This window comes from Scyliorhinus torazame, chromosome 20 (assembly GCF_047496885.1).
Source record: "Scyliorhinus torazame isolate Kashiwa2021f chromosome 20, sScyTor2.1, whole genome shotgun sequence".
In the NCBI taxonomy this organism is placed as follows: Eukaryota; Metazoa; Chordata; class Chondrichthyes; order Carcharhiniformes; family Scyliorhinidae; genus Scyliorhinus; species Scyliorhinus torazame.
Genome location: NC_092726.1, coordinates 8,664,209 through 8,736,297, shown reverse-complemented (window position 1 = coordinate 8,736,297; position 72,089 = coordinate 8,664,209). Strand labels below are relative to the sequence as shown.

At 49.6% G+C, this 72,089-nt stretch overlaps 1 protein-coding gene across 3 annotated transcripts; it reads right to left on the bottom strand.

Annotated features, from left to right (window-relative positions):
* Positions 1-16,211: 16,211 nt before the first annotated feature.
* LOC140396851 (rho GTPase-activating protein 25-like) lies at positions 16,212-70,243 on the bottom strand. Of its 3 annotated transcripts, none has more exons than XM_072485627.1 (11): positions 69,888-70,243; positions 43,999-44,198; positions 42,331-42,418; positions 36,897-37,022; positions 34,590-34,797; positions 32,533-32,665; positions 29,107-29,180; positions 27,845-27,966; positions 25,445-25,608; positions 22,561-23,093; positions 16,212-18,267 (listed from the first exon to the last, which is right to left on the bottom strand). In XM_072485627.1, the coding sequence occupies exons 1-11, from the start codon at positions 70,060-70,062 to the stop codon at positions 18,069-18,071; spliced, it is 2,022 nt and encodes a 673-aa protein (XP_072341728.1). In that variant the 5' UTR covers positions 70,063-70,243; the 3' UTR covers positions 16,212-18,068. The 3 variants fall into 3 exon arrangements, with proteins under 3 accessions (XP_072341728.1, XP_072341729.1, XP_072341730.1); XM_072485628.1 differs by lacking the exon at positions 69,888-70,243 and adding an exon at positions 52,723-53,066; XM_072485629.1 differs by lacking the exon at positions 22,561-23,093 and having other exon boundaries at positions 18,210-18,267.
* Between the last annotated feature and the right edge of the window lie 1,846 nt (positions 70,244-72,089).

Here is a 72,089-nt window from a genome sequence, read left to right as displayed (position 1 = left end):
ACGGCTTATCTGGTTCTTGAGTCCAAAGGCAGGAAAGAGCGAGGAGGGTGAGGGAAATGGGTGGCGATCCAATTCGCTTCCCGAGTACAGAGTGAAGTGTTGGAGTGAAGGTGAGAATCGAACGGCACTCTGTTTTACTCTCTGTCCTCCCTCACAGGGTAAATCTGACATGAATACTGAGTGTTGTGAACTGGCAGCAAATGGTCACTAGACGAGAGATACTGTCACTGAAATGGGTGGTGTCTCCTGCAATCATGCCTATCGCAGCATCTTCTAATCTCGCTCAGAGTGCAGGGACATTGGCAGAAGTGTTAATGCACTGTTTACAGCCAAAGATAAAGGAATTAGGGAAATTATACTGCAGAGAGGATTTCCTTGAAGTCATCGAAGCTTCCTTTCGTTGTTCTCCACGTCAGCCCTGCTCCTTATACGTGAGAATGTCAGTGTAGGCATTATTAACTTGTTCACTTCCAAGGGATTGACAGGGACTTCGGGGCTTTACAAATTCCCAGAGTGTTCAGCAAGTTTATTCAAGTGTACAGTGTCCTGTTGTGTAATTTGGAATAACACAAGCTGCCACTTGATGCAGTTTTGAGTAAAAGATTGAAGTGAGTTCAATGTGTTTTATTGAACTATTAGCACAGTTCTCAATCAGTTCGTCTCTCTGCTAATCTAAATGTAGTAACTCAGTCTAACTGAACCAGCCTTGCTCTAAGCCACGTGCTGGGGTGTGATGCTGAGGATACACCCTGTCTCACTCTGTAGATGTTGGTCTGTGGAAAGAGGCGGGGTGTGAGTGCCTCATCCCTTTTATAGTGAGATACCACCCCTCAGTGTCCTGACTGCTCATTGGTCGTGTCCTATTCTATGTGTTCATTAGCTGCATGTTTGCATATCATGACATACGGTACGTTCCCGAGCATCGAGTTTGATTCTCTTGTGACCAGCATGAGACCGACGGGGTTGGAGCAATCAGTCTTACCCAATACGAGCACCCCCCCACCCCCCCACCCCACTCCCGCCCCCATGCTAAGCGAGCGGGGAGCACCAGGGCATCCATGATTGAGATCTGTATTCCCCTGGAGGCTTCACTCTGGCTGAATGAGCACCAGAACGGATCCATTTGCCACCTCGAAGTGATTGAAATGCTGGCAAACCCAGCCTCTCAGTCCTGGCGTTCTCGTGCTTTAAAACGTCTGCCCCAACATGCTTCCGGCAACTTCCGTCTACTTTCCTCTGAGTCAACACTCAGGTTTAACCAATGGAGCACCAATCGACCGTGAACAGACTCGCACAGCCAAACACAGAACCATTAGATGGTGCAGGGAAAGGAAAGTGTCAAAAAACCCAGAGACCCTGGACGAGGTGAAAAATGAAAATCGCTTATTGTCACAAGTAGGCTTCAATGAAGTTACTGTGAAAAGCCCCTAGTCGCCACATTCCGGCGCCTGTTCGGGGAGGCTGGTATGGGAATTGAACCCGTGCTGCTGGCCTGCCTTGGTCTGCTTTAAAAGCCAGCGATTTAGCCCTGTGCTAAACAGATGAGAGGTGAGGGTCCGCTCGCCCCACTTGCAGCGAATTCTTTACACCTTTCCTCTTCAATTGACTATGCCGTGGACATGAAGGCTGTTTCCTGCCATCCCTCGCCTCCCCCTGCCATGTCCCACCCTGTCTCAGAGGAGATCTTTGACCTCTTTCAGCAACGTGCCTGGAAAGCTTTGCAGAAAAGAAAACGCAAACCCAGCATTCGAGCGATTCCTTATTCTTCATTGTAAGTGGCCATTTTAATTTAGTGACGCTGAACAGAGGGGGAGGTACATCAGAGGCAAGAGCGGTCACCGTTTCACATGCACTGAAGGTCCGAGCTGGCTTACCGTAGCCAGGTGACCTCTGCCACGACTGGAAGTAACCGTATTACATTGGGTACCAGTGAAGGTGGAGCACAAGACGCCTGTGGTCGCCACTACACCTACATTTTGTACAGGTTATTTTCAGTCCTGGAGGGTCAGTCAGAGAACAGCGGCACGACAGAGGTGGGAAGCACTGACGTGGAGTTTGAGCAAAGACCTGCTGTGCCAATGTCTGTTTCCATCAGAGCCTCTTCCCGCTGGGAGGAGTGTGAAGAGTTCATTGTGTTAGGTTGGATGTGGGTATCCGGTCTACAGGAGGTGTACCTACCCTGGATAAACCTGGCTGGTCTGGATCATCTGATTGGCTGGATCAAATTACCCCCCCCCTTCTCGCTCTCTCTCAAATTCTCAATTGGTATCCAGAATTTCTAAACTTTCTGTCGAAGGAACCCGAGCAAAACTCCAACTTTCCTTTTTCAGGTGTTGCCATGCTTGGCGCCTTGCCCTTTGCCAGTTGTGATGTGTAACGGAGTGCATGGTTTATCAAAGTGTTCACTGTGAGCTGCACAACCCGACCTGTGGGTCAACCCATGTGACACACCTTGCCCGTAGCTTGTTCAGTCATCCTGGAAGTGCAGCCTCTCAGCAAGGTGTCACTCATAGTCCAGTGGGGATCTCTGAGTCACAGGGTTCTGTGTCCAATCCCCACTCCTCAGATTTCCACGTCATCTCAAAGCCGCCACATTGGGTCCAAGGCCAGGTTGGATGCTGCACTGCTGGAGGTGCTGCTTTTCCCCATGAACACAGGCCGAGTCTGCCCTCTGGAGAGGGTGCGGAAGGCCCTACGTGGCAGTGTTGAAGAAGAGCAGGGCACCTTGCCAACATTGGTCACTCGAGCAACAGCTATGAATATCTGATGTGTCGATGACAGCTTCTGGGGTCTTGCCATGCATGGACTGCTTGTCATTCTGTCTGTATTGCAGCTGGGTGCAGAGGTTTCCAGCTCAGGTTTGTGATATGGTCCTGGACCCCTCACTGTTCTACTCCTTGTTCCTGTCACGTTCAAGCCTGTTCCTCAATGCTGCGAACATTGACCCTCCCTCTGTACGCCTGGGTACAGTGTTCGGTGACCTTTAACCCTGATGAAGCCTATCTCCTGCAGTGACACCTCCAGCTCGCTGGCATCAATGGGAGGGAGCAATTGGTCCCAAAGGTGCACCTTTCATGGCGAGCTCCGATTCCCACGCTCGGATTGTGTTGTACTGGAAAACCTCCTGTCTGCCACGCAGGCGGGAGAATGCTCCAGCCCCACCACCTGAGCAGGGGGGCATGGCTATGCCCCCTCGTTTGGTGGCTGCGGTAACAATATCGATTCGGAACATGAAGGTTTGAGGTGCGAGCATCAAGAGATTGCGGACCGTTTGTGCTGTGTTGCCCTGGCTACTGGCTTCTGCTGGGCAGGGAGCAGGGATGACGACCCGGTCACAAGCTTTGACAAGCAGAGACCCGGGAAATGACCGACAGCACTTTGCACATGCGGACGTTACCACCATTTCTGGTGAGGTGTTCGTCACCCTCCGCCCAAGATTGAATCTGCCCACCCAACAATTCTTCTGACCCGGGTTACATCATCAGATCCCAAACGGCAAGCCGGTCTGTTTCAGGAGGACATATTATTGTTGGCCCAGCCCCTCCCTGCACTCCCCCCGGGCCTCCTCCCTTCCCAAACCTCTGGATCCACCAAGGGGAAAGTCAATAAATGGAATTCTTTTAAAGAAGGAGGCCATTCGGCCCATCGAGTCTGCACCGGCCCTTGGAAAGAGCCGATCGCCTCCACCCTATCCCCGTTATCCCCGTAACCCAGTAGCCCCACCTAATGTTTTTGGACACTAAGGGGAAATTGATCACGGCCAGTCCACCCAACCGCACATCTTTGGACTGTGGGAGGAAACCGGAGCACCCGGAGGAAATCCACGCACACACGGGGTGGGGGGGGGGGGGGGTGGGAGAGAGCGTGCAGACCTGACCTGTCCCGCGTCTGGGCAGGCATAAGGAATGCTGGACTCTGTGAGATTCCCGTCACCTTCCAGCCACGATAGCATTCCGTGAGCAGAATGCCCTGCGGGCCCTGGCGGCAGCGGTGTAGTCGGGGTTGGCCCTGCCTCAGGGATGAGCAGGAGGTGTTATCTCTGCTGTCCTTTCACACTCTGCAGTGTGTCGCTGATGACTGGAATGTGCTGTGGGTTTGCATTGCAGAGTCACCATGGGCCGGCAGAGGAATTCTGCAGTAGATCTCTCCGGAAGATACCGGAGGCGAAGCTATCCGTTGTCAAGGGGAACAGCAGGATATATCCTAATAAGAGTATAGTGGAGTGGCATCTCGCAGAGTCTCCAACCCCACTGACACCAGCGTGCTGCATGGTTTCTGTCTCCAGAATCACTTGGAGGACAGATAAATCTCTGGACAGCTCGCCTGTCGCAGCGGCTAACATCGGCGCTTGTACGAAACATCGGGCCCTCAGTCAGAGAACCTTTACTGATTCCAAACCTCCCTCCAAGGCCACACCAGCGGCCATGTGTGGCAAATCAATGCACCAGGGGGCGTGTGTCTGAAAATGCCCCAGGGTGACGGGTCGCCACACAAACCCACTGCCCAGCGACCAATCCCTCACTCCCCACGCCAGGGCATCCAGGGAGGGGAGTGAGGCAGGGCACCCAGTTCTCTTCTTCCTCGGGGCAGCAGTGGGGTGGGGAGGGTGGGGGTCAGAATGAAACTCCGGCTCAGGAATGACCATTGTCACCCCACTGGTGTACCCCACCTGGTATGAAACTTGCATCTGTGTGTCGGGGGGGCCACATGTGAGTGATTGCCGTGGGATCTGGCCGTTCCTGACTTGGGGAAGTATGACAGCCTGACTCCTCGGTGCTTCCCCCGCCCCCAGGACAGAGTTACACATTTCCTTGCAGCCATCCCGGAAGAACCATTTGCCGAGGTTGTGGCCTTACTTTCCTTTGGCCATACTCGATCAGGTCCAGTTGTGAGCAACTTTCAGAAACCGACCCAACTAGGAGTTCTCTGCTTCCTCCCCGCAAACCCTTCAGCCACGGGAGTTTATCCCTGATCCTGACACCTCCATCCTTCCGCGTATGGCCCACAAGTTCTGCCGAATGAGGCCTTTCACTCTGTCCCCCGCCACCTGCTCCACTGATAGGAAAAACAGGCAAGCAGATGAGGGAGAAAGGAATGGATAGACAGAATCCTGAGAGTGCATAAGGAGATCATTCAGCCCACCGAGCCTCTAAAACAGCACCCTTACCTGAGCCCACTCCTCCGCCCTATCCCTGTAACCCAGGCACCCCCAACTAACCTCTGGACACTTAAGGGGAAATTTTTCTCGTGGCCAATCCGCCTAACCTGCACATCTTTGGACTTGTGGGAGGAAACCGGAGCACCCGGAGGAGACCCACGCCGACACGGGGAGAACGTGCAGACTCCGCACCGACAGTCACCCGAGGCCGGAATCGAACCCGGGTCCCTGGCGCTGTGAGGCAGCAGTGCTAACCACTGTGCCAACGTGCTGCCCACTTTCACATGATCAGCACAAGAAAGGTTCAAGTGGAAATCTTCCAACCTTGTTGTGTCTTTCATCCTGATCGCAATGGACTTAATCTGGCTTTCAACCCATGACTAAAGTGCAGATTAAATGCCCTCAGACAGAAGCACTCACATTCTGCCTCTCTCACGCAGGGCCACCCAATGGCTGAAGCAGGCTAGATTCCTGCATGCTTCGTAACCGAAGATGTGATCAGATGGTTTTGAAGAAGGTCAAGGGAAGTTCTCCCCGGTGCGCTGAATAATATTCACTTGTCAATCAACACCACGAAGAATAGACTTGCTGGTCATGTCCACGTTGTGACGTTTTTCCCCTGAATGGGACCTGCCTGCCACCATTTCTGATCCATTTTTGATTGCCCTTGAACTGAGTGAGGGCATTTAGGAGAGGAACGCATTATTATGGGGCTGGAGCTGTATGGAGGCCAGACCAGGTAAAGATGGCCGATTTCCTTCCCGAAAAGGCATGAGTTTTTCCAACAATCGATGACCGTCGGTCAGCAATGTTCCAGATTTCTGAATTAAATTGCACCAGCTGCCTGGTGGGATTTGAACCCGTGTCCCCAGAACATGAGGCTGGGCCTCTGGGGGACGATTACAGTGGTGTAACCACTACACCATCATCTTGCTTGACGCACAAATGGACTGGCCCTTTTCCAATTGTACAAAAGGTGCTTGACTGGTTGGGAAGTGCTTTGGGATGTCCTGACCATGGTGAAAGGGCTTCTTTATCTCCCACAGTGTCAGGTGAAGAGTGCAACAAGGAGGCTTATCTGAAGCACTCATGCCCAGAACGGAAAGGATGGATTGAAAGGCCCGCTGCCCTGGAGCAAATTCAAAGCATTTCTCTACGCACGCCAAACAAGTTGAAGACTGTAATAGTCTCCTCCAAATGTACCTGAGCCACCTGGGACATTGTACAGGATTGAAACGCTCCATGAACGATCAGACCACAAAGAATAGGCCCAGAAATGATCAGTGACTCTTGTCGGGGCCCAGATTCTGAAAGGGCGGCTTGAACAGAGGAGCCTCTCTGGTTCCCTCTGAAATAGGACTGAGGTACCTCTCTGAAAAGAATGGGGTCACCCCCATCGGGACACACACGTGGTCAGACAGGTCACTCACTCATCCTCCTGTGGCATCGCTCAGCAGCAGTGCCCGCGTCCACTGGCTTAAGGTCAGGCCGGCCGGCGAACGTGGAATTCTCCGACCCAGATCTATCGCCGGTTTGAAGAGTGCTGCTGTCAGCTCGTGTCTGAGTCAGTGATCTCCTGTTGAGGGGAAAACTGTCTTTTCACAGCGTTGCAGTCACTTAACAGGAGTGGACACTTCAAGGAGCAGATAGGAAAGATGCTGTGTTATATTTGCTACAAGTGAAATGAAATGAAATGAAAATCGCTTATTGTCACAAGTAGGCTTCTATGAAGTTACTGTGAAGAGCCCCTAGTCGCCACATTACAGCGCCTGTTCGGGGAGGCTGGTACGGGAATTGAACCGTGCTGCTGGCCTGCCTTGTTCTGCTTTCAAAGCCAGCGATTTAGCCCAGTGGACAGGTTGGATGGTCCTGTGTGTGGGAGAATTCGTTCCCAAATATATTTCCCATTCGGGATGCACCGCAAAGGGTCAAAGTGCACTGCAGCAAAGGACATGACTCAAGTTAGAAAATGTCAAAAAGTTTTAACTTAAGAATTCGGAAAAATTTAACCTGGGCTTAGAAAAACCTAGAGGTCTTTTTTTAGGGGGGGGGGTGGAAAGATTAATCTTTTCATTTATGTGGACTGGGAAGGTCTCACGCATTCATAAATCATTTCTTCAAAGGGGGGCGGCAATTGTGCTGCCTAGCCCTGCCGAATCTCAGGCACTAATACTGGGCGGTGATTGCCGAGAAGGTTCAGTGCTGGGGTAGGAAACCGGATACAGTGTGGGTGCGGATGGAGGAAGGGGCAAGTAAGGCGCCTGGGCTATGGGCGCTGGCTACAGCGCCACTCCCATTAGCGCCGTGGAGATATCGAGGAGCCCAGTGCTTCCCAAGATATGGGACACATTTTAAGTTAGGGGCAGGGTCGAAGCTGGCGCCAGTCCGAGAAAACCATCTGTTTGAACCGGCAAAAATAGACGCCGGGTTTCGAGACTGGGAGGAAAAAGGTGCGATCACGTTGAAAGACTTGTGTCTGGAAGTTCGTTTGGCAACATTTGAAGAATTGAGGGGGAAAAGAGCTCCCAAGGAGGGAGGGTTTAGACACACACAGCTACGGGCTTTCGTAAAGAAGACCTTCCCTACCTTCCCAATGTTACCCCCTCCTTCTTTGCTGGAGGAGGTGTCGATGGTGTTGGGGATAGAAGGGGGAGTTACCTCGGATGTTGATGGGAAAATTATGGAAGCAGGATCAGAATCCCTGGATGGAGTGAAGGCCAAATGGGAAGGGGAATTGGGGGAGGTGTTGGAGGAAGGGCTGTGGTGTGAAATCTTACGGAGGGTAAATACCCCGCCCTCATGCGCGAGGTTGTCACGAATACAATCGAAGGTCGCCATGATGCGGAGATGCTGCCGTTGGACTGGGGTGAGCACAATAAAAAGTTTTACAACACCAGGTTAAAGTCCAACAGGATTGTTTCGAATCACTAGCTTTCGGTGCCAATCACCTGAGGAAGGAGCAGCGCTCCGAAAGCTAGTGATTTGAAACAAACCTGTTGGACTTTAACCTGGTGTTGGGAGACTTCTTACTACAATCGAAGGTAGTTTCACAGAACACGTTTGACGCGGTTGAGAATGAGTCGCCTGTTCAAAGGGGTTGAGGACATTTGGGAAAGGTGCGGGAAGGGACCGGCCAATCACGTACACATGTTTTGGTCATGCCTAATATGAGGACGTTCCGGAGCACCTTCTTTAGCACCAGGTCGGCAGCGTTACAACTGGACCTGGAACCCAGTCCCCTGGGAGCCAAATTCGGGGTGTCGGACTTGTCGGAGTTCCAGACAACGGCAGGGGGGCAGATGTCTTAGCCTTTGCCTTGCTGGTGGCAAGGAGGCAGATCCTATTGGGTCAGAGGTCAGTTTCTCCACCCTTTGCCTCAATATGGCTGGTAGACTTAACAGAGTTTCTAAGCCTAGAGAAGGTTAAATTTAGCCGAAGAGGGAACGAGGAGGGTTTCACAAGAGATGGCGTCCGTTCATATCTCACTTCAAGGAATGAAAAGAGGGGGTAGTTAGCTAATTAATTAGTTGATGAATTGTTTTCTTGTTGGGGAAGGGATTGTTAAATGTTAGTTAAATGTGTGTAATGTAAACGATGTTTAAAAATGTTTTTGAAAAAGTTATCAAAAATATTTATTTAAAACATCCTGTGGAAGTGCGGGTAAGTGAGGGAGATTCCCTGGAAGATAATGCGTACTGCACCTTCATTTCAAATGAATGGAAGAGTTTGGGGATTCGAAGATAACCTTTGTTGGCGAGCACCGAATCTGTGAACGATTGAGGCGTGACCAGCCTTGCTCAGGTCTGCCCTCGCTCGCCACGCAAACGGTCAATCCATCGTCCGTCTGGATCAGTGGAGAGTTGGGTGTGAGAATCGGGCTCTCAATAGATTCAAAAGACCCCATACTGCGGAATAATTACCACGGCCTCCATTCAGATCGCTGGCTTTGAAAGCAGACCAAGGCGGGCCAGCAGCACGGTTCAATTCCCGTACAGGCCTCCCCGAACAGGCGCCGGAATGTGGCGACTAGGGGCTTTTCACAGTAACTTCATTGAAGCCTACTCGTGACAATAAGCGATTTTCATTTCATTTCATTTCATGTTAAACTGACTCACCAGTTTCACAGTGAACTCTGGTCGTGTATTTTTAGCATCCATGCCCCCTGGATCGGAGGAAAGCATGTATTTTTAGCAAGGAGGTTTTGTTTACGGAAGAAATGGGGTCTGGAGATTAGGCTGGACGTGCCGGGAAACATTGCAGGCCCTCAGTGACACTGAGTGCACTGTGCAACACAGCATCCCACCCTGGGAGCATGTCTGGTGCCAATGGGGCATCCGTTCCAGCGTGGGGCAACCTTGGAATGGGAGGTGCGGCCTGCTGCGCTGAACCGCAGTACTGCCAGTGGGGGGACTGATCTGCCTCGCTTGTTCAAAGATACGATGATACGGAAGAAGAAAGAATGTCTCGTATTCATATCAAGCTCCTCAAGCTGAGAAACAAACGCCATTGTCCCGAGGTCATGTGGGTTCACTCTCATTCAGGAAGTGAGGTGCGTTGCGGGGTCGGCGGGGTCAGCGGGGCGGGGGAGGGGTTAGGGGGGTAGATGAATGTGTGAATATTGTGTTTTGGCGGTGAGAGACTGGGGAGCGCGGAGGTTTAAAAGGTCGGAGCTTCCTGTCATCGCTGACACTGCTCTGTTTTTTGCCATGACCTCACTTCTGGTGAATACATTAATACCACAGAGCTAATAAGCAGCGGTTAGCACAGTTGCTTCACAGCTCCAGGGTCCCAGGTTCGATCCCCGGCTTGGGTCACTGTCTGTGCGGAGTCTGCACGTTCTCCCCGTGTCTGCGTGGGTTTCCTCCGGGCGCTCCGGTTTCCTCCCACAAGTCCCGAAAGACGTGCTGTTAGGTGAATTGGACATTCTGAATTCTCCCTCTGTGTACCCGAACAGGTGCCGGAATGTGGCAACTAGGGGATTTTCACAGTCACTTCATTGCAGTGTTAATAAAGATTATTATTATTAATTGACGCAGCTTGTGTCACTGGATAAAAGCAAATTACCGCGGATGCTGGAATCTGAAACCAAAAGAGAAAACGCTGGAAAATCTCAGCAGGTCTGGCAGCATCTGGAGGGAGAGAAAAGAGCGAACGTTTTGAGTCCGATGACTCTCTTTGTCAAAGCTCTTTTCTCTCCCTACAGATGCTGCCAGACCTGCTGAGATTTTCCAGCGTTTTCTCTTTTGGTTTCAGATTCCAGCATCCGCAGTAATTTGCTTTTATCCAGTGACACAAGGTGTCTCCTGTCATCGATTGTCAGCTCATTCGAGCTCTCCCTAAGTCTGCTTCACCTGCCGACTTGGTGCTCACTGATTCACCAGAGAATTGGTGCAGCACAGGAGGAATCCATTTGGCCTTTGGTGCTTGTGCTATCCCTCATCCCGGTGAGAGTCTGGGAGAGTTCCAGAGTACAGGGGTATATCTGGAGGGCAGTGTGCTCAATAGCATCCACCGTCCGGTGTTTGGGGTGCTGGATACATTGGTCCAGCAACACCTTCTTTTCAAATCAACTCCACGTCCTTGCCTCCAGAAGGCCATAACACATAGGAGGAGAATTAGGCCACTCGGCCCATCGAGTCTGCTCCCCCATTCAATCATGGCGGATATTGTCTCATCCCCATTCTCCTGCCTTCTCCCCATAACCCCCGATCCCCTTATTAATCCCTATCTCTGTAACAGTTTACAGAACCATAACCCTCTGAGATCTCCAAGACGACATACACAATCCTTCCCTTTACTAGCCGAGATACAAGAGCAGGGGGGTTATGCTGGAATGATGTAAAACGCTGTGTGCAGGATGGAATTACATCAGCGAGAGTACAGAGGAGATTTACCAGGATGCTTCCACCCAGTACAGGAAAGGTACAGCCATGAGGAAAGATTGGATTGGCTGGGGTTGCTCCCATTGGGACGGAGGAGGCTGCGGAGGCGGGGATTTGATTGCGGAGTATAAAATAGTGAGGAGCGGGTGAGTGGGATTGGCCTCTTTACTCCAGCAGAGAGGTCAGTGACTCGGGGGCATCGATTTAAAGTGATTGGTGGAACGGTTAGAGGGGAGGTGAGGAAGTCTCTATTCACCCAGAGGGTGCGAGGGGTCTGGAACTCACTGTCTGAAAGGGCAATGGAGGCCAAAACCCCCTACTCATTTTGGAGGTGCCTGGATGGGCACTTCAAACACTGCAAGCTGCAGAGAAACAGACCAGACTGCTGGGCACGTGGGATGTGGCTGGGTGAAAGGTTTTGTGGCTGACACAGACGTGATAGCCTCTTTATCCTTTGATTCTATTGCTGCACTCCGCCAATTCTCCATTTGAATCTCTTCACCATTGGTCGCTGTGGACCTATCAATAGAATTCTCTCCCAAAACCTCTCCACTTCCCGCTCCCCCCCCGCCCCCCCCCCCCCCACCCCCCACCCCTCCCCATGGTCCTATTACTTTGACAAAGTTTTGGGTCAGCCTGTCCCAATATCTTGTTATGTGGAGCAGCATCAAGTTGTGTTTGATAATGCTGGGACCTGTAACCACACCCTGGGCTGGGGCACAGTTAATTCCAGCCCCCCTTTGTCCCGGAGTAGCAACACAATCGAATTAACCAATCATTCTTAGAAAAACACCCAAGGTCTTCGGCCCTTGGCTGCCCCATAATTACAGTCACCTGGTTTGTAAATTTAAACACAATTACTTTTATTTATCGCAGGAGCTGTAATGAAATATGCGGCAAATACAATTGGTTAACTATTATCTAATTCCGAATCCGCACTTCAACTTGCGCTCACCCTACATACATATACACATATGACAGACAAACACAGAAGGGGAAGAGAGGGGTGAAATAATAAGTAAAAGGACAGTGGGGGGGGGGGCAGGAATCTCGGCCGGTAGCGCCCCCACGCCCACAGATTTCCCAGCGGTGTGGGGTGGCCACAATGGGGAAATCCTATTGGCAGGTGGCGGGAATGGAGATTCCCGCTGCCGAGGAACACGCAGCTGGCGGACCGGAGAATCCCACCCAAAGTCTTTGTTTCGGGTTGCCTCTGAGCAAACTTTCCGCCAAGGCTTTCAGTTCGAGATTTCCCTTTCCAGTCTGTGGCGGTTTTCACTGCAGATTCACTCATTCAGGTTCGCGGTAAGTTCAGAAATACTGCAGCTCACACCATTTCTGGGGAGGGAGAGAGAGTGAGAGAGTGAGAGAGAGAGAGACAGTGAGAGAGTGTGTGAAAATGAAATGAAATGAAAATCTCTTCTTGTCACAAGTAGGCTTCAAATGAAGTTACTGTGAAAAGCCCCTAGTCGCCACATTCTGGCGCCTGTTCGGGGAGGCTGGTACGGGAATTGAACCGTGCTGCTGGCCCGCCTGGGTCTGCTTTCAAAGCCAGCGATTTAGCCCTGTGCTAAACCAGAGACATGACCATTCAGCAACCATGGATCGAAATGATGACGGTAAAAAAAACGAAGGAATGATCAGGAGGCACCCTTACAGACCCAACAATACGTTAACAGCTCTGTCTAAAGGCACGCTGTTTACACACTGACAGTTCTCACCACTCAAGGTGTTGTTCAAGGGGGATGACATTGATGGAACTTTGTTCTGGTGGTTACTCGGGATGGCCAAGGACCGCTCCCCCCTCCCCCCTCACCCATGTGGTTCCTCGCACAGCGAGAGGGAATGTGAACTCAAGGGCAAAGTTCTCTGAGGAAGGTGTCTGCCGCTGAAGAGGGAGGTGAGAAGGAATCTCTGGCATTCTGTTTCGAGGCTGAGGTCCAGTCGAGAGAACGGGGGTTCAGATGGCCTCGCTGCAATGACGCACTTTCACAGCCCTCATTTGCAAAGACAAAAAGGATCAAGTGTTGGGGAAACATTGGCCTGATGGCTGCCCCTTGCTCCCTGCAGGTCCCCGCATCGAGAGAGGACTCCACTTCCTCTGGTCATGCGCCACTCTGAGTTCCCATTGGTGCCCCCAGGCACGGTGACCCTTAATCTGCTGTATTGCCCTTAAAGGGACACTCACCACACCCGCAAAGTTGAGGCCGTGATGAGATTGGCTTTGGTCTTCTGGAACAGCACAGCAGCCTCAAGGGGCTGTATGGCCATCTCCTGCTCCTACATCCAATACTCTTATGTCAGTTTCGTAGCATAGTCCCTTTGACCGAGGATTACGTGGGATCTGTGAGGCACAGAAACAGTCCATTCGGCCCCTCCAGTCCGGTGCTTGTGGTCCGCCCGAGCCTCCTCCCACCTTTCCTCATGCAAACCAAACATCGTAACCCTCTATCCCCCCCTCCCTCACCTAGACCCCCTTAAATACATCAACAGTATTCACCTCAACTACTCCCTCAAGAGGCACCACTGGGTGTCTTGGGGGGGTGGTGGGGGGGGGGGGGTGACCTGCATCGGGACCGACCCCAGAATGACATTGACAGTGTTGCAATATGTTTGTGAATATCCAGTCGTGGCAGCCCTGGTCCCCCAGGGAGAAGAGATTTTACGCAAAGCCTTTTCTCCGTCGGTCCTGCTCGTCTGCCGATGTGGAGCTGGTGCCCTGACCGTTCACACAAGTGTCCGGGGTCGGGTTCAGTTAGTTGCAGACCACCACCACCACCTGCTGGGCACACCGTGCAAATGCACCCATATGCAGCACCGTCTCAAAGATTCTTTCTCTCATTTAGAGTACGCAACTAAATTTTCTCAATTTTAGGGGCAGTTTAGCGTGGCCAATCCACCTACCCCGCATACCTTTGGGTTGTGGGGGCGAGACCCACGCAGACGCGGGGGGAATGTGCAAACTCCACACCGACAGTGACCCAGAGCCGGGGCCCCGAACCTGGGACCTCGGGCACCGTGAGACAGCGGAGCTAGCCACTGTGCTGCCCCCGTTCCGTCTCAAAGATGAATGTTGCAAACATCGACTCGCCCAGCTGGGAGTCGCTCTCCGGCAAAACAGCGGCACCTCTGGTGGGCTGGCGTGCCCCACCGCAATGACCGACGGCTCGACCCACTTGGCAGCGGGCACAACACCCTCATGGGGGGCACTCGTGGCCTCAAGCATTGGTCTCTTCAGCCTTCGGCCAATGTGCGTCTTACGAGGACAGCCCACCCGAGAAGGGTTTCTTTCCCGCATGTCCGCCGCCTGTTGCCGATGGAAGGATGTTGGAACTGGAACCGGGAACATCCATCAGCAAACAGATTAAACTGAACGTGCTTCTAATAGCGATATCAGTGCGGCCCAGTCCGGTGCTTCTGCTGAACAGGCTACCACCTGACACACAGGATAGGGGTGAGCCTGGGAACAATCTCCCAGTGAGGAACCCTGACTGAGGGGCAGCAATGTCACTGGGTGCTGACTGGATGTCTGTCAATGAACCCGGCCGCAGGGTCCAGTTGCAGGCTGGAGCAGTGAGTCCGGAACAGGACCCTCAGTCCGACCGGGTCATCGGGGCCCATCTGAGTGGAAACCTCCCATTCACCAGATGTGTATTGAATTTATCAGAGAATTTATAGAATCATTCGGCCCATCGAGTCTGCACCGGCTCTTGGAAAGAGCACCCTACCCAAGGTCAACACCTCCACCCTATCCCCACAACCCAGCAACCCCACCCAACACTAAGGGCAATTTTGGACACGAAGGGCAATTTATCATGGCCAATCCACCTAACCTGCACGTCTTTGGACTGTGGGAGGAAACCGGAGCACCCGGAGGAAACCCACGCAGACACGGGGAGGATGTGCAGACTCCGCACAGACAGTGACCCAATCCAGAATCGAACCTGGGACCCTGGAGCTGTGAAGCAACAGTGCTATCCACCATGCTACAAGTGGGTGGAACCTTCCTCCCCTGCCCCCTCACCCGCCACCCTGGTGCGATGTGGGGGGGTAGGGGGGTTGGCAATTTGGTGCCCCGGACGTCAGCTGACCTCACGTTCCCGATGCGGGCACTGGTAATGGAGAGAATGAGCGATGGTGTGGATTAAATCGCGGCTCAGATCGGTCACTGTGATTTTCAGACTGTGTGCATCAGACCCCATGGGTGTACCTTCACTGTGGCTGGGTGTAAGTCCTGCCTCGCTAATCTCACAGCACACGGACTGCAGGGGTTCAATGAGGCAGCGACCCATCACCTTGCCCTGGACATTTGGGGATGAAGAAAGGAAATCTTGGCCTTGTCAGTCACGCCCAGGTGCCCTGGGATTAGTGGAGATGTGTTGAGGTGGGTTGGAAGGTTACCCTTACCCTCGTGGAGCAGATCAACCCTCATCATGCACTGCTGGGTGGTCCTCCTCTGCTTCCCGTGGGCACCAGCTACCCGGGCTCCCTCCACCCAGGCCGCGGTGGGCAGCTGGGATTGGCCTCCTGTGGCCCTCCCTGGGGAAGAGGATGTCCCGAACTGTCAGCAGAAGATGCTCCAGAAATGCATCGCTGAAGTGGGGAAGCATATAGTGGGGTGGCACGCTGGCGCAGCGGTTAGCACTGCGGCCTCACGGCGCTGAGGACCCGGATTTTACGATTGTGCGTAAAATCCCACCCTGCTCCGCAGCGGGAATCGCTCCGACTTTCAGAATAATAATCACTTATTGTCACAAGTAGGCTTCAATGAGGTGACTGTGAAAAGCCCCTAGTCGCCACATTTCGGCGCCTGTTCGGGGAGGCTGGCACGGGAATTGAACCCGAGCTGCTGGTCTTGTTCTGCATTACAAGCCAGCTGTTTAGCCCACTGTGCTAAACCAGCCCCTTTCTCATCCCTCCGCGGATCTTATGGCGGGGCAAGGGGGCGAGGGGGGGAGATTTTGCCCTCCGTTCCAGAATCCGGATATTTGTCCTCGCCACAATCTTCCAGGGATCAATGGGAGAGGAGTTCCAATCGGAACACCAATCAAACACAGTCATCACTCTTTGTTCAGGAATAACAGTGGCTTTTGCAACACAGGTGATGCTTGCTAGCCCGTTTGATTCGACAGTTTCAAGAGGTTTAAAAAGAAAAGAGACATGAAAAACACTTGGCATGATTAAGGACCTGTAATGATCATCAGCAAGGGAGAATATCAATAACTAAACCTTGCTGCACAATTAAAGTGTACATGAGCTTAAACAGACACAGAATCCCATTCTGTCTTCATCCTGAGACAATCCGTGTGCGATGATCTCCAGCAGCCGCCGCGATGTAATCCACGCACACACATCGCCGCGTTTTCACAAGGATATGGCTGCAAATCTGACTCGCAAAGCGATTCCAGAAGTTAAAGACTGGTCTGAACTGGCTGGGGTACCTTCTCGAGAAAAGAGATGGGATGGGTGACGATGACGAGTTTGGGGAAGGCAGATATGGAAGAATCGTTCCCACTTGTGGAATTGTCAAGTGATCGCCAACAATTTCAGCGAGAAACCTCTCTGTTCTTGGGCTTAGAACGTGGAGCTCGCTCCCACACAGAATCATTGAGGCCCACAGCACAGAGGCATTTCGAGTGAAGATAGATGATTCCATGATGGGGAAAGGAATGGAAGGATGTGCTGGCAGGGTTGAAGGAGGCGTATGTGAGACATAACCACCAGCATGGGCTAGTTGGGCCGAATGGCCTGTTCGTCAGCTGGAGAAACTATGTCGTTGGGAGAAGGGTCAGTTCTCATTGGAGTTTCGAGGAATGAGAGGTGACCTTATTGAGACATATCGGATTCTCAGGGGGTTCGACAGGGTTGATGCTGAGAGGATGTTTCCCCTTGTGGGAGAGTCTAGGACCAGAGGACTCAGAGTGAGGGGTCGCCCATTTCACACAGAGATGAGGAGGAATCTCTTCTCTCGGAGGGGAGTGAATCTGTGGAATTCTTTACCGCGGAGAGCTGTAGAGGCCGGGTCGCTAAGTATGTTCAAGGCTGAGAGAGACAGAGTTTTAATCAGTGAGGGAATCAAGAGATGAAGGGAAGCTGAGAATTCCTACAGTGCGGAAGGAGGCCATTCAGCCCATCGAGCCTCCACTGACCCTTTGAAGATGCACCCAACCACCATAACTCCACCTCACCTTTTGGGCAGTGAGGGACAATTTAGCGTGGCCAATCCACCTAACCGGCACGTCTTTGGACTGTGGGAGGAAACCGGAGCACCCGGAGGAAACCCACGCACACACGGGGAGGAGGTGCAGACTCCGCACAGACAGTGACCCAGCGGGGAATCGAACCTGGGACCCTGGCGCTGCGAAGCCACAGTGCTAACCACTGTGCTACCGTGTTGCCCCTGGAACAAGATTGAGCAATGTGGGAAAATGTTGCAGGAAAGGCGTAAAACATAGCAGAATTAAAAAGAATCAAATGATCTAAATTGTGAGAGGTTGCGGGCCGACGTCTGAGGAAAGGTTTGGACAGAGAAGGCTTGTCTCGGCTGGAGTTTCGAAGAGTGGGAGGCGACTTCATTGGAACATATAAGGTCCTCATGGATCTCGATAGGACGGATGTGGAAAGGATGTTCCCTCCTGTGGGAGAATCTAGAACCCGGTAGGGGGTCACTGTTTAAAAACGATGGGGGTCACCCATTTTTCACTGAGGGTCGTTGAGTCTCTGGAGCTCAAAAGTGGGGTGGGATGCAGAGACTTTGACTATTTTCAGGACGGAGGTGTGTAGATTATTGAGAAGCGAGGTGACGGGTGGGTGGGAATGTGGGTGCAAACCAGTTCAGCGCCCTGATCACACTGACCAGCAGAGGAGGCTCGAGGGGCCAAGTGGCCGACCCCTCTCCGAATCGGTATGTTCATCTGATTCTGTGGTCAACAGCAATGTGCAACATTCTGATGTCTCCGCCGTTGGTCAGTTCAACCCCACGACAGGGACCCTCTTCGCCGTGTTCAGTACTCCCTGGAGATTTAAAGTCAGATTTTCTTTTGTGTTTGCTGAAAAAAGTTCTTCAGCTCCTCCTCCAGCTCCTTGTTGCGTCTCTCAGCATTCGCCTGTGCCTGTAATGCATTTTGCAGTCTGCCCTCCAGGTCTTCGAAGAGCTTCTTATCTTCTTCCACCCTTTTGTTCAGTCGAAGGAGCTTGGACCAAACTTCGTAGTTCTCCTTTTCAAGACTGCAAACACAGAGCAGATGATTTGGTCAGCATGAATAATCTTTATTGTCACAAGTAGGCTTACATTAACACCGCAATGAAGTTACTGTGGAAATCCCCTCGTCGCCACACACCGCGGCGCCTGTTCGGGTACACCGAGGGAGAATTCAGAATGTCCAATTCACCCAACAAGCACGTCTTTCGGGACTTGTGGGAAACCGGAGCACCCGGAGGAAACCCCCACGCAGACACGGGGAGAACGTGCAGACTCCGCACAGACAGTGGCCCAAGCCAGGAATCGAACCTGGGTCCCTGGTGCTGTGCGAACTACTGTGCTCCCGGGCCGAACAGGAGGAATTGTGCGTGACCCAATGGGCACGACAAAGACACGCGCACAATCTAAGTCAGCGACAACTTACAGAAAACCGTCAACATGCCATCAAATGTTTGAAGGTGCATTGCAAACAGAATATGACACCGCACCATTTGACGTGACATCAGGTGAGATGGCCAAAAGCTTGGTTCAAGCTGGAGTCTGTTGAAGGAGGAAGGTGATTGAGAAGGCGGACAACTGCACAGCAATGAAAGCACAGGGATTGAGTGAACAGTGGACGCCCAACACAAATCTGAGCAAAGCTCCACTGGTCACATCTGCCAATTGGAATGCCTGCTCAATGACCTCGCAAGGCAGACCCTCAATTCATCAACTTGAGCTCGCAGTTTCTCGTACGGGACAAATACTCAATCACTGTGTGTGGGGTGCACGTTTATCACTCACCTGTCACTTGCACCCACTGGGACCGCTTGAGTATCCCTGACTCTCACTGCTCTACTCCTTTCACACAGCCCTTAAAACCTTGCTGCTCCAGGTCAAACCTGATTCGTTACAACTCCTGTGAAGTGCCTGCAGGTGTTTGACTGTGTGTGGGGTTTAGAGGAAGAGCCTAGGGGACCTCTCCCCAGAGCCCTGGCTGGTCTTCGTCCCTGGCAGAGATAATTTGCTCATTGTGGGATCCTTCTGTGCTCAAACGAGCAGCCGGGTTTGCAACGTGCCGACGGTGAGGACACTGCAGGAGGATATCATTACACTTGGGGACACCCTGAGGCTCTCACAGCACCACACTGATTAAAGTAGCTGCGAGGCGAATGGCCCTGGGCCGTCGGGAATTAACTCACTTGTCACCGTGACGACCTCACCGAGAAAGCTCCAGCCCTCTGAAGATCTTGCCAGTTGTGCTGACGGGGGTGCGCTTTAGCCTGATATTTTATTCAATCCCCTCTCCCGCTGCTGTCCCCGCAGCACGGAACATGCAGCGACAAGGCTCGGGGAAGAAAGGAAGGACGAGCGTGGGTTTCACGCAGCGACCGGGGTCCTGGAGTCGGAGTGTTCCTGCCAGTGGTGAATTGGGACTGGTCGCTGCTGCTCGGAGTGACGGCCAGGTGCGTCTACTTCCTGAACCGTGCAAATGTATACATGGCGGGGAGCTCGCCGGATTGCACCGAGATTCCGTTACCGGGCCGCCTTGTTGAGCCCAATCACAAAGCCCAGCGCAGGCTACCCTCCCCCCACTACGCAAATCCTAATCCCCACCCCCGCGCTGACCAGGAGGGGCACCTCTTCCCTCCCCCGCCAACCACAGATATAATGGGCCACTCTCCCCACGCGCTGGTATGAGGGCGACCCGACCCCCAGGGTCCCCCACTGTGCTGATGGCAAGGTTTATAAACCCTCTTGCTATGATTGACAGTGTCTCACCACACCAAAGGAGCAAAGCGATTTCTCTTCCTCTTTTCTCACGGCAGAGAGCACTTAGCTCCTTTGTCAATCTGAGCAAGAGTGTTTATAAATACTGTGGTCTGCATGAACGTAGAGTACTTGAGATTCAGTCAAGCGCGAAGGGAAAGATAAATAAACAAACCGCCAAGCAGCTGTGCCAATCACAGGCTAGTGGAAGGTATTGGAAGCCTCCTCAAGTGGTGGGCTTTCAAGGAAGCCTCTGACACTTGTAACAGCTGCTGTTGTAAAGGCTTTTGTCCGAGGGCGCAGCGCAGATGTTAGGAAAGGGAAAGTGCTTCTGCGTGGATTCTTCACTGAACTGCCTGGACCGCTCGTCAGCTGTCAGGTAGAGCTGGGGTCAACCCCTCAGTGACAGTCTGAGCCCACCCAACCCGCAAGACCCTTGAGGGAACCACCCCCCCTCTGCAGCTTGGCAGGGGGCACATTATCAGTGCCCTGACCCCCTTGACAACATCTTGAGCTCCAATGCACCATGATTGTTCTTTGCCAACCTCACACCGAAGCCTGCCCGGTGGATCGTCCACTGTGGGGGTCCGAGCAACGCCATGGGGGAGGTGGGGGTCGGGGGGGGGGGGTGGTCGGGGGAGTCGGGGGGGCGTGTGGGAATAGGACTTCCAGCTTATTATGTTTGGGGAACCTTGGACAAGAAGGGATATTGTGAGCCTAGCCAAAAGGAAGAAGAAAGCATTTGTAAGGCTGGGAACAGACAAAGCCCTTGAGGAATATAAGGAAAGTAGGAAGGAATTTCAGCAAGGAGTCATGAGGGCTAAAAGGGGCCATGAAAAGTCCGCGGCAAACAGGATTGAGGAGAATCCCAAGGAATTTCGGATGTATGTAAAGAGCAAGAAGTTAGCCAGGGAAAGGGAGGAGGGAATCTATGCGTGGAGCTGGAGGAATTGGGCGAGGTACGAAATGAGTACTTTGCATCAGTGTTCACCAAAGAGAAGGACTTGGTGGATGATGAATCTGGGGAAGGGTGTGTAGATAGTCTGGGTCATGTCGCCGAGGACCCGGGTTCGATCCTGCTGAAACATCTTTGCATCCTCCTCACAGCTCACCCTCCCACCCAACTTTGTATCATCTGCAAATTTGGAGATAATACATTTAGTTCCCTCGTCCAAATCATTAATGTATAATATGAACAACTAGCACAGATCCCTGCGGTACCCCACCAGTCACTGCCTGCCAATCGGAAGAAGACCCATTTATCCCAACCTTTTGCTTCCTGTCTGCGAACCAGCGTTCGACCCCTCTCAAGACACCACGCGCAATTTCATGCGCTTTAACTTTACTTAATCATCTGCTGTGTGAGACCTTGTCGAAAGCCTTCTGAAAGTCTAAATGAACCACATCCACCGGTTCTCCCTGGTCAACTCTACAAACTACATCTTCAAAGAACTCTAGTAGATTTGCCAAACACGATTTCCCTTTCGTTAATCCATGCTGACTTTGTCTGATTACACCACGGCTTTCCAAAGGCAATGGGACAAAGGAATGATTCCGCTACCGTTGAGGGACTGGCACCGGTGTCACCTGGAACACAATCGATTCCAGTGAGAAACGGTGCGGGATTCGCCGGGTCCGTGATTGGCACTCGGGAGGCTGACGAGCTGCAGCCGCACATACACACGACACTCCCCACAGACACCATCCCAGCCAACAAGATGGCACTGGTTATGCTGGGGCGCGCCCATCCCGCTGGGGGCAGAGGGCACCTCGAGGGGCGGCCTGGGGACACACCAATACGACCTGTGGCCCTCAGTTCACAGCGGTCAGTCAGCGGCGCGCACAGCTGCTTGGCTGCCTTGCCGACTGCGGTGATGGTGTCGCATGGCCCCTCCGCCCCCACCCCACAGCCCTTGTTAATCAAGAATCTATCCAGCTCGGCCGAAAAAACATTCAAAGACTCCGCTCTGCCTTTTGAAGAAGAGAGTTCCCTTGACTCACCACCCACTCAGAGGGAAAGAATTCTCCTCACCGCCTGTCTTTAATGTGCCACCCCTTTATTTTCAAACACTGACCCCTGGTGCTAGAATCTCTGACAAGAGGAAACATCCTCTCCACACCCTCCCTGTTACGTGAATGTCTTCAGTTGACAATTTTACGGGACGTTCTTTTCAATGACCATCACACAGACAAGCACACTGAGGAACTGAAGACTTGCAGACATCAGCCGTTCCTTCACTGCGGCTGGGCCGAAATCCTGGAACTCCCTCCCTAACAGCACGGTGGGTGTACCTACACTACAGGGACCGCAGCGATTCAAGAAGGCAGCTCACCCAACGCCTTCTCAAGGGGCAATTGGGGATGGGCAACAAATGCCGGGCGAACCAGCGACGCCAGCATCTCGAAACGAATTCCGAAGCAGACTTGCACCTTGTTCCCCCCTCACCTTCTGTCTCCATCCCGGACATTGTCCAGTTACTGGCTTGCCCGAGTGTCAGATTGTCCAAGCATGTGCTTCGAAACAGCTGAGAAACCCCGAGCCCTAGAGTCGGCCTGTGTTTGCCACTGACCTGTCAATCCTCTCCTCGTAATCTTTCTTCTCCGTGTTCAACCTCCTCCTCAGCTCATCGACGTCCCCTTGGGGTTCTTCCTGGCTCGGCACGCCGCTGCCTCCTGCAGCGCTGCCCAGCTCGCCTTCCGCCTCCTGGATTTTCGCTGGGAGACTGGGATTTGTCAGGGCCAGGGGGTTGCCCGTGTCCGGAGATGCTGAGGGACTGGCTGCAGCCGTCCCGTCCTTGCCCCAATGGGAGGAAGCAGCAGGTGATGTTGGAGAGTTGTCAGATGTGGAGAGTCGCTGGGAGGAATCGGAGACTTTCCAAACATCCTGGGAAAGGCACCTCCTGTGCCCCTCCGGAATGCTTTCCTTGCACTTCCCGACCTGGGAACCACTTGCGCTCCACGGCTGAGAGCTGGAAATGTCTCCCTTCGCAGCGTGGGACACCTCCGTGCATTTCCTGGATGGGAGTGTTTGGGTCCGTTGGCGCGGGCAGTTTTCCAATTCATTCTTTGACGTGCTGCTGGCATTCCCATCATGTCCGCAGGGCTGCAGAGGGAAAACAAATTCCTGTCAGTATTCCCGATACTTCCCGTGGAAAGATGTACTCGCAATTCTAAGGTGCATTCCATAACTTTGGGGATGGCCCAAAGCACTTTGCAAATCATGGCGTGCTTGTTTAAGCGAAGTGACTGTTGTATGTAGGAAACATGGCAGCCAATCTTTACACAGAAAGCTCCCACAAACAGTCATGTGACAATGATCAGATGATCTATATTTTTATGCCTTGTCTGGGGGATAAATATTAGCCAGAACGATCAAGGGGAGCTCCCCCACCCCTCTCCTTCGAGTTACAACCCAAGGGATCTCTTGTGTCCACCTGAGAGGACAGGTGGGGGTTTCAGTTTCTCATCTCGCCTGAAAGACAATGCAGCACTCCCCCTGCACCGCACGGAAGTGTCAAACTGGATTATGGGCCTTAGTTCCTGAAATACGCCCTTGATGATCTGGTTGAGAGGTGACTGAGTGCTTCCACTATTCGGACACCCAGGGCACACACAACACACATACCATGCAACACACACAAACAACACACAACATAGACCACACATGTTATGGGCCAGGATGTAGAGAACCCCAAAGTGTATCATGGAGTTCACCTGGCCCACAACTTTTACTAGATTGTGGTGTGGGGAGCACACGGCCCACTCTACAGGTGCGGGACAGCAGAAATGGAAAAGTATTTTTTAAAGCAAAACAATGTTTATTCTATGAACTCAAGTTAACCTTTTTAAAACATACAGTGAACATCTCAGCAACCATTAATTCAAATCCAACCCCCCAAAGAATACAACACTAAGTAATCCTTTCAGCTTTCCTTTTAACATCCATACGTCTTAAAAACAAAATCCTTATCAGAAGCACATCAGGTTAGTCACTACTGAGAACATTTATAATTCTGAATTCACCAAATGATCAAGAGAGAGTATTTTCACGGCAGAGAGATCAGCAGTACACCTGTTTGGTCTGGCTTCAGCTCCAACACCGAAAACAAAACTAAAACACACCCTGCAGCAAACAGCCTAAAACAAAAGTAAAAAGCTGACAGACAGCCCAGCTCCATCCACTCTCTGACATCACTGCAGTAATAAAAACCCATTTCTTAAAGGTACTCTCACTACAGAGATTTATATACACACCCTTTTATAAACACCCATTTCTTAAAGGTACTCTCACATGACACACAACACACACACAGCGCACACAAACCACACAACATGCACATGACAACACAGACCACACAACACATACAACTCATAACATACACATACCACACCACACAACACACATACAACACAGACCGCATCACACATACACACACCACAACAACACACACACCACAACAACTCACACACCACCACAACACACACCACAATATTTTCTATGCTGGCTGTCACTGTGAAATTCAGAGCCATTGGCCATTCGGAGGAAATACAGATTTCAGAGAGACGAGTTGGTGAAAACAGCCTCCTCTGGAGAAACTCAGCCCCTGTTCCTGACAGCCGTCATCACCTTCAGCATCACCTCAGTTCACACCAGACATTCATGCCGCAGGTTTGATCCTGAACTCTGTGCGGTTAAGTTGATTTGAGCTGGGACGGGGTGAATTGAGCATTTTGTGGCTGGGTCAGTCATGTGGGGGTGGGGTGGGGGGGGGGGGGGGGCCTCACTGCTTGTGTTTCCAGCACCCTGTACTACAGCAGGAAGTGAGGACAAAGGGTGACCCTGTTCTCACCCAATGTACTCATGTGAGCATTTACCCTTGAGAGGCTGACGGAGGCTCCAGACCTCACCTTCCCTCGACCTCAGTAACCGTCTCCGACCCGACTGAGATCTCCATGTTCTTTCGTGTGTCCCCCATCGACATCATCCAACATTGGTGACTTTGTCTTCCGCTGCCTTAGGTCCCAGGCTCTGAATTATCCCCAAAATCACAACTCCTTTAACCTGCTCCTGAAAGCTGACTTTGGCCAAATACTTAGTCACCCGTCTTAATATGTCCTTTGGTGGATCGATGTTAAATATTATCTGCCGAAGCGCCCTTGTGAGGTTTTACTCGGCTGAAGGTAGTCGTTTGGCAGTACAGAACTTTAATCTTGCTGAGAAAAAATCTCATCTCATTGTGCCATGCACTCATCAGGGTAGTTTGCAAGAAATTACCAACATGTGACTGAGGCAACAACAATTCACACTGCACGGTAAGAGAGTGCTTGATGGATTGAAGGGGAAAGATGAGACGCAACCTGTTGTTGACTCAAGCGTGGTGCGATGGTGGGGATTGGCTGCAATGAGCTCATGATCGGGTTGGATTCATCTTTTGTGCGGCTCGCCTCACTCACCGCGTGTGCTGCCGTTCCTGTGGCCAAGTCTGCCGCGCCCCAGCCAACCATACTTCGCTGCACGGACGTTCTCAAAGGGGAAGGAGGTTTATCCTCGAGTTTGGGAAACAGTTCGTCGTGCTTGCTGATCAGAATGGTCATCAACTTCTGAATCTGCGGTGTCCCTGTCTCAGAAACAAACGATGGAAAATTGACTTATTTTTCTGTCCAGTTTTTTCAGTGGGATGTGTGGTGATATGCATCACTGTAAATACACAAGGGGTTAATGTAAATATGCTACAACTAAGTAAACACTAGAGGGAGCACCAGAGACGTCATGACATGCAGACATACAGCTAATGAACACATAGAATAGGACACGACCAATGGGCAGTCAAGACACCCAGAGGTGACACTACCACAAGGGGGCATTACACAACCCATATATAAGGACAGGGCACACATGCTCTGTCTCTTTCCACAGGCGACACTTAGAGAGTAGGACAGGGGCAGATCAGCAGCATCACACCCACCACGTGGCTTAGAGCAGACTGGTTAGTTAGACTGAGTTACTCTAGCAAGATTAGCAGGAGAGTCGAACTCAGAGAGAACTGTGCTAATGGTTCAATAAATCACAGTGAACTTACTTCAAAGTCTGAAGTATCTTTTGGTTAAAACTGCATCCAGTTGCAGCCTGTGTTATCCCAGAGTACATAACACAACAGGATGGAGGGAAGGGAGAGCGGCTGACTCAGTTGGCTAGACAGCCTCCAAGTCACACACCATCCAGACCTGAAAATGTATCACTCTCCAACCCGCCAACTTCCTCAATGCCCTGTTTGTATATATCCATCTCTCGCTCTATCCCCCTCCTCCTTGACCAATGTTTTGCTCACCTCTCCTAATAACCCTGGATGTGGTGCGGCATCCCATCCTGCAAAGCACTTGGATATTCTACTGCGTTCAACTCACAACGCAAATGCAAGTTGTGGTTTGCGAGGTCAAATCATCGTGGCTCAGGACTGAAATCTCTACTTCTCACCATCTCTACCTGGATGCTGCTTTCCCTGCTGTCGCGAGATGTCTCCGGTTCTCTTGGTTATGGATGTCGCTCACTGGGCTTGGTTTGACTTTACAATCCATATTTCCACCTGTGAAAAGGTGGGAGGGAGGGGGGAGGGTTGGCGCTGGGGGTGCAGTGGTCTTGCTGTGTGTGAAATGCCTGCCACATCACATCAATCGCCACCCTAGTCAATGACTCGCCACAGTGAAGTGTGTGTGGGTCCATTCCTGAGAGGGCTGATGCGCTCCCGTGAAAAAGCAAGTCGTTTTCTCTACTTTTTCTTTCTCTTTCTCTTCTCAACCTTCCCTTCCTTCAATGTGGCCTGGCTCTGATCAAGGGAGAAAGGCAGAGAAACTCCCTCCAGCCACCTCCGAACACCACTCCAACCAGTTGTTGGAATGGTCCAAATTGTTTGACAGGATGTGAGCAGCGTTGGCTGGGCCAGAATTTCTTGCCCATTCCCAATTGCCCTTGAGAAGGTGGTGGTGCGCTTGCCTTCCTGAACCACTGCTGTCCATGTGGTACAGGCACACCCACGGCGCTGTGAGGGTGGATTGTGGCCCAGTGGCGATGAAGGAACGGCAGCATAGTTCCAAGCCAGGATGGGACGTGACTTGGAGGAGGGGCTTACAGACAGTGCTGTTTTCATGTATCTCTGACAATCCCTACAGTACAGAAGGAGGCCATTCAGCCTATCGGGTCTGCACCGGCCCTTGGAAAGAGCACGCCACGCCTCCACCCTGTCACCGTAACCCCCACCTGGACAATAAGGGCAATTTAACATGGCCACTCCACCTAACCTGCACATTTTTGGACTGCCTTGACCTTCTGGGTGGTCGAGCTCATGGGTTTGGGAGGTGCTGTTGAAGGAGCCTTGGCGAGTTGCTGCAGTGCATCTTGTAGATGGTGCACACGGCTGTCGCTGTGCGGCGGTGGTGGAGGGAGTGAATGTTTGTGGAAGGGGAGCAATCAAGCGGGGCTGCTTTGTCCTGGATGGTGTCGAGCTTCTTGAGTGTTGTTGGAGCTGCGCTCATCCAGGCAAGTGGAGAGTATTCCATCACACTCCTGACTTGTGCCTTGCAGATGGTGGACAGGCTTTGGGGAGTTAGATGGTGAATTCCCTGCTTCAGAACTCCCAGCCTCTGACCTATGTTGATGTAAAGTTGATACCCTGACTTCTCGTCTCTATCTCTACCTTTGCCCCCAAGAGGAAAGCAGAGCTGGGTATGGGCAGGCCAGTTACCCCTCTGTGGAGTCCCAGCACCCTGCCCAGTTACTGTCCTGACAGGAGATGCCTCGCGTTGTTATGGGTTGAGAATTCAGACAGAGCTGAAGAACGATCAAACACTCGGACTTGCCTCTCATGATGGCCACAGGATCTTCGATTTTGGGCCTGAGGAGATTCACCCCGATGACGGTGGCCAGATTGTCTACGCTCATCTTATTGATGCTGGCGTTCTGCTGCACTTCGTAGAGAAACCTGTGCGGGAAACAGAGAGGAAACATTGGCTCTGCACCTTCTGGGAACAATGGCCAAAGCCATTTTGTGGCCAAGAAGACAACAGCAGGGTCAACCATGTACCCCCTGAGGATTATAGAAGCATTGAATAGCACACAAGCTGGCCAAGGACACCACTCCGAACTCTTGACGTTCCGCTCCGAGCCATACACCTTCCCGACTTGGAAATATATCATGTTGCAGCTGTACAGAACCTTACTTAGGCCTCACTTGGAATATCGTGTTCAATTCTGGTCGCCACACTACCAGAAGGATGTGGAGGCTTCAGAGAGGGTGCAGAAGAGATTTACCAGGATGTTGCCTGGAATGGAGGGCGTTACCTATGAGGAGCGGCTGAATAAACTCGGTTTGTTCCCACTGGAACGACGGAGGTTGAGGGGCGACCTGATAAAGGTCTACAAAATTATGAGGGGCATAGACAGAGTGGATAGTCAGAGACCTTTCCCCAGGGTAGAGGGATCAATTACTAGGGGGCATAGGTTAAAGGTGCGAGGGGCAAGGTTTAGAGTAGATGTACGAGGCAGGTTTTTTACACAGAGGGTAGTGGGTGCCTGGAACTCGCTGCCGGAGGAGGTGGTGGAAGCAGGGACGATAGTGACATTTACGGGGCATCTTGACAAATACATGAATAGGATGGGAATAGAGGGATACGGAACCCGGAAGTGTAGAAGATTGTAGTTTAGACGGACAGCATGGTCGGCACGGGCTTGGAGGGCCGAAGAGCCTGTTCCTGTGCTGTACTTTTCTTTGTGTGTCGGTCGTTCCTTCACTGTGGCTGGGTCAAAATGTTGGAGCCTTCTCCCCAACAGCACAGTGGGTGTACCTACACCACACGGACTGCAGCGGTTCAAGAAGGCAGCTCACCAGCCACCTCCTGAAGGGGCAATGAAGGATGGGTAATAAAAGTGGGGCGGGCCAGCAACATCCACATCCCAATCATGCATTTCTTTCCCACTCCCTTGCCTGTCCATTCCCAATCCGGTATCCCTGGCTCCCAAACTAGCAATGTTTCTCAGGACGTATCCCTCCAGTGCCACAGACTGGTTACAAGGAATCCCGGACTTACCGTTCTGATAAGATCGTGGGGGGGGGGGATCTCACCTGCAGATGTATCTGAGCAGGTTGCAGTTCACCTGGGGCAGGAAAGACACCTGTGACATCAGCTCCTGCCTCCCCTATGGAGGAAAAACAAAATTGTCACGTGCCAAACTGAATTTTCATAAACTGCATCCTGCCCCTTTTCAAACCCACAAACCGCTGGTCCCAGAAGAAACGGTTAAAACATAATAATTATCATTCGATTGTGGTCCACCCTCCGGTGGACTTCCTTGGCGAGGCCTCTGGTTTTATTCCGAGGAAACTTTGCCCCCCCCCCCCCGCCTCCAATATTCTTCCTGCTATCGTTCTTCACAGGCAACTTTGCACTGACAACGGAAGCCAATCAGGTCATCAGACCATGCTGGCTTCCTGGACACTTAGTGCTGTTCCTGTGCCCCGCCCCCTCGTCCCTGTTAAATCGCGTTAGAAGTGTTACAATCCCCAAAGGGACCGCTAACACTGGAAAAGAAATTTGAGCTTCCAGCTGATAGCTTAGAAGGATGGCAGAAGATTTCATGTTTTAAGACTTTCACTGCAACAAACTAAAAAAAACATTCTTGACTCAACAGTATTTTTGTGGGTATACTTCAGACCACGGAACGGAATACCCACCTTTTCATTTTTAAAATAAGTTTTTTTTAAATGGACTCAGGGAATACATTATAACATCCTTCAAGCAGACACTCAGTTCTCCCAAAAGCAGTTCAAGAAGATTCTTACCACTTGACCATTTACCTCTGGGGTTTTTTTTTTTCCTTTCTCAGCCTAGTAATTTTTAATCTCAGAATTGTCCTTCCCGGTGAGAGTATTACTGGAGACTGTCACTCTAGCGCAAGCTGGTCAAATAGTCCAGCTTTGTTTTAATTCCCCACAAATTTGATCTTTCCAATCCGAGCATGAGCTTCGACCTGCATTCCAATGTATTGAACAGCAGAGACTTTTTTGCCTCTGTCTGCTCGCCCAGGTTCTGATGAACTAACCTGCCTGTGATAGACAATGATATACAGGAAAACTAGAACCCAATATTACATTGCTTCCTCTGTATGCCTCCCATCACAAAGCCCATCACGTGTGAATCACATGGGCTTTGTATCCAGGTAGAGATGCTGATCAGCTATCCTTGAGAGCCCAACTCTTTTTCACCTTGGGACAAAGTGAAGCGTAATATTTACAACCTGACATTCTCAGCACCTTTCGGGGACTTTGGAGACTCCCAGTCTATTTACTGTCAGTACACAGGCTGCCGCCATTGTCTCCAAGTGTAAGTGCCTTACTTCAGAATCGCATCAATGTTGTTGATGGATTCTGCTTCCACTCGTTGAGTTTTCCTTGTCCCAACATCTCTCGGCATAGAGCTTCTAGCCTCTCCATTGTTCGGCGTGTGACCTGAAGTTCATGACCTCTAGTTGCTGGACTCCACTCATATTCTAACACTTCAATACAGCTTCTAATTTCATTGTTAATACTGTCCCGTTTCTGGATTAATAATGAAGACTTTTAAATAATGGCAAACAGGTGAAACCTCTTGACCCACAGAGAGTGGGGAAAAAAGTGTGGACCGCATGATTTGAGGTGAAATAGTTGATGTATTGGCAGGGAAAGTAGCTCAGTACATGAGGGAGAAAGGATGGAAAGATCTGGGGTGGTGTTAAATGAAGAGGGGTGGACAGAAACACATTTGGACATTAACAGCTTCATGGGTTGTCTCGTGATGTCCAGCAGATGTCAGTATGAACAAATAGAATAGATTCATAGAACATCTACAGCGCAGAAGGTGGCCATTCGGCCCATCGAGTCAGCACTGGCCCTCTGAAAGAGCACTCCACCCAGGCCCACTCCGCTGCCCCATCCCCGTAACCTGTTGACCTTAAGGGGCAATTTTAGCATGGCCAATCCACCTAATCGGCACATCTTTGGACTGTGGGAGGAAACCCACGCAGACACGGGGAGAACATGCAGACTCCGCACAGACAGTCACCCGAGGCCAGAATTGAACCCGGGTCCCTGGCGCTGTGAGGCAGCAGTGCTCACCAGTATGCCACCCCAAACACTTTGACACAAGACCATAAAATGCAGGAACAGAATTAGGCCATTCAGCCCATCGAGTCTGCTCCGTCATTTGATCTTGGCTGATATATTCCTTATCCCCATTCTCCTGCCTTCTCCCCAGTAGCCCCTGATCCCCTCATTCATCAAGAACACCAGATTTGTGCTGGAGGTGCTGTTACCCACTGGGCTACTGACCAAGAATTGGAATGTGGAATTGGACAGAATAGTTCTTTATTCCAACATAAGAACTAGGAGCTGGAGCAGGCAATGTAGCCTCTCGAGCCTGCTCCACCATTCAATACGATCATGGCTGATTTCATCATGGCCTTGACACCACTGTTATGGGTCAGAGTTTAGCGAACCCCAAGGTGTATCATGGAGTTCACCTGACCCACAACTTTTACTAGATTGTGGTATGGGGAGCACACGGCCCACTCTACAGGTGTGGGACAGCAGAAATGGAAAAGTATTTCTTAAAGCAAAACAATGTTTATTCTATGAACTCAAGTTAACCTTTTTAAAACATACAGTGAACATCTTAGCAACCATTAAGTAGCAACCATTAACCATTAAGTACAACACTAAGTAAACCTTTCAGCTTTCCTTTTTAACATCCATACGACTTAAAAACACCTTTTACCAGAAGCACATCAGGTTAAAGTCACTACTGAAAACATTTATAATTCTGAATTCACCAAATGATCAAGAGATAGTCTTTTGATGGCAGAGAGAACAGCAGTACACCTGCTTGGTCAGGCTTCAGCTCCAACACTGAAAATGAAACTAAAACACACCCTACAGCCTGCTCAAAAACAAAAGTAAAAAGCTGACAGACAGCCCAGCTCCACCCACTCTCTGACATCACTGCAGTAGTAAACACCCATTTCTTAAAGGTACTCTCACATGACACCACCGTCCTGCCCGTTCTCCATAACCCTTCAACCCATTGCCAATTAGGAATCTGTCTAACTCCTCCTTAAATTTACTCACTGTCCCAGAATCCACCACACTCTGGGGTAGCAAATTCGGTGGGAGGAATTACACACAACCCAGTAACTTGGAGACAGCTATGGCCTGGGCTCCAGTATGAAGAATGATGAGCTGAGGGAAGATCCACATGGTTCCTCCACTCTCCATCGGTACTCAGCCGGTATCACCCACTCCAGATGGTCATCCTCTCGCCCTGCAATCCATCAAATCATTCCCCCCATTGTCATTTTGTAAAACACGCTGGTGTTTATCATGTCCGCTCATCCCCTTATTGTCAATTATCCATGGTGCCCTGCACAGTGAGTCTCAGACATTCTGTTTAGTTTCTAAGATCGACACATTGGACATCCAACACTGCAGAACACCGAGACCGAGCGTAACAACACCTACCTCCTCCTCGTTGATGTTCATTCGCTGGCTACAGGCAAGGAAATCGTCATACTGGGACCAAGGAATGACTGGTTCTGGTAGCTCTCTGAGGTAGAGCTTAAACAGAGAGGCGACAGTGTGCACATCCGTATCCCTGGGAGGGGAGGGAAAAAAGGCCGGTTTCAACGTGTGTTAAACGGGAATGACGGGAACATTAGCCAACACCACGTTAATCCCGACTCCGACATGCGTCTGCTGCCAATGTTCAGCAAACAATGTCTGAGCAATCTTTCTTTCCCCAATGAATGTGGTGAATCGGGGCTTTTTCATTGAAGTCTACTTGTGACAAGAAGCGATTATTATTATTGGCTTGAGTTCACGTGGATGCAGGTGAGAAGGGAAACTGCCCGTGAAGATGGTTTCAGCTGAGATGCTGCACAAGGTGTGACCATTATACAGGGCTGGGTGAATGGACCCAAGTGTGTCTCTATCACTGTTGGGATGTAATGTCAGTGCTGGAGAAGTTAACCCCTCTGGGCACGCTCTTATTAGGAGACAGTCGTAGGTCATGGGAGAGGGACAGCAAAAGCTCCACCAGTCCTTCCCTCAATGGCATTCATTACGACAGCACAGTGGTTAGCACTGCTGCCTCACAGCGCCGGGTTCAATCCCGGCCTTGAGTGACTGTCTGTGCGGAGTCTGCACGTCGTCCCCGTGTCTGCGTGGGTTTCCTCCGGGTGCTCCGGTTTCCTCCCACACTCCAAAGATGTGCAGGTGAGGTGGATTGGGTCACGCAAGACTGCCCCTCAGTGTCCAAAGGATTAGGTGGGTTATGGGGGCAGGGTGCGAGCCTGCACGTGTGCTCTTTTGGAGGGTCGGTGCAGACTCGATGGGCTGAATGGCCTCCTTCTGCCTTGTGGGGATTCGCTGGAGAAAAACATCCTTCGAACCAAACCCTTGGTTTGAGCTCGAGGAGGAGGAGGAAGCTTTTTAATCCCCTCAACTGGGCTGTAATTCACCCAGATCATGGGAGTGCTTGCTTGTCTTGTCCCGAGAGAATAGCGGCTGCATGTTGAGAAGAGTAACTTTGCCTCTGTAACCGCTCCAACACTTCCATTGCTTCACACCAGCTTTCTGCTGCCGAGGTTTCAGCTTTACCGATTGGCTATACCAGGTTAAACAACCCAGGTGCCTGTCATTGCACAACACCCGTCTCATCACAGGTATCACTGGGATAAAGTCTCCGACCCTCCTTCCTGAGTGGGGCCCAAGAGGAGACTATCTGTCACTCTGTCTTGTGATGCACAAGAACACCAGAATTATCATGTGCAGGTTGGGTAGGTTGGACAGACAATAGGTCTTTCCTATTGATCATTCTCCGTATGTTTGTCTCCTAAGGAGATGAAATCCTCACAGCAGAAAAGATACTCCTGTGTGACCCATTGCATTGGGAGTGTATTCAGAAAGATTGGCGCGACGCGTCCTCTTGGGCGTAACTGAAAGACTGACCCTGGGGTCCAGACACAGAGTAAGGGCGCTATTGTAGTGATCGTGTTTTATGGGGTGACGGTCGGCTTATTTTGGAATTCAAATTTAACCATCTACCGTGGAGCCCCAGAGCGTTGCTCTCTCGGTGTCCAGTGACCTATACCAGGCCAGAGGGGCAAGCCAATGGCTACAGTAGGATTTTCCAGGACAACAAACGGCCTTTGATATTGTCCAAACCAGTAACTGGATGGTCAATTTTAACAAGAGAGTATGGAGTGAGAGTTCTGGGCAAAATGAAAGCCATTATGAGCATGCCATTTCCATGGAGGCAGCCTTGTGCAAATGTGTCAAATCGGAGATAAGGAATTGGCATCCCCGTCTTACATTTCTTCCCAACTTATTTCCGATTATGATGTGCACAGAGATTGGGAGAGAAATTGGCCGCCCCAGCAATATTGCTCGGTTTACACGCTGGTCACCGTGATGTCAGGCTGAGATGTAGCCCGCCAATCAATTCAGTCGTAGCCGTGTGCTCAGAATTCAGGGTTTGGTCATTGTCAAAGAGTGCCTCCAAGTCGCGAGTTGCATACCTGTCAAAGGTTGGCCTCTCTCCCGAATCGAAAGCATCCCTCAGTTCCTTCACTTGGTTGTCTTGCCCTGGCAAGCGAAAGACTCCTTCCTCGTTCAGTCCGTGCTCGCGAATGAAGTCTGCACACTGCTCCACTATCATGGGCACCAGGTGTTTCCCAAACTTCTGCTCGTAAACCATGGTGTCCACCAAACGTTGACCAAAGACAGCTGGAGGAAGAGAAAGAATCGAGGCCGGTCAGCCAACACGAGACATTTCCTTGGAGCTTGCAGGACAGGATGTGTCACAAAACCAACTCTGTCCCGTTTGGCCCCTTGACTGTCACTGAGCAGTAGGAACTTGGGAGCACAGCCAGAAGAGGCCTTTTGGCCCATGGTGGCTGTGCTGGCCCTTTTGAGAAAGCCCTTGATCTTAGTCCTACACCTGCCCATCGCCCTGTGAGTTTCTCGCCTTCACCAACCTGTTCAATTCCCTTCTTAAACTGTGACGTGAATCCATTTGCACCACTTTTCCAGACATTTCATTGCAGATTCCAACAGCTCTGAGTGGGGAAAAAAAACTATTCCATCCATACCTTCACCCTTGAATATAAATCGCTGTCTTACTCGCTGAGTTTCTGTATGAATGTTTTTTAAGCAAAGTGTGTCATTACTTCAGATGTAGACTTGACCCCGCTTTGTGTGTTACATGTAGAGCCTGGAGGCTCCAATCAATCAATCTTCACGTTTGCAAGCATTGTCCTCATCAATATAAAATCCTAGCTCGATACTAGGATCTCTTCATGTTGAGCATGGATTGAATGGCCTCCTTATGGTCTCGGGGTACATCCATTTCATGTATTTCTTCAGCCATCCACCCCATGGTTGAATACCGTTGAAATGGTTAGCCTGGGGCCGTAAATCATCGGGATGTTCTCCGAGGTGGTCCCCACGCCAGGGTCATCACTTCAGCGGAAGTTTGCACCCTCCCGTGCTGGGTAGAGGCTTGGGGGGGGGGGCATAGGGGTTGTTTCGGGGACTCCAGAGATCAGGGTGCTATTTAAAAATGGCGTCCCGCTCTCTCGCTGCACAAAACGGGGGCTGTGTGCGACTTGGGCCGCGGCCCCCTATCCGACCCAGGTGCCATTTCATCGTGTTGTGTTCCTTTGCGTTGCGAGTGCCAGGAAACACGTGGCTATACTTGCTCGCTGTGGGACTTTGTTGCCATTTAGTTAAATGTCGCCCTTTATTTCTTAAAACGCATGTTCCATCCAGTTTTGCCCCTATTCCTCTGCAATGAAAGGTTTGATGTTGACTCCCATTTTTTACAGGTATTGCCCACCTTCATTCTGGTTCCCCACTGGGCGTTAATCCGGTGTGCTTGCCCAATCAGTAATGGTTCGACGGCCCAGCCGAACCCTCTCCTCACCCGGCCCCCATGCCCATGGATCTTATGTCAGGTGCGTTGCAATGATATAAAGGCACCAATTGCTCATCGGGGATGTGTGCGGAAAGGTTGGGAATGTTCGTGATTTATTCCTGACCCAACTCGGATCGAATGCTCGAGGGTAGCGGGCGCAGGGTTGGGCGTGCTGCGACCTGCTCCGGGTATTAGTGAAAGTGAGGATGGATCACAGGACACACTTCCCTCAAAGTGGTGGCATGCTGCGACTGCAGGAAAGGCAGCTTGTCGCAGCGCAGGTCATTATACAGTTGCAAAGCCAAGTGTGGCAAGGCGGACGGCTCTCCTGGCTGAGGTCAGCAATATAGAATATGGATGAACGTTTGTGGATCTTCCTGCTTCAGTCAATGGGCCCACTCACCAAACGAGCGTCACGACGTTTACCGGGATGCACACTTAGTAAATTGGTGATCATATCAATGGCACAATGTGGGTTCTTGACCCAGTAAAGGTCCACTTGGTTGGGACTGGCAGGGGAGGAGGGGGCAGGGAGAGGTCTTGCATTTACGTAGCACCTTTCATGACCTCAGGGTATCCCAAAACACTTTAAACTAACCAAGTGCCTTTCGGCGCTGCAGGAAACCAATTTATGCCCAGCTTAGCTTCAGCATCCAGCAGCTTGCTAATGGCTGGCCCGTCTGTTCCTGTGGTGCTGAATGAGTGATGACATTGGTCAGAGCCGCTGGGAAAAGTTCCCCCTGATTTGAGGGGGCTTAATTTCCCATTGTGCGGCCCTCCCTCGGTGCTGCGCTGGGAGTGGCGGCTTGGACACTTGGACATGTTCTTTGTCGCATTTCCATGGTGGTGTGCAGGCTTGTCAGCACCCAGAGTGTTTATTGAAGAGAAGTGGCTGAATGTAGCGGGGTACCTCCACTCGCCGTTCCCATCGTGCGACGGATTGCTTTGACCCACTCTTTCATTTCGTTCTGGGAGTTGGCCATCAGCAGGTATGTCTCATACACGCTTCCTATCCGATCTTGGTCACTGTAGCCCCCTGTAAAACACCAGGACAACGAGTGATTCAGCAAGTTCAAATCCCGAGATGCACTCAATCTTTAACCAAACTGCGATCCTGCACACGGTCAGAAAACCTAGGGGCAGCACGGGGCGCAGTGGGTTAGCACTGCTGCCTCACGGTGCCGAGGTCCCAGGTTCGATCCCGGCTCTGGGTCACTGTCCGTGTGGAGTTTGCACATTCTCCCCGTGTTTGCGTGGGTTTCGCCCCCACAACCCAAAGATGTGCAGAGTAGGTGGGTTGGCCACGCTAAATTGCCCCTCAATTGGAAAAAAATGAATTGGGTCCTCTAAATTTATTTTTTTTAAAAGAGAAAAAGAAATGATTGAACAACAATTCGGATTGCTCTGATGGTTTGCCCTATCTATCGACTGACGGGATTCCCTACTCTGTCTCAGCCATTCTCCTCAGGATATTTCGCTGTTCATCAATGTGCGCACCAATAACACGTGCTGGGGGGGCCGAGTCCTTCACTCACAACGGTAACCATCATCACCACGTCAACGGCATCCCTGAAGCATAGGCTCACCAGTAAAACTGCCACCTCGAGCTGGGCCCCACCCTGGCCATCTCCCACTGCCTCAATCAAGCAAGGATTGTCTTGACTTAACCCGGCCCCTCCACATCGCTCAACTTTAACCGTGATCTTCCGGGAACATAGCACAGATCACACGCATGAGGATCAAATAATATTGAGTTGTGCATCAGTGTTAAAAGACGCGGAGTGCCAGTGGGAAAATTCAACCGACCCCACATTGATGTCACATGACCCCGTGGTACACCTTTAAGTGGGTGTGGTTATGTTTTCTGGGTGCATCATGGGAGAGGAAATGATGCAATGCATCATGTGATTCAGACTCGGTTTGTTCTGAGGGAGCTCCCAGTTGAGGCGTGTGTAAAAGCTCCCCAACTGAGTAAGACTGCTGTCAGCTCGCCAAATCCTTACTGCATGAACCTAGGGATCTTTGTGTTAGCCAATCCTCTTTGCAGAGGAAGCACAGGAGGAGTAAAACACAACAGTGAATAGGAGGGTGGGGAAGTAATCTGTGGGAGGGGGTTGAGGGAAGGAGAGAGGGCTGAGCTGAGTGCAAGCTGTGTCACTGATGGTGAGAGGTAAGGGGGGGGGGTGGTGGCCGGTGTTGGATGAGTTGATGTGGGCGTAGGTACGGAAGTGAAGCTGAGGTAGGAGGGTGAATGCTGTGTAGTGACTAGCCAAGGAGTTGGAAAATCCTCAATTCATTGGAGGATGGTTGGACTAGAGGGCAATAGAAGAGTGGGACTTAAAGACATTTTTGCAGCTATTTGGAGTCACAAAATATTTTGGCATAAATTGCCTGAAGACTTGCTTATTTGTCCTCACGGAAAGGGGAACTCAAAACCCCTTCTCAGAATTTACCAAGTAACTTTTGGTTTAGCACGGGGCTAAATCGCTGGCTTTGAAAGCAGACCAAGGCAGGCCAGCAGCACGGTTCAATTCCCGTACCGGCCTCCCTGAACAGGCGCCGGAATGTGGCGACTAGGGGCTTTTCACAGTAACTTCATTCGAAGCCGACTTGTGACAAGAAGCGAGTTTCATTTCATTTTTCATTTCCGAAGCACTGGTCCTTTACCCTTGGGAGTTTCAGAGAGCAAGTTCAGACTTTGTGTGTCGCTGGGCAATTGGAGGATTCCTGCTGAGGGGTTCACCCAGCTGAGGACAGAAGGGCCAGGGGGGTGGGATTTTACATACCTGGGTCATGGGGGGGGGGAATGAGGACACACAATGCAGCGAGGTGGCCCAAAGGGCCACCGACTCGGGCGGGACTGGGGAAATCCCAGCCAGTGGGAGGGGCTGGAAAATCCCAGACCCAGCTACCCGTTCCTCAGCCCCACCCTCAGCTCCCTGCCCCTTGAGGCAAATCGACTGTTGCCGCACATCGTGACCAGGCACACCGCGTTCGTCACGTCCGAGAGAAGGAACTTGAAGTTGCAGGAGGCGAAACTGTTTGTGGAAATTCTGCTTGGGGATTTCTCCCACCCGGCCATTTTAAAATGCTGAATTTGTAAAATCTAGAATGTGTGCGAGCAAGAGGTGACTTTGCTCACTGGTTTCAAGTCATTTAATTCAGTCAGAGTCATAATAATGGTCGCCAGGAGTGGTTGGATGACTGGATAAATTATTGTGCATTCAGTGACTCCGGATTCGCTTCCCTGGACTTCTCCCAGTGACCTTCCGGGGTGTTTCTTGTGGAGTATTGAGTAAGGGGAAAGGCTACAGTCTCTGAATAAAGGTGTTAATGTGATGTTAATTGTATTGTGAAGGATAAACAGGTGGAGGGTATTGATTCATTCAGCATCTTGAGCACATCTAATTTGACAGGTTAAAGAGCCTAAATGCAATGCTGCATTTTGCGAATAAGCCCTCTTGTGTGTCTGGTTACTGAGTCCACTGCCTGGCTTGGGTGCAGCATCTATTTAACAAAAAGGTCATCCATTCGGGACCTCGACGGAGAGAAACATCTTAACTCAAAAGGGTTGTGAATCTTTGGAATATCCTACCCCAGAGAGCTGTGGGTCCTCGGTCATTGAGCAGTGGCCCATGCAGATAGCTGGGGATGTGAGTGGAGCTGAGGGAAAGGACGGCCTTGGTGTCAGAAAAGGGACCATGCTCCTGCTCTGGGTAGAGTGAGAGGCTCCCTCTCACAAGTATGTGCAGGCGGAGCACCATCACACGGTCACTCACATGTCAGAGGCTGGCTCCAGATGCATCTCAATCTCAGCGAGCCTCTGTTAATAGTGAGCACTGCAAAGAAATCTTCTGTCAAACAAAGACGATTGCCTCCAGCGAGGCCTCTTGTCCGGTAAGTAGCTAAGAAAGCCTGAGCTCCCACCCCAATAACCGGAGTACAAGCTGGACCTATGCCTATTCCCGTTTCTCAAGTCCATGAATAAATAGTGAAGGTCATTGGGCTAGGTGTCAGAGGAGGTTTTCACAGATGGTCTGATGGACTTCCTCACTGGATGGTAATCGTGAGGGACAATGGTGGCCAGGGAGGGGAACGGAGGTTAGGCAATTGGAAGACGCCAGTTGAGTTCAAATAAAGCGCACAGTCTGATCATCAAACACCAGACTCTGGTCGGTATGAATCAGAGGGCAGGTGTTGTGTTTACGGCCTCGTGTCCATCGGGAGGCCGGTTTGAGCAGACCGTGAACAGAATCCCTCTGCCAGTAAAGTGAGAACGATGGACCTTCCATTTTATGTCCACCCGGCTTGGGTCTGGAATCTATTTGACAGAGGGACCATTCCTGCTCTGTCGTTGGGTCCACTGCACAGGTCATAGCTGGTCCGTGCTGACCAGTGGCAAACTGAGCTTTCTGATCTGAAATTGGAAGTTTGAAAGTAAAATGCTCACCTTTAGGCAGGAGGCATGATATTTAGGGAATCCGGAATGCACAATAATTTACCCAGCCGCCCAACCCCCCCCGGCGAACATTATGGTATTTAAGCGGGTGGGTCTATTTTTCTTTAAAAAATCTAACAAATTCCCATTGAGTCACAGACTCAGAAGGTGTATCTTTGCTGTGAGTGAGAGCACACTCTCATTGACGGCACCAGAGGCGAGAGATGGAGTTCAGGGGCTTTCTCCACCGTGTTCTGCTGCACAGAACCTGGCCCACATTCACACACACCACATCCTCTGCAACTTGACACGCCAGGTTTGTGCCGGAGGTGCAGTGGACAGACATGGCCCTTCAAACAGCAGGGCAGGGTTGCACAGGACGCACGGTCTGATGGACCGACCCAGCACCACACGCACATTGTCACGGAGAGGTCTTCGGCTGACCGCATCCTCTATCTCATTTCACAGTTAATCTGATACGGTTCAACGCCCGTGATCTGACCCTGGTGAATATGGGAGAAAGCGATGCAATGGCTAGATTACCGAGAAAAACAGGAGAAGTCGCCTCGCTCAGAATGTTGGGGGACAAAGCAGCATTCAGTTCAGTGCAGGAGAAGTTGGAACCTCTTTCAGCCAGCTTCCTGAGTGTACAGAGGTTTGCTCTGTCCTGCAGTGGAAGGGTGCCGGGAATATATCCCAATGTCATATTGGTCGAGGTGACATCCTGATGCTGCTCGAACAGGAGTTTCAGCATCCCCCGCATGCTAACGAATGGGGTTAATACCACTCCAGTGTCTTGGAGATGATTGCTGGGGCCCATATCTTCACTCAGTCGTGGCCAATTCCGGTACAGCGGTGTGGCTTTCCCCAACCCTCATTCGCTTCAGAGGATCCCAAGTACTGTTGGACCGGGTGGAGGGCGGAGCTTAAACTCCAGGCCTGGTTTGTTTTCCGGGAGTCAGCCTGGTCTGCCACCGGGAGGAAAGGAAGACCGGGAGAGGGGGGGGGGGAACAAGATTGAGGGGGAAATTCCTGAGCTAGGGGCAGCCGAAGACCAGGCCGGCGATAGTGGCATGATCAAAATTGTCTGGAGGAGGTTGTGGAGATCGGGGGGGGGGGGGGGGGGGGGGGCGGGGGGAGGAGCAGAGGGAGCAAGACCACAATGGGATTGGAAAACAAGGGATGTTCAACATCACAAACAGACCCCATTGTGGCCTCACTCAGCAACAACACACACTCTTCACAACATTCTTCACAGAAAAACAATCGCTGCTCTCCCGAACTGTCCTTCCCTGCACAGTGCAGGAATACAGGGATTTAAAAAGAAAATCTTGTTAAATTCTCCTCATTTTCATCAAGGACACAACAAAGGAGAACCAATAATATCGAGAACAGTATCAATCCCCACAAACAGCATCCCCTTCAACATACAAACCCAAACACCACCCATACATTCCCAAGACAACAAATAAAAAAGACCAGGAGAGAATTAACGGTCATCCCATAAACAATGTGCTCAACAACCACCCCCCCCCCCCCCCAATAGACCCACGCCCCCCCGCCCCAATAGACCCACGCCCCACCCCCACCAATGTTCGATGGCATCCAATTCTTGAGTGCAAGATAAACAATGCCCATGAATTGTAGAACCCCTCCATCCTCTCAAACCTCACCCTTCGCGAGTGTCAAAACTTCCAGGAGGCCCCCCCCCCCGCCACGGCGACACACAGGGTGGAGGAGCTGACCCCCCACCCCCAGCAGGACCCGCCTCGGGGCAAGGAACGCAGGGATATGCGAACATGGCCACTGGGCGGTGAATCTTCCACAACCTGGTAAGTACCAGACTTGGTGGCTGAACAAAACGCTGAAAATTGGAGCCTTTGAAGAGAACAGAGAGAGGGAGTACCTGGGGTGATCTCAAAGAGGAACTTTCCTGGATATTCAGGGTTTGGTGGTACTTCGTTGACTTTGTTCTCTTTGAGCAGGATGCAACCCTGTAGACAAGACAGATGTAACTCAGGCACGGCGGAGGAAGGGGTGACACAATGCACATGGTTAAAAATAACAACAGCTTGCGTGAATGAACTTGCCCCAACAGATCCGCCGGTCCGCCAGCCGCATTTTCCTGGGAGGCGCGCCCCCCGCCGGCATTGTGGCCCCCTCAGGCCGCCGGGGAACCCACGGGCGTGGGTGTGCTGCTGACGCAGCGGAGAATCCCGCTGATATCTCAGGGTGATTCAGGGGGGACCGAGAGCTTCGCTAACTCATCAGTCGTGCTCACAGTGGGAAAGGCGACCTTGGTTTGGGACCCTGACTTCCACGTCACATTCTTCGACCGAAGAACTCGTTTTCTGATTTCAGCACTGTTGCAATGTGACGAATGCACTGCTGCTTTCTCGAATCGAGGGGCACCTTTTCCCAAAGGACCTTGGAAAGCGCCCATGTTTCCCAGGTTCCGCCCCAAGAGTTCCTGCCTTGTGCAGCTCCCGACGGATGAGGAAGGCAATTGTTTCTTTGACCCCCCTCAATGTGACCCTTCCTCTGCCAACAGTTCGTTTTGAAATTGTGCTGAATGAGAACGCAGGAGTTAAGCTGGTAGTGAATTGGGGAAGGATTAGCGAATCATTTGCCGCCAGAGTGTATCAGGCAGTTCACTCCGGGAGGAACTGGGAGAGTCTGTGACTTTACTGTCCTGAGACTGGGTGAGACTCACGCAGACACGGGGAGATTCTGCTGACCACTGTGCCCCTGCGCTGCCCCTTCCTCAACGTACAATTATTGGAATTAATGCCAACAACCTCTCCACAGTATTGATGGCCAGTGAGGTGGGACTGAAATTATTCAGGTCCAAGGTGATCTCATATTCAATCTCTTGAGGAATTTGTCAATCGTGCCCCAGGCAGCAGTGGAAGCAAGATAAATTTTGAATTTCCAGTTGAGGATGGTCTTAGTGCTCAATGTTTGATTATGCATGTCGAGTATCTGGTCACTGTGTGCCCCAGGTAAACCTGGCTGCAGTCACAGAAAAAGGGGGATGTTATCGGAAGCAGCAGCAATCCTGAGAGGAGATATTTAAGAGCACCCAAAATAAACTATTGTTGCCCAGGTGGATTAGCGTACAAGGAAGATGGTGTGTCCCGGGCATTAAACACAACACTCAGGATCTGGGTGGTACTGAGCCCCGATAACAAGGAAGTGATCCAGTTCTTTTACCCTCCAGGTCTCAGTGAAATGTCAGTCTGGAGAAGTCTTATCGTGAGAGAACACTCAATGGCGAGTTGACCTGTTGTGGCTTTCACAGATTGTGAACCATCAAACCACCTTGATTTGATTACAATCTTGGCCTCATCCTGTTAGGCACCCCATCTTAAGACTTGAAGATGGGCAAGAATATGGTTAAATAAAGGGGCACGGTCAATGGTTTTGTAAAAGTATCAACATCAAATATTTACTAACTCCGGATATCGTTACCACAGTTAACCAGATCCTAAACGTTCTCTGGTGATCAGAGGTACATGAATTTTCCTTGTTCTAGCCTCGGCGTCATTGTCAGCAAGTATATCTGATCTGGTACCTGTGGCCTGCCATCCTCCTCCTCTTTGTAATAGCACAGGTTATCTCCGCGAAGAACAAACCAACGGGACTGCCACTGCTTAACCAGAGATCTCTTCTTCTTCAACCAGCCTGTCTTCAGAGGGCGCTCCAATGTGTTGGGAGATGAAGGCCGATTTGACACTGTGCCGTACTCCCCTGGCATCACACTCTTCGAACGACCTGGAAACAGTCAACAAAGAGAAATCACAAGCTTTAGGGGTTGCTTTGAAACATTGTACTTGAATCGTAAAGTTTTGTTTCCCTTCACAGATGCTGCCAGACCTGTTGGGGGTTTTGCACCATTTCTGTTTCTATTTCAGATTTGCAGCATCTGCAGTGTTTTGCTTCAATAACACTTCCTTTCAGTTTTAACCGGTGCAATAGTTAACTATCCTTCAGACGCCCCAAAGTCTGTCCACCACCAATTAGGCTCAAGTCAGGAATGTGGTGGACCCCATCCACAGACATTCCCACTTACCGACAAATAGTGGCAGCCGTGTGTACCATCTACTGCAGGAACTCATCAAGGTTCCTTAGACAGCACCTTCCAAACCCATGGCACCGACCACCTAGAAGGACAAGAGCAGCAGGTACCTGGGACCCCCACCACCTGGAGGTTCCCCTCCAAGTCACTCACCACCCTGACTTGGGAATATATCGGCCGCTGCTACATTGTCAAATTACTAGAATTCCCTCCCTAACAGCACTATGGGAGTACCTACACCACATGGATTTCAGCGGTTCAAGAAGGCAGCTCACCACCACCTTCTCAAGGCGCAATTATGGATGGGTGTGGGCAGCACGGTAGCACAGTGGTCAGCACTGTTGCTTAGCTGCTCCAGGGTCCCAGGTTCGATTCCCCGCTGGGTCACTGTCTGTGCGGAGTCTGCACGTTCTCCCCGTGTCTGCGTGGGTTTCCTCCGGGTCCCCTTCGCGTCCAAAACAAACAAAGGTTGGGTGGGGTTACGGGGATAGGGTGGAGGTGTGGGCTTGTGTACGGTGCTCTTTCCACGGGCCGGCGCAGACTCGATGGGCCGAATGGCCTATTTCTGCACTGTAAATTCTGTGATAAAAATGCTGGCCCACACACACATTAATTGAAAAGAAATGAATATTACTCCAGTTTTTCTGACGCTCCAGAAACACCTTCCTCCTAAACTATCCACGTATCACAATCAAACGGGAGTCTCCCGACTTGTTCTTTTCAAAGAACATTTCAACTTATTGTCTCGCAAAACCTAGCTTCCAGTCTGACTAACTTAACATTTACAAAGCAAAGGAAGTTGTACATGTGAGAACAAGCTGTTTGGCTCAACGTAATTCTCAAAAAGCAAATGAGGGATTGTGAAGCTGGGCTGTGGACAGGCGTTACAGTGAATGTATTCATCACTGTGTAATGACAGATTACCCCTCAAGCGCCACCCCCGCCACCTTTCAAACGATACGGCCTTCCAAACTGGTTTTGGAGACCCACTGTAAAGTTGAAGGATGGAAACGGCTTTGATGTTGAAGATGTCAAGTCAAAAGTCTTCACGAAATGTCACTTGTCTGCACCATCTCTCAGGGCTGGTGCCCAGCGAGATGTCGGTCTGTCTGACATGGTCATGGCAGTGAGACAGATGGTCCACTTGTTGTCACATTGCTGATTGTGGGAGCTTGCTGTGCACAAACTGGGCACGTGTGTATCACATCACAACAGTGGCACCCTTCAAAAAGGTTCGAAAGCACCTTGGGACATCGCAAGGTTGTGAAAGGTTCTTTTTAAACGCAAGTCTTCATTAATGCACGTTGTGATGTTATAGCAAACCATTTAATTCCTGCTACGGTGAACGGGAAAAGATTTAACAATAGCAGCGGGAGTAGGGCATCCTTGGGCCTTCTTTGGTCGTTGAATAAACATCAGTGTCTTCAGTACCAGTCACCCAGCCAGTCCTCCCAGCTTCCCCGAGAGAGATGGTCAATCTCCACCTCAAAATGCTGAACGAGTGAGATTCAGATCCCTCCGAATGGAGAAATTCCTCCGCACCTCCTCAATGAGCAATCCTTCAACCTGGGACTGTGCCCCCCCCCCCACCCCCACCCTCACTCAGCCCTGGATACCCCAGCCAGGGGAAACAACCTCTCCTCCATCCCTCCGCGTCAAGCCCCTTCAGAACCTTGAATATTTCAATGAGATTGCCTCACATCCGCCCAGGCTCCAGAGGATACGGACCCAATTTACTCTGTTATGGGCCAGGGTTTAGAGAACCCCAACATGTATCATGGAGTTCACCTGACCCTCGGCTTTGATTAGATTGTGGTATGAGGAGCACACGGGCCTATTCTGCAGGTGTGGTGCAACAGAGAGTTAAAGGACTTTTAAATTAAAACAATGTTTATTTATGAAACCAGTTAACACTTTATAAACCCACAGTAAACATCTCAACAACTATCAACACCAATAAATCCCCCAAGGAACTCAGTACTCTCTAAGTAACTCTTAATCTTTCCTTGCAACATCCATAAGACAAAAATAACCCTTTTTACAGAAAGACATCAGGTTTAACTTCTCTACAGAAACAGGTGTTCTTTTCACATCACCAAAGGATTTGGAGACGGTCTTTAGTTTGCAGAGAGAGAGACTAATACACCTTCTGGCTGTGACTGCAGCTATCCAGCTCTCAAAACAAAACTAAAACACACCCTGTAGCAGACAACCCAAATCGAAAGTAAAAGCAGACAGACAGCCCAGCTCCACCCACACTCCGACATCACTGATAAACATCCATTTCTTAAAGGTACATCCACTACAGCTATTTTATAAACACCCATTTCTTAAAGGTACTCTCACATGACAACTCAACGTCTCATCTCCGCGACCAATCCAAAGAACTCTCGCCATCCCGCCTCCAAAGGTTCGCTGTCAAATCCTATTGGATAAACACTGCTGGGGAGCAGGATGGGTCATTGCTTTGCAACAGAAAGGCGCTAAAAATATGAATTTTTCACACCATCTGTCTGCACGTTGGTATCGGAAGAAATGAAAGGCAAGTCGACCTGTGGAATTCAGCACATTGTGATTCCAGAACATAGAACATAGAACATAGAACATAGAAAATACAGCACAGAACAGGCCCTTCGGCCCACGATGTTGTGCCGAACCTTTGTCCTAGATTAATCATAGACAATCATAGATTATCATTGAATTTACAGTACAGAAGGAGGCCATTCGGCCCTTTGAGTCTGCACCGGCTCTTGGAAAGAGCACCCTACCCAAACTCAACACCTTCACCCAACACCAAGGGCAATTTGGACATTAAGGGCAATTTATCATTGGCCAATTCACCTAACCTGCACATCTTTGGATTGTGGGAGGAAACCGGAGCACCCGGAGGAAACCCACGCAGACACGGGGAGGACGTGCAGACTCCGCACAGTCAGTGACCCAAGACGGAATCGAACCTGGGACCCTGGAGCTGTGAAGCAATTGTGCTATCCACAATGCTACCGTGCTGCCCTTGAGAACAAATAAATCTACACTATATCATTTAACCGTAATCCATGTATCCAATAGCTGCTTGAAGGTCCCTAATGTTTCCGACTCAACTACTTCCACAGGCAGTGCATTCCATGCCCCCACTACTCTCTGGGTAAAGAACCTACCTCTGATATCCCTCCTATATCTTCCACCTTTCACCTTAAATTTATGTCCCCTTGTAATGGTTTGTTCCACCCGGGGAAAAAGTCTCTGACTGTCTACTCTATCTATTCCCCTGATCATCTTATAAACCTCTATCAAGTCGCCCCTCATCCTTCTCCGTTCTAATGAGAAAAGGCCTAGCACCCTCAACCTTTCCTCGTAAGACCTACTCTCCATTCCAGGCAACATCCTGGTAAATCTTCTTTGCACCTTTTCCAAAGCTTCCACATCCTTCCTAAATTGAGGCGACCAGAACTGTACACAGTACTCCAAATGTGGCCTTACCAAAGTTTTGTACAGCTGCATCATCACCTCACGGCTCTTAAATTCAATCCCTCTGTTAATGAACGCGAGCACACCATAGGCCTTCTTCACAGCTCTATCCACTTGAGTGGCAACTTTCAAAGATGTATGAACATAGACCCCAAGATCTCTCTGGTCCTCCACATTGCCAAGAACTCTACCGTTAACCCTGTATTCCGCATTCATATTTGTCCTTCCAAAATGGACAACCTCACACTTTTCAGGGTTAAACTCCATCTGCCACTTCTCAGCCCAGCTCTGCATCCTATCTATGTCTCTTTGCAGCCGACAACAGCCCTCCTTACTATCCACAACTCCACCAATCTTCGTATCGTCTGCAAATTTACTGACCCACCCTTCAACTCCCTCATCCAAGTCATTAATGAAAATCACAAAGAGCAGAGGACCCAGAACTGATCCCTGCGGTACGCCACTGGTAACTGGGATCCAGGCTGAATATTTGCCATCCACCACCACTCTCTGACTTCTATCGGTTAGCCAGTTCGTTATCCAACTGGCCAAATTTCCCTCGGTTATGGGTGGAGGCAGCTGTCCAACAAGGGTCCGGACACAGGCTCTCCCGCCTCCTCCCTCTGAAAATGAAAGCCGGTGCACCAAGACGTGGGGCCTGAAGTCCTGCAGGAGAGCATGGTAAACTTTGCGAACAATTTGGGTCACTTCACTGAATGAATGCAGGTTGGTTTCCTGGAACTGGGTTCCGCAGGCACCACATGAGTTCAGCTTGTGTTCAAGGAGAGCTTGTGATGGTTCCCTGTGGAGAGGGACAAACCCTCCTCACTCACAGTTTCACTCAGCATCTCCTCTTCTCAATGGGTTTTTAATTTGCCAATGCCACAACGGCACCATCCTTGGGGGGGGGGGGGGGGGGTTGGAAAGCCGGTCGAGCTGGTGTTCGTGCGCTTTACGTGTTTCGAATCTGTCAGTGGGCTGTGAGAGGCACAGCTGGTCCACACTCCGGAAGTGCTTGCTCAAAATGGAAAGCATCTTTCCAGATGCCTTCACTATCATCACAGTGACAGGAAACCCTGCAGCATGTGAACTGCAGAGACACCTTTTCATCACCCCTTTTCATTCCAAACTCCCTCCTCTGCTTCTAAATCGGGAATTCCTACAGGATGACAGACGAGTCAATTCTGGCATGAAAATAGGAAATGCTGGATAACCTCAGCAGGTCTGACAGCATCTGTGGAGATGTTCAGCATCCCTGCTTTTCATTGTTGCATTATTGGTGGTCAGGCTTCCACCGCCTGGGCCCCAGGCTTCGAGTTCCCTCACTAAACCTCTCTCTGTCTATCTGTCTCTCGGTCTGTCTCTCCTTCTCTCTCTCTCTCTGTCTCCCTCTCTCTGTCTGTCTGCTCTCTCTGTGTCTGTTTCTGTCTCTGTCCGCTCTCTCTCTATCTGTTTCTGTCTACCTCTCTCTCTGTCCACTCTCTCTCTCTATCTGTTTCTGTCTCTCTCTCTCTCTGTCCGTTCTCTCTCTCTCTGTCTCCCTCTCTCTGTCTGTCTGCTCTCTCTCTGTCTGTTTCTGTCTCTGTCCGCTCTCTCTCTGTCTGTTTCTGTCTCCCTCTCTCTCTGTCCACTCTCTCTCTATCTGTTTCTGTCTCTCTCTCTGTCCGTCTCTCTCTCTCTATCTGTTTCTGTGTCTCTCTCTCCGTTCTCTCTCTCTCTGTCTGTTTATGTCTCTCTCTCTCTCTCTCTGTCCGTTCTCTCTCTCTCTCTATCTGTTTCTGTCTCTCTCTCTATCTGTTTCTGCCCCTCTCTCTCTCTCTCTGTCCATTCTCTCTCTATCTGTTTCTGTCTCTCTCTCTCTCTCTCTGTCCGTTCTCTCTCTCTCTATGTTTCTGTCTCTCTCTCTCTCTGTCCGCTCTCTATCTGTTTCTGTCCCTCTCTCTGTCCGCCCTCTCTCTCTCTGTTTCTTTCTCTCTCTCTCTGTCCGTTCTCTCTCTCTCTCTGTCCGTTCTCTCTCTCTCTCTATCTGTTTCTGTCTCTCTGACTCCTATCCTCTCGAGCATGTTGTTTTGCCCCGTTGAATCTGATCCTCTCAGAAGAGCAACTTGCTGCCTTGCCATCACAGCACTGTTTGCTTCCTCAGTTAGCCCAGGTTGCTGGCCTCAGCCAATGCTGCTTACAGACAATCCCGGCCCAGGGCCACCCTCTCTGGAATAAAGGAACTTGCTGAGATAGGCCTGCTTTTTAGGCACTGTCTCTGAAAGTATTGTTTCAGCTTCACGCTGTGTCTCCTTTTACAGACGGTATATAATTCGATAACCTCGCAAAGTATTGACAAGTCAATGTTTATCAAGTCATTCTTCATCCCATTGGGAGCTGATACATTGCAGTGACAGAGCAGAGTAACAAATGGGTGATTTTCAGAGTAGCAGGTGGTGACTCGTGGGGCACCCCTGAGATCCTGGGCCCCAGCTTTTCGCAATGTACGTCAACAATATGGGCGAGCCAATCAAATCCAGGTTTGCTGATGACATGAAACCTGGTGGAACTGCGAGGTGAGGAGGAGGTAAAGGGGGCCTCGAGGAGATTTAGACAAGTTGAGTGGCTGGGCACCGATGTGTCAGGTGTGGTCTCACAAGTGAAATTATCCACTTTGAGAGGAAAAGTAGACGGACGGAGTATTATGTAAATGGTGATGGATTGGGACATGTTGACGTACAAAGGGACCTGTGTGCCCCGGTACACCAATCACTGAAAACATGCACCCAGGGACAGCAAGTGGTTAGGAATGGTCTGTTGGCCCTCATTGCGAAAGGATTTCAGTGCAAGAGAAAGGATGTCTCCCTGTAGCTGCGCAAGGCCTCGTTGAGACCACGCCTGGAGTAGGAGGTGAAGCTTTGGTCTCCCCGTCTCAGAAAGGATACAGTTGCCAGGAAGGTTCTGTCAGACTCATTCCTGGGATGGCAGGGTGGTCACATGGGGAGAGATTGCGTTGACCAGGCATGTGCTCACCAGAATTTAGAAGAGAATAGAATTGAGAGGGGGTTGCATTGAAACGTATAAAATTCGGACAGGGCTCAAGGAGGAAACAGGTAGATTTGTGCACACTCTAGACATCCAAGGGGTCTGGGGGGAGCGTTGGAGTATGGTGTTCGGATTGGTCAGGACCACACTGAATGGCGGAGCAGGCTCGATGGGCCGAATTTACTTCCTCCTCCTGCTCCTATTTTCCACGTTTCTCTGCAAGAACTGCACCCAATCTGTTCTGGGCTCCGTTCCATTGCGTTTGACGCCGAGTCTTTTTAATGGTGAACTCAAACCCGGGAGCAATTGAAAACTGCAGCCTCGAGTAAATTAGAGGGAAGTAGCAAAATCACCAGAAGTTCTCAATTCTGAAAATAGAACGCAAACGGAGAACGCAGGCGGAGCCCTCTGCTGTTTCCTTTCTCTCTTGGCCTTGGGGTGCGCGTCTTCCCCTTTCAGCCAGGGTGCCAGGCGGTATTCGAGGGAAATTCCAGCGGTAATCTGGAATCCTCTCTCTCTCTTTCTGATTGCATTTCTCTTCGGTCCGAGATAGTCTGAGATCATAGCAATTTATAGGACAGAAACAGACCATTTAGCCCAATAGTGCTGCACTGTTGCTAAATGCTCCACACCAGCTTAGTCTCACACCATCATTCCCTTTTTGGGAACTCAAACCCGCCATGAAGCAGGGTGTGTGTTCATGTTCGACTCCAGAGACTTGAGTGTATAATCTGGGCCGACACTCGCAGTGATGTGGGAGTGATGTACGCTCGTCCTGAAGGGCCCTGTCTGCTGTCTCACATCGATGGGAAATAACTTGTGCCATTGCGGAGGAGAGCATTGGCATGGCAAAACTTGGCTCCTCAATCTCGCTCCTCAACCAAGAGATAAAACATTCAAATCGGGGGCAGGAGTGGGCCATTCGGCCCCTCGAGCCAGCTCCGCCATTCAATAAGACCTCGCCTGATCCAATTGCAACTTCAACCTGGCATTCCTGCCGACCCTGGTAACCTTTCACCCCCCCTTGTCAATCAAGAATCCACCTGACTCAGCCTTAAGAATATTTACAGACTCTGCTTGCGCTGCCTTTTGAGGAAGGGCGTACCCAAGACTCACCAACCTCGGAGAAAACGTTTACCCACCCCACCTCTGTGTTAAACTCCTTATTTATAAACCGTGACCCCCGAGTTCGACGTTGTCCCACAAGAGGAAACATCCTCTCCACATCCACCCATTCAATACCCCCTCAGGATCTCATCAGTTTCCATCAAGTCGCCTCTTAAGTCTTCTCAACTCCAGTGGCTATGGGCTCAACCTCCTAAGACAGCCCGCCCATGAGACCTTCTCTGAACTACATGTTCGCACTGATGAAGGAGAGCAACGCTGTGCGGAGTGCTCCAGATGAGGTCTCGCCGTGCCCTGCATAACTGAAGCATAACCCCTCTTCTGCATTCGATTATCCTCGCAAGAGGGTTCGCAAAAGCAGAATAAAAGAGACAAAAGCTCAGCGGGCCAGGCAGTGTCTGTGCAGAGAGAGAGAGAGAGAGAGAGAAAGGGGACGTTTCAGCTCATCGACCTTTCAACACATTATCTTGCCATGTGTTGTGAGAGCTTGGCTGCGTGTTTAACGGTGGTCCCATTTCCCACATTGCAACCGTGGTGACTCCTGAAAAGTGTTTTTGGGGACGTCTGACAGTTGAGAAAGGTGCTCGAAAATGCAAGTCTTACTTTTGATGCTTCAGGGACGTGATGCGAGCCGTGTTTTTCTCCTCGTCTCGAACCAGCCCACTCACATCTGCTGCGTTGAATTACCGGAACTGTTGTGGACTGGGGCTTTTTCTGTAGGTTGGTTGTGGCTGGTTCAGCACAGGGCTAAATAGCTGGCTTTGAAAGCAGACCAAGGCAGGCCTGCAGCACGGTTCGATTCCCGTACCAGCCTCCCCGAACAGGCGCTGGAATGTGGCGACTAGGGGCTTTTCACAGTAACTTCATTTGAAGCCGATTTTCATTTCATTTTAGGTGTAAGGCAACTGCAATCCACAGAATAGCTGCTGGTGTTTACTGTTCAGTGAGGAATGTGTGTTTCGCCCTCCCATCATGATCCTTCATCATGGGGTAAACCTCAGAGACAGCTTCACCCTCACACACCCACACGCCTCAGTAAAGGCTCTCTGGAGCTGGAGATCCAGGCTTGAAAGCTGCTCTCAGCATTGGGCACCCTCCTTCCTGTTAGGCGACTCAAACAACAGAGAGATGCTGTCGTGTTCGACAGTAGGCTTGCCCGTTGGCAACCGGGCAGGATGTGGCTGGGCAGACTGGGGTTTAGCTGTTCGAAAGGACAGTCCCAGTGGAAACTGGAGGACCCGAGTAGATTAGTTCTGGTGTGGCCGGGGGCTTGGGAGGAAGGAATGGTCAGAATCAATCTTGCTGCTGGTCCGCACTTCAGGGTCTCCCAGAAGACTGAGGGAAATGGCTTTCAACATTGCAACTCGACAAAACAGGTGGCAGCAAGCTCATTGGACTGGCCACTGTAAACACTGGAATCCTGAGCATCCTGCATTGAATAAGTGTGGCATGCGGTTATTGGTTATGTTTAGTTACCAATCAGGGATGTCTTGCATCGCTCAAGAGTATTAATTGCTGACAAAGAAATGTTTAGCCGATGTTCCTTTTAGTTTGTTACACTCAAAGTCTTAAATCTTGAAATCCTGCTGCGTGATTTCTTTTTCAAAGCCTGCCACTGGGAATTCAAATCTCTTTTAGCAAGTTATCAGTCCCTATGGCGTTTGGAACACAGTCTTGCAAACGGTCCTCAACCTTTGGCAGTAAGATGTCCCTGGGTCCCGCAGTACACTGACACTGGGTGTACGGGCTGACACATGAACTCGGATACATACTGGAGGGTCATCATTGCCTGTAGACTGACACCCCAGCATGGGTGATGACCAGAGTGAGGGGGGCCAGCATTAAATAACAAGTGTTCAGCAGATGCTGTGACGATATGCATGAAGCAGTTCTGTACATCATGTTAATGCATGACCTCCGACCACCAGGTGGCAGTGTAAACCCACCACAAGACCATGTGGCTGGGGAGTTGGGAGCAGGTCGTGCTGAGGGATAGATATATTTTGCCGTCGCTCTACAATAGTCAGTTAGTGTTAGTAGTTTATTATTCTATTTATTCTAGTTATCTTTATCAAGTAGTTGTTCGATAATAAATTATTTAAACTAGATGTTCTGCAGTTCATCATTTACTTTGGCCAGTCTACAGACATGACAGATGCAAATTGTCCAAATACATCATTGCACTAACTTGATTGCAGTCATATACTTCTCTTGCACTGTGTGAATATATCCAATCATTTGCGCATTGGAGTGTGTGTGGTGCATGTTGGGATACTACTTCTGAGAGTAATTCATCATGATTACTATGTCAAGGTCCTCCTGTTAGTATTTAATCTTACTGGAACGAATGGCGCTGAATAACAGGTACAGTCAGCACCCAAAGTATCGCCTCTCCAGGAAACCAGGGGCTGGTTTAGCTCACGGGGCTAAATCGCTGGCTTTTAAAGCAGGCCAAGGCAGGCCAGCAGCACGGTTCAATTCCCGTACCAGCCTCCCCGAACAGGCGCCGGACTGTGGTGACTAGGGGCTCTTCACAGAAACTTCATTGAAGCCTACTCGTGACAATAAGCGATTTTCATTTCTCGTTTTGAGGTTCTCCCTCGCATGGCTTCCTACCACTCCTGCCTCTCCATGTCTTTCTGCACTCCAGCAGCAGGTAGCTGAAAGACTACCTGCACACCCATGGGGCTGGCCAGTGAACTCAATCTTGAGCTGAATTTAATGTGGGTTCCGGGATTCCCTTGCGCCTCTCTCACGCTGAACACCGTGCTGATTCTTCACAATCTCTTCCTCTGTAATATTGGTCAAGACTTTGCAAAGCTTCCATTGTCAAGCAGGCCCAAATAGTGAAGACATGCGTTGGAAAGGAGCGGGAGTGTGTTGTGCGTTCAGCCGGGGATAAAGGCCTTCCTTTAGAAGTGCCGGAGGGAGATCTCAGAGGGGCTGAATGAAAATGGGAATATGGGGACTGTTTCTCACTGAACGTTGTAGCAGCTGCTTCAACATTGCAGTGTTATCACAAAGCCACATCCTGTTACAAAACCGCCCTACTGTTGATTCACAGGTCGAAACACTCAACGGCTTCTGCAAACAAAACGCGTCTCGCCAGCTGCTCCTCACTGTCTTGCAGCTGGAGGGCCAAAGTAATTTTCGGAAATCACCTGATTTTTATCCCCCCCCCCCGCGTGAGTCACGCACCTTTATCGGGCCAGGAATGGAGGTCAGAAATGACAGCTCGCTGGTGGGAAGGGGAAAACACCACTGCATCTTCAGCAAGGGGTTTTTTGCAATCATCGGCAGTACAAAGCACTTGGAGAGTGTTTGACATATTGGGGCAAAATGTAAATCCAAGAATTTTTGAATGCATCTATTTTTGTAAGAGTTTTATCCACTTTTGCAAATAATCCAACAAACCTTCAAACAAACTGGTACAGTGCAGAACATTTACTTCTGCGTTCATAGATACAGGGAAGGAGAGGGGTGGGGGGGGGGGGTGCCAAAACATTAGTTCTTCATCTTAATGCCTCCAACCATGCAACAGATAAGCTAGAGGAGGGGGAAGTGGATAAGGCAATGTAAACATGGTATAATGAAGTAATAAGACACCTTCATGTATGGACAATTCAATGCTACATGACTTATGTAAAACCTGGGAGGAGCATGTTAGACACAGCGGAGATGAGACATTTGAGATAGTGGCCCCACACATTTCAGTATTCGATGTCCCCAGCCACTCCTTTTTAAAAAAATATCTGCAACTTTGAGACTTAAGAGTCCGGAAGCCAGGAACTCTATCCGGCTGCGTTCCAAGATGACTTTATGCCAGTTTTGAATTGAAGAACACTTGTCACTAATCCAGGAGCAGAGGACATTTTTCCACGGCACAAGGGTTCGGATATGACACCGCCTTTGCGCACGAACGCCAAAAATTCTCTTATGTAGGAGCCCCAGAATTAGGAACAAAGGATGAAATTCGAAGACCACACCGAATATCCTCTCAAGCTCTTTAGGTCCAACAGGCCAATCGGGTTGAATTTTGACTCAGTACCCCACACACTGTATGTGGTTACCCGTGGCTTCCTGGCACTTCAGGCACAGTAGCAGAATCAAACCAGTGTCTCAAGCTGGCTGTGATATGCGGATGGTGCAATAATTTGAAATGAGCCCCCTTCGTTCTTTTACATCCCAAAATTTTATTGGCTTTTTCCCATATACTTCCCCAGGTCTCCTCATCAATATTGACTGGCAAGTCTTTCTCCCAAGACCGCAAAGTTCCTAATATACTTACATAGGATCTAGGACAGAAAGTGTCATTCAACCTGCTGATTTCATTGCTCAGATTCAGGGAGACGGAAGCATCAAGAAGCATAGTTGTCTTATTAAGGATCAAGTCTCTAAGTTGCCGATGTTTAAAGAAGGAGCGTCTCAGGATATCAAATTCCTGGCATCAAACGATGACAGGGAAGCACCACAGAACTTGTACCTGGGCCGCCAAAGGCCTCTATCCCTCCAGATATCAAATCCATGGTACATGAGACCTGGTGGGTAATCCGGATTTCCCTGAATGGGGGAGAGAGTGGACGTTAAAACTGATGGACCATCCTCCACGCTTTAAGAGGGCTGATAATTATAGGGTTCTCACACTTGACGGCCCAGCATTGAAATCCCTGTAAGTATACAGACTGGTCTGCCTCAATATCGAGCCAAATCGAGGAGGGGGTCCTCTCTGACATTAAAGACCGAAGATGAGAGGCTAATTGGTCCATTTTAATATTCGGCTCCCTCCCCCTCGCCCCTTGGAGCTGGGGAGCTACAACTCGGGCAACTTCAAGCGAGGTTCCTTGTTAGTCCACACAAACAAACTAAAGATCCCATTAATTTCCTTTTCGGGGGGAATTTGCCCCAGAGAACTGCTTAGAGGAGAGGGGATGTGGTGGTATGTATTGGGGGTAATACGGTACACCATGGATGCCGAGGAGCTATTGGAGGACAGATGCTGGGTCCCGATTGGATCAGCCGCCTACTGGGCTCCACCCAGATAGGAGGTGTATGAGAACCCTGTTTACTCCCCGCAGCTGCATTCTGTGACTGAGCTGCTGGGGAACAAGTCTGAACAAGTCTGCTCAATAAAGCCTCGATTGAAGTTCTCTACGTCTCGCCTCGTGTGTGATCGATGGTGCTACAGGGGATAACCAGGTAAGTGAACCCTGAGGGGGCCCACCTAAATGGGAAATTAGATAAGGGGGTGGTTTCACTCTTAAGCCCACCTGTTGGGCGTAGCCTCATACTTTGTAAAACTAATTTTATAACCCGAACAAAGACCACCACGTCAATAAGAGCGGGAACAGAAACATGCGGCCTAGACACAAACAGCAACATGTCAAGTGTGTTCTTATGGTGCTTCTCTGCACAATGTAGCCCAAAAACTGAAGGATCCTGTTTAACTGTCTCCACCAGGGGCTCTATGGCAACAATACTGAGAATACTTGCCTCGTCCCTCACTGGAGTTTAAACCTCACCAGACCTAAAACCGCCCATAAGCACTGCCATCAGGGGGCGCAAACAAATCACCTGTACCCTCTTCGCATACTCCCCTCCCAACCCAAATCTCTGCAGCGTGTAAAATAAATAATTCCACTCTGCCCGGTCAAAAAGCTTTCCACGTGCCTGAGGAGATCACTAACCCATCTAACGCCTGGTTTAGAAAGACCCAAGGAACGTCCAATAATCTCCTGACATTGTTACGAGAGTCCCGGCCTTTCATGAACCTCGTCTGATCGCCCTGGATGATGAGCGGGAGAATTCCCTCTCAACTCTGCGCTAACACTTTAGACAACAATTTCAAATCTACATTCAGGGGCGGCATTGGCCTACCGGAAGCACACTCCTCTTCAGGATTCTTCCCTTCCCTGGGAATAAAGGAAGCATTCACTTCACGGTGTGTCTGCAAAAGTGAGTGACTACGTTGGCCAATCAGCTGATCCATGAGCAAGTCTTTAAATTCCTTGTAAAATTCACATCCCAAACCATCAGGCCCTGGGGCCTTACCAAGGTGGAGTTCCCTCATGGCCAAACCCCTTTCGAAATAGGAGCTTTCATCCAAACTCCCACCCTTGGTCCTCGGAGGTTGTTGGGAGCTTAAAGGAAGATAGGACGATCTCGATAAGTGTCAATGCATCCACAGACTGGCCCATTTTGTATAAGTCAGCATAGAAACCCTTACATGCTTTGTTGTTGCCCTCTGTTTTATCATTCTATTACCCTTGGAACCCAGCACTGAGGGAGGTAGTCCTGGAGTTGGCCTTGTGGCCAGGTATTGATTCTGCTTGTTCCCGAACTCGTACAACTTTTATTTCGCAAATCTTAAACTCCTCACAGTCCGCTGAGTCAGACTGTCCGTGTGGAGTTTGCACATTCTCCCCGTGTCTGCGTGGGTTTCGCCCCCACAACCCAAAAGGTGTGCAGGGTTGGTGGATTGGCCGCGCTAAATTGCCCCTTAATTGGAAAAAAATGAATTGGGTACTCTAAATTATTTTTTTAAAAAGAGAAAAAGATCAAATTCCATCTGAAAGTATGTAGCAAAGGGTTTAACCCCGAGCAAAGATGGGTCAAATCTCCAGGACCCAGGAGGCCATCGAGTGCAGGATTTGTCTTGCCAAGACACCAGCCAGATTATCCAAAAGTCTTATCGGATATCACCCTGGGTGTCGCAGGATAAATGTATGTTCTCAGAACGTACTATTGAGTATTCACTCCCGGATTAGCTAAGTATGTGCCGCGCAAACACAATAAATGAAGGGTTAAAAGGTGAGTGGTGCCAGAGCCCGTGGAAACGCTGCTCTTCCCGAGCATCATGTGATCTCCTCCTCCTTCCCCCCCCCCTCAGAATCCTTGTTAACACACACTGTGCCACCCCCAAGCAATCGTCCCTCTAAATTTCCCATGTTGCCCCCCAGCGTGTTTGCAACATGAGTGAATACCACACACCCCGTGTAGTTCAGGGGGGAGCATGGCCCTCCGGTAATGGTAGCCGTTTCATGATTGATGGCGAGAGTGCTATTCTGTGTAAGCGGGGCAGGAACGGTCTTATTTAAGGTTGGGCGTCATGCCTTTTAGGGTTGGGACAGGGTCTCTCGGTGCTGTTCAGCATTGCCGGGGGCAATTTATCCCTCACACTGAGCAAGGACAAGTACTGATTTAAGAAAGAGTTGGCCAAAGAGGTACTTTGAAGGACTTGAGTCATTGTTGGAACTCAGGAAACATAGGGGCAAATTTTCACACATTGAAGTAATGGTGGCCAGATGTTGGCAGGTTGTTGGCTGTGGGGTCGACTGGGGAGAACGGCCAGCACCTCTTCGCGGGGTGAGGGTGGGATCTTTCGGGTTTAACTGGGATTAACCTCTCACGCAAAGAACATTTCATACATGGATGGTTCGACTCAAATTATGTGGGTGAGCGTCGATCTTCATTGAAAATGTATTGCAGCCAACCCAGGGCATTGTGTCTCTGCAGCACAGGGTGATTAGAAATGTGACGATCACAAGACAAGTGGTGATGAGGTTGACCATTCAGTCATCCCGAAATGTTCACCTTTGGCCAAAGAGCTACATCTCTCTCTTTGTGAAGACGTACTTGGTATCGGTTAACTTTCACCCAGTTTCACCCTGAACTCGGCAGTGTTATTCCTGGATGAATGACCTGTCCCGGTCCCTCACTCTCCCGGTGCGCTATGTCATCCATCTGGAGCAACATTCAGCCTCATCATCCAGGGGGACACCGGGGTCACCGCCAATGCCAAGATTGGGGGAAGCATCATTGGAATTAATTTCCTCTGCGCATCCTTCCAGTTCACTTCCCACAGTGAGTTCCTGATCCTCACCATGTTCTGGGTGAACAAACCTCCCCATCGAATCCTCTCCAATCCTATCACCTTATCCCCTAAATCTGTGCGCGTGGGCGTGAACCCTTCAAACAGACGGAAAATAGGACCTTCATACCTACTCTGTTGTCATGACGATTAGAAACTGGAACTGAGGAAGAGCTACCTACAAATTTGCCAGCTAAGCACAGACATATATATTTTTTCATTTTTCCAATTAAGGGGCAATTTAGTGTGGCCAATCCACCTACGCTGCACATCTTTGGGTTGTTGGGGGTGTGACCCACGCAGACAAGGGGAGAATGTGCAAACTCCATACGGACAAAAGCACAGACATACTGAACTCTCTTTAAAAAATAACTTTTAAAAAACATATACAAGAAAAGACACTGATCAAAAATTGGCTGCCACAAGTCACCTGATACTCTAACAATCAGAATGTCTCTGCAAAGCTACTATGTGAATTGAACTGGGGACCTGTAACAGGAAAGATAATTAATCTATCCAAGCTTCCCTCATAAATGACAACATCCTCGCAAATTCCCTTCCCTCCCTTTCTCGTGCAATCTAATTTTTGAAGTGTGATGACCAGTACTCCAGGCAGTATTCAAGTTGTGGGCCACTCTCGGTTTTCTTTTTTTTTCAGCTGTAACATAACCTCCCTGCTCTCATATTCAATGCCTCCGCTAATAAAGACAAGTATTACCCAAGGAAAGAGAAAATGCTGGAAAATCTCAGCAGGTCTGGCAGCATCATTAGGGAGAGAAAAGAGCTAACGTTTCGAGACCGATGACTCTTTGTCAAAAGCTTTGTCGAAAGTATTGCCCAAGCCTTACTGACCACATGACTCACCTATCCAACCACCTTGAAGAAGACCTTGGTTCTCAGTCTGGCGGTGGGACTTTGGCTGGTGAGCTGGGGTTCCGATTCTCAAATGCCATCTAATTGACACTTGCCATTGCCCCTCTACGGTGCCGAAATCTGAACATGCTTAACCCGTCAAACTGAACAAAAGGATTGCTGGGCGAGGCGATTGCAGAGATGGACTGTGGAGGGACGAAGACCAGGATTTTGAATTGACTGCAGTTGGGAGCCGGGACGCGATGCGTACGTTAGTGAGGATGGGATTGAAGGGTTTTCGTGCGCAGCAGAACTAATGGCGGGAGATGGGCAGGGAGAGCATTGGATCAGGGTCGGGGAGTCTGGCTGTGACAGCCTTTTGGCGCTGACGGTTTTATCAAACAATGCTCAGGAGTGTTGGGCCTGGTGGAGAGGAGACAGGTTGAGGAATAGGAAGAGTTCCAGGAGACAGACAGCAAATTCGTCAGAACACACATACACACACGTGCAACGAGAGTTACACAAAGATGTTCAAAGCTTCTCCACCTGTAGTTTTCCACTTCAGAAAAGTGGAACAGGAATCTGAAAGTGCTGGAAATAAAGGAATGTAAATATTTGGAACTATTTGCAGTGCACACTTCCCAACCTGATATGCGACCTCCGCAAAGCCATCCGAGATGCCAAGAGAGAATATCAAACCAAGCTAGAGTCACAGACAGAGTCTCGGCGGTTGTGGCAAGGACTAAAGAACATAACGGGCTACAAAGCGAAGCCGAACAGTATCTCTGACAGCAGCACACCCCTCCCCGATGAACTCAATGCATTCTATGCTCGGTTCGAGCAGGCAACCAACAATCCGCTGGCGAGTACCCCAGCAGCCCATAATTCACCCATACCCACCATCACAGCTTCCGAAGTCAGATTGGCCTTCCTGAAAGTGAACCCTCAGAAGGCGACGGGCCCAGACGGGATCCCTGGTCGTGCACTCAGAGTCTGCGCGGACCAGCTGGCAGAGGTATTCACGGTCATCTTTAACCTGTCCCTACTCCACTCCGAGGTCCCCATCTGCTTCAAGACCACCATCATACCGGTGCCAAAGAAGAACCAGGCAACATGCCTCAATGACTACCAACCAGTGGCCCTGACTTCAGTCGCAATGAAGTGCTTCGAGAGGTTGATCATGAAGCGCATCACCTCCATACTCCCAGAACGCCTTGATCCACTGCAATTCGCATACCGGTGCAACCGGTCCACATCAGACACCATTTCCCTGGCCCTACACTCATCCCCAGAGCATCTCGAAAACAAGGACTCCGACATTAGACTCCTATTTATTGACTACAGCTCCGCCTTCAACAACCTAATCCCAGCCAAGCTCATATCAAAGCTCCAAAACCTAGGACTTGGCTCCCCACTCTGCAACTGGATCCTCGATTTTCTGACCAACAGACCACAATCAGTAAGAATGAACAACAACACCTCCTCCACAATAGTCCTCAACACCGGCACCCCGCAAGGCTGCGTACTTAGCCCCCTACTCTACTCCCTGTACACACACAACTGCGTGGCAAAACTTGGTTCCAACTCCATCTGCAAGTTTGCTGACGATACGACCATAGTGGGCCGGATCTCGAATAACGATGAGTCCGAATACAGGAGGGAGATAGAGAACCTAGTGGAGTGGTGTAGCGACAATAATCTCTCCCTCAATGTCACCAAAACTAAAGAGCTGGTCATTGACTTCAGGAAGCAAAGTACTGTACACACCCCTGTCAGCATCAACGGGGCCGAGGTGGAGATGGTTAGCAGTTTCAAATTCCTAGGGGTGCACATCTCCAAAAATCTGTCCTGGTCCACCCACGTCGACGCTACCACCAAGAAAGCACAACAGCGCCTATACTTCCTCAGGAGACTAAGGAAATTCGGCATGTCCACATTGACTCTTACCAACTTTTACAGATGCACCATAGAAAGCATCCTATCAGGCTGCATCACAGCCTGGTATGGCAACTGCTCGGCCCAGGACCGCAAGAAACTTCAGAGAGTCGTGAACACCGCCCAGTCCATCACACGAACCTGCCTCCCATCCATTGACTCTGTCTACACCTCCCGCTGCCTGGGGAAAGCGGGCAGTATAATCAAAGACCCCTCCCACCCGGCTTACTCACTCTTCCAACCTCTTCCATCGGGCAGGAGATACAGAAGTCTGAGAACACGCACGGACAGACTCAAAAACAGCTTCTTCCCCACTGTTACCGGACTCCTAAATGACCCTCTTATGGACTGACCTCATTAACACTACACCCTGTATGCTTCATCCGATGCCAGTGTTATGTAGTTACATTGTATATGTTGTGTTGCCCTATTATTTATTTTCTTTTATTCACTTTTCTTCTCATGTACTTAATGATCTGTTGAGCTGCTCGCAGAAAAATACTTTTCCCTGTACCTTGGTACACGTGACAATAAACAAATCCAATCCAATGTGGTTCTTATTTAGGTACAAATTATCACAAATTAAAAGGGAGGTGGCTAAAGAGCATACACACGCTGCACACTCATCATGAGCTATCTTCTTTGTAATATTCTGTAAGGGTCCTTCCTGTTTGTTCCGTTTCCCCTTTAATTTTGCCGTTATCATTTTGACCCGTGGATGATTAATGAACATGTGTCTTTAGGTCAAGCAGCAGAATTCAGAAGTTACCGGAGTGAGAATACCCAGTTCCTGCTGGTTTGAACAGGAAGCTCCAGATATGTCGGCACCAGAGGAGGAGCTGGGGTGTCACTCAGTTTGATTGGGTGGCTGGTGGCCAATGGCTGGGCCCAAAAGGCCGGACTGTGCCCGGGTGGTGATTTGATCCGTTCCCGGTGGAATGCTTTTCAGGGTCTCGAGGAGTTTCAGTTTGACCCCCCGGCAGCTGAGAAGGAAGATCCCGCTCTCGTCCCTCCATGTTGCCCTCAGAAAGCCTGTGGGTGTCGTATTTCTGAACCTGCAGAGTACCCCAATGAATCTGTCTTCAGGAAAGCCAGGACAGGCTGCAAAGACCAGAACTTGCTGCTCTCTATCTGGATGTGACTGCTGTACCTCTGACATTGCAGAGAACCTGGATGAATACATCTACAGAGGATCAGTACTGCCACCTCTGCTCTTTGTAATATATAGAAATGAAAAAAATGAAAATCGCTTATTGTCACAAGTAGGCTTCAAATGAAGTTACTGTGAAAAGCCGCTAGTCACCACATTCCGGCGCCTGTTCGGGGAGGTTGGTACGGGAATTGAACCGTGCTGCTGGCCTGCCTTGGTCTGCTTTCAAAGCCAGTGATTTAGCCCTGTGCTAAACCAAATGACTTGGAAGAAAACGTAGCGGGTCTGATTAGCAAATTTGCGGGTGATACTAAGATTGCAAGAGTTGGGGATAGTGATGAAGATTGTCAGAGAATACAACAGGATATCGGTAGGCTGCAAAATTGGTAGATGGAATTTAACCCGGACAAATGCGAGGTGATGCATTTTGGTTAATTCAATTCAGGTGGGAGCTATAAAATAAATGGCAGGACCATTAAGAGCGTAGAGACACAGAGATCTGGGGTGCAGATCCTTCAAAGTAGCCGCACAGGTGGAAATGGTGGTAAAGAAAGCAGATGGCGTGCTTGCCTTCATAGGATGGGGGATCGAATATAAAAGCTCAAATTACGTTTCAGTAAAATACATATATTTTTAAATTTAGAGTACCCAATTAATTTTTCCAATTAAGGGGCAATTTAGCATGGCCAATCCACCTACCCTGCACATCTTTTTGTGTTGTGGAGGCGAAACCCACGCAGACACGGGGAAAATAGGCAAACTCCACACGGACAGTGACCCAGAGCCGGGATTGAACCTGGGACCTCGGCGCCATGAGGCAGCAGGGATAACCACTGTGCCACCGCGCTGCCCTACGTTACAGTGAGATAGAACGTTGGTTCGGACACATTTGGAATACTGTGTCTAATTCTGGTCACCGTACTACCAGAAGGACGTGGAGGCTTTGGAGAGAGTACAGAAAAGGTTTACCAGGATGTTGCCTGGTATGGAGGGTATTAGGTATGAGGAGAGATTGAATAAACTGGGATTGTTCTCCCCAGAGAGATGGAGGCTGAGGGGCGACCTGATAGAAGTTTATAAAACTATTGGGGGAAGAGAAAGGGTGAACAGTTGGAGGCTTTTTCCCAGGGCGGAAATGACAATTACAAGGGGGCACAGGTTCAAGGTGAGGGGGGTTAGGATCAGTGGAGGTGTGTGGGGGAAGTATTTAACACAGAGGGTGGTGATGCCCTGGAATGCACGGCCAAGTGAGCTGGTTGAGGCTGATACGTTAGTGATCTTTAAGATTTATCTGGATAGACACATGAACAGACGGGGTATAGAAGGATACAGGCGCTTGGTCTAGATAGGACACGTGATCGACGCAGGCTTGGAGGGCCGAAAGGCCTGTTCCTGTGTTGTGTTGTTTTTTGTCCTATTACAGGTTTGCAGACAGAGACTTTAACGTACAAGTTTGCTGTGAAGGAAAGTTTGCTAAAAAACATCATCTGAAACAAAAACTATTTTTCCCCTTTTCCACTTTTCTGTGTTTGTCTGTCTTGTGTGTGTGTGTAGAGGGTGGGGGAGGCAATTTAAAGTGGGGAGTTAGGAATTAGTTAATAGTGAACCATTTGTATTTTCTTCGTTGTTCATCATATTTCTTGTTATAAATAAACGGTATTTGTGTTTAGACTTACAAACCAGGTGACTGTAATTATTGGCTCGCCAAGGGCCAAAGGCTTCGGGTATTTTGAGAAGAATTATTGGTGAATTCACTTGTGTTGTGACTCCGGGGCAATTGGGGCTGGAATTGATCACACACTAGCCCAGGGTGTTGTAACAATTAACAATTATACACATCACACGCTGTTCGGTTTGTAATATTCACATTTATACACATCACATGCTGTTCCGTTTGTAATATTCACATTGATACACATCATACACTATTCTGTCTGTAATATTCACATTGATACACATCACACACTATTGTGTCTGCAATATTCACATTGATACACATCACACACTATTCTGTCTGTAATATTCACATTGATACACATCACACACTATTCAGTCTGTAATATTCACATTAATATACATCACACACTATTGTGTCTGTGATATTGACATTGATACACAGCACACACTATTCTGTCTGTAATATTCACATTGACACACATCACACACTATTCAGTCTGTAATATTCACATTGATACACATCACACACTATTCAGTCTGTAATATTCACATTAATACACATCACACACTATTCAGTTTGTAATATTCACATTAATACACATCACACACTATTGTGTCTGTAATATTCACATTGATACACATCACACACTATTGTTTCTGTAATATTCACATTGATACACATCACACACTATTCAGTCTGTAATATTCACATTGACACACATCAGACACTATTCAGTCTGTAATATTCACATTAATATACATCACACACTATTGTGTCTGTGATATTGACATTGATACACAGCACACACTATTCTGTCTGTAATATTCACATTGACACACATCACACACTATTCAGTCTGTAATATTCACATTGATACACATCACACACTATTCAGTCTGTAATATTCACATTAATACACATCACACACTATTCAGTTTGTAATATTCACATTAATACACATCACACACTATTGTGTCTGTAATATTCACATTGATACACATCACACACTATTGTTTCTGTAATATTCACATTGATACACATCACACACTATTCAGTCTGTAATATTCACATTGACACACATCAGACACTATTCAGTCTGTAATATTCACATTGATACACATCACATACTATTCAGTCTGTAATATTCACATTGATACACATCACACACTATTCAGTCTGTAATATTCACATTGATACACATCACACACTATTCAGTCTGTAATATTCACATTGATACACATCACAAACTATTCAGTCTATAATATTCACATTGATACACATCACACACTATTCAGTTTGTAATATTCACACTAATACACATCACACACTATTGTGTCTGTAATATTCACATTGATACACATCACACACTATTATTTCTGTAATATTCACATTGATACACATCACACACTATTCAGTCTGTAATATTCACATTGATACACATCGCACACTATTCTGTCTGTAATATTCACATTGACACACATCACACACTATTCAGTCTGTAATATTCACATTGATACACATCACATGCTATTCAGTCTGTAATATTCACATTGATACACATCACATACTATTCAGTCTGTAATATTCACATTGATACACATCGGACACTATTCTGTCTGTGATATTGACATTGATACACATCGCACACTATTGTGTCTGTAATATTCACATTGATACACATCGCACACTATTCTGTCTGTAATATTCACATTGATACATATCACACACTATTGTGTTTGTAATATTCACATTGATACACATCATACACTATTCAGTCTGTAATATTCACATTGATACACACCACACACTATTGTGTCTGCAATATTCACATTGATACACATCACACACTATTCTGTCTGTAATATTCACATTGACACACATCACACACTATTCAGTCTGTAATATTCACATTGATACACACCACACACTATTGTGTCTGTAATATTCACATTGATACACATCACACACTATTGTGTTTGTAATATTCACATTGATACACATCACACACTATTCTGTCTGTAATATTCACATTGATACACACCACACACTATTGTGTCTGTAATATTCACATTGATACACATGGCACACTATTGTGTCTGTAATATTCACATTGATGCACATCGCACACTATTGTGTCTGTAATATTCACATTGATATACATCACACACTATTCTGTCTGTAATATTCACATTGACACACATCACACACTATTCTGTCTGTGATAGTGACATTGATACACAGCACACACTATTCAGTCTGTAATATTCACATTGATATACAGCACACACTATTGTGTCTGTAATATTCACATTGATACACATCACACACTATTGTGTCTGTAATATTCACATTGATACACATCACACACTATTCTGTCTGTAATATTCACATTGATATACATCACACACTATTCTGTCTGTAATATTCACATTGACACACATCACACACTATTCTGTCTGTGATAGTGACATTGATACACAGCACACACTATTCAGTCTGTAATATTCACATTGATATACAGCACACACTATTGTGTCTGTAATATTCACATTGATACACATCGCACACTATTGTGTCTGTAATATTCACATTGATACACATCACACACTATTCTGTCTGTGATAGTGACATTGATACATATCGCACACTATTGTGTCTGTACTGCCCATATTTAATTAGGGACAGGAGTAGGCCATTCAGCCCCTCGAGCCTGCTTCACCATTCAACATAAGATCATGGCTGATCTGATGGCAACGTCAGCTCCGCATTTCTGCCTCCCTTCGATAACCTCTCACCCCCTTGTTAGTCAAGAATCTATCTGACTCCGCCTCAAAAATATTCAAAGGCTCTACTTCCGCCGCCTTTTGAGGAAGAGAGTTTTAGACTCTAGACCCTCTGAGAGAAAGAAATTCTCCTCATCTCTGTCTGAATTGTGCAACTCCTTATTGTTAAACATTGATACACATTTCTATTCATTGTACACCATTCCTCCTGTAATGTGTCCTCCTGTAATGTCCACATGTATACCCCGCTCCTGATACACAAGTACGACAAATTAAAGAGAAATTGCATCAGAACTTTCCTTCAATTTCATCAAGCACAAACAGACTTGTGGGGAGCCTTCCCTTTCTCTGTCTGACTCAATTTCTGTATTCTAAGAACAAAGAACAAAGAAAAGTACAGCACAGGAACAGGCCCTTCGGCCCTCCAAGCCTGTGCCGACCATGCTGCCCGACTAAACTACAATCTTCTACACTTCCTGGGTCCGTATCCCTCTATTCCCATCCTATTCATGTATTTGTCAAGATGCCCCTTAAATGTCACTATCGTCCCTGCTTCCACCACCTCCTCCGGTAGCGAGTTCCAGGCACCCACTACCCTCTGCGTAAAAAACTTGCCACGTACATCTCCTCTAAACCTAGCCCCTCGCACCTTAAACCTATGCCCCCTAGTAATTGACCCCTCTACCCTGGGGAAAAGCCTCTGACTATCCACTCTGTCTATGCCCCTCATAATTTTGTAGACCTCTATCAGGTCGCCCCTCAGCCTCCGTCGTTCCAGTGAGAACAAACCGAGTTTATTCAACCTCTCCTCATAGCTCCTCTCAGTTCTGTGTTGGAGGAGGGGGCGGGGGGGGGTTGTCGGGGGTTGGGTGGTGGGTCGGGAAACAAGGGTCTGATGTTAGGTACGAAGGTACCTCACTGTGGCAAACAACAGCAATAGGTGACCCAACAACCTCCAATCCTGTCTCACACACACACACATTTCCGGAAGTGGTCATCAAATCCCAAAAACCTTGAGTGTTGCTAGGGGCGGCGCAGTGGTTAGCACTGCTACCTTACGGCGCCGAGGATCCGGGTTCGATCCCGGCCCCGGGTCACCGTACGTGTGGAGTTTGCACATTCTCCCCGTGTCTGCGTGGGTCTCACCCCCACAACCCAAAGGTGTGCAGGGAAGGTGGAATGGCTACGCTAAAGTGCCCCCTAATTGGGAATAAAAAAGAATTGGGTCCTTGAAACGTTGAGTCCTGGTGGAGCAAGCCCTGGAATTCACTTCAACTCATGAACTGCAACTCTCCCCAGCCCCGTCGAGTCTCCCTCGGTATCTCCCCTGGCTTTCACACAGTGATTCAATTGGATGCAGGGGGCAGCACCCAGTGTCGGAAATCCGCGCACTTATCTTTCGAACTGGCCCCTAACCCGCACAGGCAGTCAAGCAAGCTGAAGGCAGGATAGCGCAGGGATGGACTCGGGGAGGTCCGACAACCACTCCCAATTGTACAGTACCTATTCGGCTGGCCTCTGTCCTCAGGGTGAATTCCCAGACGTTCCGAGGTAGTTTCAGTGACATGCTTTCCCTTTTCTGAATGGACGAGCCCTCGTCTTCGAGTCGAAAGCAGTTCTCTTCTGCGAAGTCTGCAGCTCCCCGGCTCAGCCTGTGCAACCGCCTGCCTACCCACATCCTCGTTCCTGTGTAACCCGCCTCTGACCAGCCTGTGCGCACGGAAGCAAGGTGCCTGCTCTGTCTTTCACTTCATGTATTTCTCTTGTCCTTTTGAAATGATTGGAGTGAGTTGCAGCCCAAGAGGTTTCTTCTCCGGCCTTGGAGCTCGGGTGTGTTCCCTCGTGGCCAGGTGGTCCTGTTTCGATTCCTGCAAGGCAAGTCACGCGACTCTGCAGATACGCAGCCAAGCTGGGTGCGTGTTTGGCATTTGTTGTGGAAAGACAACTAGATTATATCTAGCGTGTGCTCTGCCTGCACTTCCTTCACTCCCTCACCTATGCCAGTTGAAGCCTCTGTGCTGACTCTCAGTCTGACTACTTAAGGTTTCTGAATAGCATTGCAAACCTCAATAAGGATGGGGGAGAGAGGAGGTGGGTGGGACCTTTTTTAAAAAAAAATTCACATGCCATTTTATTTCAAAGCTGAGTTTCTGACTCTTATCTTTCTGGCATCAGAAATGTTGTCCGCTTGCTCCACTGTGAAAGCCTCATCCCTACATATTTTATCCCTGGGATCAACAATTCTACTCCTGGCCCACCTCCCCCCAAACCTTCAGCTGATCGAAACGTTGACTGGCCAGGTCCGAATTCACATCAAATGCTCCTCGTTCACCAATCACCCTTGGCCTCGCCGATCCACTCCTAGTCCACTCATTACTTGATTCCCAAATTCCCTTCCGCTTCTTCAAATGCCTCACTCCTCACCGCCTGTGCAAATCCCAGGTGGGGGCTGCAGCACCACACTAACGCTGTGTTCCTCCAATGCTGGCCTCTCGTACATTCTGCAAGCCCTTTGCTCGAGCACCGGGGTATGTACGATCAGCTGGCCGCTTGGGCACTAAGATCTGGAATTCACTTCCGGAACATCTTCTCCCCCTGTGCACCCCCCCCCCCCCCCACTCCTTTTCAGAACTTCCTTCATATCTATCTCTCCAATTAAACTCTGCCACTGTGCAAACTACCTTCCTGGTTGGCCCAGTGTGAAATTTTAACCTGATTTGCTGCTGTTGGGTAAAAGTGAAGCACTGTGGGGCACAGGCACAGTACAGATGCGTGGGATGAGGAAGTTACCGGTGAACAGAATGGACCCAATGACCAGACCCAGGATTGCCATGATGCTGCCTTCGCTGTGTTCTGAAGCAATGAGCCATAAAGTGCTCTCTGTCCTGTAACCCTGCACATCCAACAAATGAAACATTGATTGTGGGCACGATTCACCAGGCTCAAAACATGAAGTTCGCTTTTGGGCATGCCTCGGCTGCCCCCGAGAATCATCCCGCTATTCAACGGCACGCTGCTGGGTTGTTTTGGGTCTCAGGGACTTTCTCCCAGCTGAAACCGCACTGGACAGATATCCTGCAGGCAAGCTGGGATCCCTGGAATAGCTACCAACCCGAACCCCTCGATTAGGTTCCAGTCTGTAACTCACTCCCAGGTATCTGTTATTCTATATATAAACCACCCAGAACCCCTCTATTAGATTCCAGTCTGTAACTCTCTCCCGGGTATCTGTTATTCTATATATAAACCACCCAGAACCCCTCAATTAGATTCCAGTCTGTAACTCTCTCCCGGGTATCTGTTATTCTATATATAAACCACCCAGAACCCCTCGATTAGATTCCAGTCTGTAACTCACTCCCAGGTATCTGCTATTCTACATGTAAACCACCCCGAACCCCTCGATTAGATTCCAGTCTGTAACTCACACCCGGGTATCTGTTATTCTATATATCAACCACCCTGAACCCCTCGATTAGATTCCAGTCAGTAACTCACCCCCAGGTATCTGTTATTCTATATATAAACCACCCCAAACCCCTCAATTAGATTCCAGTCTGTAACTCTCTCCCGGGTATCTGTTATTCTATATATAAACCACCCAGAACCCCTCGATTAGATTCCAGTCTGTAACTCACTCCCAGGTATCTGTTATTCTACAAATAAACCCCCCGAACCCCTCGATTAGATTCCAGTCTGTAACTC

Excerpts from the sequence above, each read along its gene's own strand:
- LOC140396851 (XM_072485627.1), bottom strand. The coding sequence starts at position 70,062 with ATGTGGGTAGGCAGGCGGTTGCACAGGCTGAGCCGGGGAGCTGCAGAC. Across the intron at positions 27,967-29,106 it reads CTGCTCAGATACATCTGCAG|GTTTCTCTACGAAGTGCAGC; the intron begins GTGAGATCCCCC and ends TTTCCCGCACAG. Across the intron at positions 18,268-22,560 it reads TACGAGGAGAGGATTGACAG|TCTTGAAAAGGAGAACTACG; the intron begins GTCAGTGGCAAA and ends CTGTGTTTGCAG.